A 72,089-nucleotide genomic window follows, 5' to 3' on the forward strand; every position below is an offset into this window, starting at 1 on the left:
TTTCTAATCAATTAGAGAGAGAGCAAGAGGTGATTAAAGCCTGGAAGACATCTAGGGATGTTAGTGCTCAAATTGTCAAGGTCCAAGGAATTGAATCATTTTGTGAGACTGCCTGGGATAAAAACAAAAAGAAAATGGAATTAATTGATGGGCTGTCAACGGATGTGGAATCAACGGATGATGAAAATTATCCGTTGAAGGAAGAAAAGGAGCATCCGTTGAAGGTTCCTCAATTAAAACAGGCAGATGTTTCTAAAAGTAAAAATCTAAAGAAACTCAACAAAAAGTTTGGTTCAACTTCCAAGAACTTTGTCAAAGAAGAAGCAAGCACATCCAAAGATTTCAGTAAGGTGAATATAGGACACATGACCTTAGAACAGTTAAAGAATAGGCTCAAAGTGGTTGAGGATAAAAAGGAAACTAAAAGGAAATCTAATAGAAATGGGAAGGTAGGGGTTAACAAATACAACAATTACACACCTGATAAGTATGCTCCTAGAAAAAGCTGTGTGCATTGTAATAGTGTTAATCATCTATCTGCTAATTGCAAATCTATTAAGAAAACTCCCATACCTGTACCCTCTTCCATGCCTAATATGTCTGCATCACCTCTGCATGCTATGCCTGTTATGTCTCAACAGAATCCTTATGCACATTTTGCAAACATGCCATATTTTAACAATCCTTATCTTGCTGCATTTAGTATGCCTCAAATGCCATACAATATGCCTATGTGGAATAACATGTTTGCACAATCCATGCCTTATCAAATTCCAAATGTGCTAAATGATTCTGTGACTAACCCTACACCTCAACCAACTACATCTAAGATCAAGGTTGACTCAAAGTTACCTAAGTCTAAAGATGCAGGAGGAATGAAGTCTAGGAGAAAGGCTAACATGAATGGACCCAAGGAAACTTGGGTACCAAAATCAACTTGATTGATTTTATGGTGTGCAGGGAAACAGAAGAAATCTATGGTACTTGGACAGTGGCTGTTCAAGACACATGACAGGAGATTTCTCCCTGCTCACAGAGTTTAAGGAGAGAGCTAGCCCTAGCATAACCTTTGGAGATGACAGCAAAGGGTTTACTATGGGATATGGCTTGATTTCAACAAGGAATGTCATCATTGATGAAGTTGCATTAGTTGATGGTCTCAAGCACAACTTACTGAGCATCAGTCAACTATGTGATAGAGGGAATACAATTTCCTTCAATTCTGAAGCCTGTGTTGTCACCAGTAAGAAAGACAACAAAGTGGTTCTAACTGGAGTTAGAAAAGGAAATGTGTACTTAGCTGACTTCAACTCTACTGATGCAGAATCTATTACTTGTCTCTTCAGCAAAGCAAGTCCAGTTGAAAGTTGGCTATGGCACAAGAAGCTATCCCATTTGAATTTCAAGACAATGAATGATTTAGTCAAAAAGGACTTAGTTAGAGGAATTCCTCTTGTTGAATTCTCAAGGGATGGTTTGTGTGATGCTTGTCAGAAAGGCAAACAAAGGAAAGCATCATTCAAAAAGAAGCTTGAAACAACAATTGATGAACCATTACAACTGCTACATATGGATTTGTTTGGACCAGTCAATGTATTGTCAATTGCAAGAAAAAGATATTGCTTAGTGATTGTAGATGATTTCTCAAAGTTTTCATGGGTCTATTTTCTTGGATCAAAGGATGAAGCAAGTGAAATCATTATCAATCATATCAGGCAAGTCAATAATCATCCTGACTTGAAGGTTAGGAATATCAGGAGTGACAATGGAACTGAGTTCAAGAATTTGACAATGAGGCTGTTCTGTGAAGAAAATGGAATCATGCATGAGTTCTCAGCTCCAAGAACACCTCAGCAAAATGGGGTAGTTGAAAGAAAGAACAGATCTTTAATTGAGGCTGCTAGAACAATGCTTGAAGAATCAAAGTTACCAACATATTTCTGGGCTGAAGCTGTTAATTGTGCCTGCTACACTCAGAATATTTCTTTGATCAATCAAGCTAAAGGCATGACTCCTTATCAGTTGTTCAAGAGAAGAAAACTAACTCTAAACTTTCTTCATGTCTTTGGATGTAAATGCTTTATACTGAGAAATCAATCTGACCATAAAGGGAAGTTTGATGCAAAGGCTGATGAAGGGATATTTGTTGGTTACTCAGCTGGAAAATCTTATAGGGTCTACAATCTAAGAACCAACATTGTTATGGAATCTGTGCATGTTGTGTTTGATGATAAAAAGATTGATGGACTAACAGATGAGGGACACCATGAGAGACTCAAATTTGACAACATTGAGATATATTGTGATGATAGTGAAGAGGAGACTGATGGAGATGACACTTCAAAAGGGATTCAAAACATGCCCTTGGATAATGCACAAAATTCTGCATCCGTTGATAGAGGCAATGCAGTATCCGTTGAAAGACATAGTGCATCATCCGTTGAAGTACAAAATGAAGCATCCATTGATCATAGTTTATCAACGGATAATCGATTTACATCATCAGTTGATAGAACTCCAAGTTCCCTGCAAAGGACCAACAACTCAGGGGGAGTTTCAACTAATCAACACTCTGTCTCACATCATGACAATACTGAGGCCACCTCATCTAGAGTATATCTTCCACCTTAAAGGAAATGGACCAAGAATCATCCCTTTGAACTGATCATTGGTGATGCATCATCTAAAGTGCAAACAAGAAAAGCTACTCAAGATGAATGTCTGTATAGTAGTTTTCTATCTCAGGAGGAACCTAAGAAAGTGGAAGAAGCTTTATTGGATCCAGATTGGATATTAGCTATGCAGGAAGAGCTGAACCAATTTGAGAGAAACAAAGTTTGGAAGCTGGTACCCAAACCAAAGAACAAGAGTCCTATTGACACAAAATGGGTATTCAGAAACAAGATGGATGAAAATGGCATTGTCATAAGGAATAAAGCCAGATTGGTTGCTAAAGGCTATTCTCAACAAGAGGGAATAGATTTTGATGAGACATATGCTCCTGTTGCAAGACTTGAAGCCATCAGAATTTTTCTAGCCTATGCAGCCCATGCCAATTTCAAAGTCTATCAAATGGATGTCAAGAGTGCATTTCTAAATGGGAAATTGGAGGAAGAAGTTTATGTAAGTCAACCTCCAGGGTTTGAAGATTCAAATTTTCCAGACTATGTGTATTATCTGTTGAAAGCACTCTATGGACTGAAGCAAGCACCTAGAGCCTGGTATGAAACCTTATCAAAATTCCTTTTGGAGAATCACTTCACTAGAGGTACTGTTGATAAAACTCTCTTCTTTAGGAATGTTAATGGCTCTAGTATACTTGTTCAAATTTATGTAGATGACATAATATTTGGATCTACAGATGATAAGCTTTGTAAAAAGTTTGCTAAGCTAATGCAAAGTAATTATGAAATGAGCCTGATGGGAGAACTAACCTATTTTCTTGGTTTACAAGTTAAACAAGTTAGTGATGGAATTTTCATTAGTCAAACTAAATATATTTATGATCTTTTAAAGAAGTTTGACTTAATAGAATGTTCATCTGCAAAAACTCCCATGGCCACTGCCACCAAACTTGAATTAAATAAGACTGAAAGGTCTGTGGACATTACAAGTTATAGAGGCATGGTTGGTTCACTTTTATATTTAACTGCCAGTAGACCAAATATAATGTTTTCTACATGTCTCTGTGCTATATTTCAAGCTGACCCTAAAGAATCTCACTTAGTAGCTATTAAAAGAATTTTCAGATATCTCAAGGGGACTCCAAATCTAGGAATTTGGTACCCTAGAGAGTCTGGTTTTGATCTAATTGGCTACTCAGATGCAGACTATGCAGGTTGCAAAATAGACAGGAAAAGTACAACAGGCTCCTGCCAATTCCTGGGAAACAAGCTTGTATCATGGTTTAGCAAAAAGCAAAATTCAGTCTCTACTTCTACAGCTGAGGCTGAATACATTGCTGCTGGAAGCTGCTGCTCTCAAGTGTTATGGATGAGGAATCAACTCCTTGATTATGAACTACATGTTGATAGAATTCCTATTTTTTGTGACAACACAAGTGCCATAGCCATAACAGAGAATCCTGTGCAGCACTCAAGGACCAAGCACATTGATATCAAGTACCACTTCATTAGGGAACATGTGATGAAAGGTACATTGGAACTTCATTTTGTTCCAAGTGAACAACAAATTGCAGACATATTTACCAAGCCACTTGATGAATCAACATTCACAAGATTGGTAAGTGAGCTAGGTATGCTTAATTACTCTTAAAATTCATGTCCTTATTGCAATTTGAATTGAAGCCTGAAATGTATTAGCTGCTAGAACAAATTTGATTTTTAATACAGATTATTCCATCAACGGATATTCCCTATCCGTTGAAAGTCAAAATTGTTCTGTCAACGGATGTTCATTATCCGTTAAAAGTCATATACAATTCTGGAATTTTTATCCGTCAACGGATAAAACTGAAGTGCTCTTCAACGGATGACAGTTTACCTTATCCGTTGAAATATCACATCAGTCGATTCAAGTGTTTCACAGCCGTTGATTCTATTATCTTAACCGTTGATACTCATACATACAGCTATATGTATTTGTTTTAAAGGTAGTTTTTAGAATACTTACAGTTTATTCTTAAACGGCTGAAATTCACTTACATATATTTATTGTTAAATCTCTTATTTATGCTTTTTAATTTAAGAAAGTATATAAGCCCTTCTGATTTTTTATTTTTACTTTACGCTTTCTTGAAATTTCAAAGCTTTTACCATTTTCTCTCTGCAAAACCTTCAAGTTATTCTCTGCAATTTCTACTCACAACAATGGCACCAGTAGTAAAGATTATGTCTCAATCTGGGTTCATCTATGAGAAGAACAATTTCATAGCTTTGGTAGAAAAGAATGAAGCCCACTCAGATTATCACAAAATGATGGACTTCATCAAAAACTGTAAACTTAGCTATGCAATGCTGGAAGCCCCAACGATTTACTGTGAAGTAGTTGAGGAGATTTGGACAACTGCTGAGTTCAACTCCATAGATATGACTATCTCCTTCACTCTCAAAGGTAAAAATCACTGTGTTAAATGTGATGACTTACTAGCATGTTTTAAGTTACCTGAGAACAATGCCATGATACCACACACTGATAATGATGTATCCAGCATGTTAGATTCCATAGGTTATTCTCTTAACTCTGCTAGTTTAGGGAGTATTAAAAGAAAAGGCCTTAGGAAAGAATGGAGTTTTCTTGGGGATGCCTTTATCAAGGTTTTCTCTGGGAAAATTAGCAATTTTGATGCCATAACTTCATCTCTTGTTAATATGCTCTATATGCTTGTTTCTGATAGGTATTTTAATTTTAGCAACTATGTTATGCTAGAATTGGGTACTAGATTAGGTAACAAAGCTAATAGACCTAATAACATCTATTATGCTAGATTCTTTATGTTATTGGCTAACCATGTTGCTGAAAGTTTGGTCATAACGAATGAGAATAATAAACTCAAGTGCTGGGCACAAGAGAAAAGAGTTCTTGCAGATTTATTGAGAATGGATCTCAACAGCAGTGTGCCATTGGTATATTTACCAATCATGAATGCACCTCAGGTAGGTGAGGTAATTGCTTCTACAACTCCTACTTCTTCCAACCCCTCTATTTCTTTATCTTCTAGTGTGGCCATGGAATCTGTGACAATGCCCCAACAGATTCCTACCAAGGTCACCAAAACTAAACTTTCAAAATCAAAGACAAAGAAAACCACCTCTGTTGTTTCTCAAAAGACAACAGTTGTAACACCTACCATTAACCCTGAGGGGAGTGAACATGGTGTGAGTGGTGAGGGGAGGGGTGAACATCAAAGAAACCCCCAGGATAAGGAAGGAGAGAAAAGTGCTTCCCAAGCTAGCCAAGCCACAGTTTCTCAAAAAGCTGTGGTGGTTGAAAAGGTTACTAGCATATCCCTAGTTGCATCCTCCCAAAAGGATGTAACTATTGAAAATAGTTCCCAACCAGGAACACACAAACGAGGGAGGGACACTAAAGCCAAATACTCACCAACAAAAGCCTTTATTAGAAGAAAGAGAGCTAGAACCCAATCTTCTACACAGGGTGCACACACTGCACAGATACATCCATCTGTATCTATGCCTTCTCAAACTCAGTTTGATGTGGCTCCAACAAATGTGGAGTCACAGCCCCATTCTCTCACAATTAACACACATCAATCACCACGCACTTCCTCACCATCTCTAGATGTGGATATGTTATTCCCATCAATTCCTGATTCTCCCTCTTTACAACTCAGGGAGGAGCCCCACTCAAATACAGGTGATCATCATCTTTTAGATGATTTGTTGGATCACCCGCAAATTCTTTCAGATGTAATTGAAGGATCTGTGTCACCAAAACTCATATCAATCTACACAGATTCAACAGTTATATCACTTTCAATTTCTACTTCTTTTCCTTCTTCAACAGATATCACTCATCCGTTGACAAGTGGTTGTTCTTCAACGGATAAGCTTAACAGCAGTTATCCGTTGATACCATCAGTTTCACCTTCAACGGCTATTCCTCATCCGTTGATAGTCTCTATACACACAACTGAAACAATTCCAAGTGTAGAAGACTTGATTACTGTACAATCACTTCCAGGACTGAGGGAAGGGAGTGACAATTTGAGTGAGAGGCTGGGTTGCTCCCAGGCAAAAGGAGAGATTGAGAGCTCAAATATGCATGCTATTTCTTCCAGCATGGCAAAAGTAAGTGAGAGGAGTACCACCTTAGTAGGTGAAGGTGAGGGAGTGAGTTGTGTGAGCCAGGGGGAGCCCTTGATGCAAGAAAATAGAGAAAATGAGAGAAAGGCAGGTACAACAGATATAAGGATGGATCCAGCCATTGCTAGTGAGTCAATGATTGTGAATGATGCTGAAAAGGAAAGACAATTTCAGCAACATTACAAAGCTGTAATTGATAACATTTCCTTGGATGCTGACACTTTTACTCATCCTGTTTCAGCCTATCAAGTATTGGCTGCACAGGGCAATGTGGAGGCAGAAAAGACACTACATCTAGTACATACAACAGCATCTCTTCAAAGGGACAAAACTGCTATTAACAAGATGCCTTCAACAGCTGGTGAGTCATTTGAAGAATTTGGAGTAAATTCTGATGATGATGACTTTGTTTCTTCTGATGGAAGCATGAACTTAGGGGGAGATGAAGGCCCTAGTTCTATTCCAAATCTACCTGAATGGGCCTTCACAAAGGAGTCTACAACAGGGCAATTCAATGTCTCCTTAGTCAAACAAATCAGTACTATCAAACAGGCCATTCAGAAAACTTCTCATGCTGGTACAAAGGCTATCCTTACAGCTCACTTGGACTCACTGCATCTCATGAAGTTGCAGCAAGTAAGACAGAATCTGAGTGTGGATGAACTCAGAAAGGATATTGCTGACTTGAAATCCTACAATTCTGAAAAATTGGATTCAGTCATGCCCTTTGGTACAATGCAGGACATTTTGTTGAGATTGAAAAAGGAATCACATACTGAAAAGAGGCTGGCCAAATTGGAAGACAGAGTTCAAGTTATTGAAGATTCTGTGGCCACCATTCTTCACAACCAACAATCTCAAACAAATCTACTTATGCAGCTGGCAAAAGCACAGGGCTTGACCCCTCTCCTTGATGATACCAAAAAGGGGGAGAGTAAAAGGGAAGGGGAATGAGAGCCATCTACAAAAATCCAAATATCTAAAGTGCTAGTTCCTGCCATCACTACTTCTCCAATCATTCAAATCAAAGGAAAGCCTGATGGAATTGATTTAATCCAGCTAGCAGCAGCTGAAATTCAAGTGAAAGAGCAAAGGAGGAGAATTGATGAAAGGATGCAACAGCTGTTTGGCTCAACACAAGATAAATCAATATCTGTGAAACATAGCACAAAAGTTGAACCAATCAATATGGAGCACAAGCCAGATTGGAGAAATAAGGTTGGAGAGACTTCTTTCAAGAATCTAAAACCTATGGTTCTCAAACCCAACACCAGATCCAGCAAGGACTCCACAAAGAACCCTCTAGACTTTGCTCAGATGAAAGAAGTGGACTTTCCTCTTCCAAAGCCTGATGAAGACAAAGTTTTGGGTACTAGCATCATAAAACACAAGGAGACCATGGATGAGGCAGTAAGGAGAAACATGGCTATTATCTTTAGAGAGGGAAAGAGCATATGTGTGATGCAAGGACATCCCAAATTCTCAATAGCCAAGAGGGAAGAAACCAAAAGGTTAAAGAAAGAAGCTGAAAAACTCAAGGCTGACAAAAGAGCACAAGCAAAGCTTGAACAAAAGCTAAAGTCAAGTCTAGTTGAAAATGAGAAAGGAATTGAAGTCAGGGGTGAAGACAAGATTGCAAACTTAGATGAGGTTTTTGGGAGTATATTTGGTGAAAGCATGGAGGAAAAAGAGGAATGGCAGAAGGGAAACAGAAGAAAGGCCAATGCACATAGAAGGAGTGAAGGCAACACTGAAGAAACTAAATCTCTACCTTCCATACCTGAACCCTTTGTTGCTGATCCCACTATAAACATCCATGGTGAACCAATCATCCCAAAAGAGGAACCTATTGATTGGGACACCATCAATTTGCCTACCTTTTTAACCACTCTTCCACTACCAAAGAAACAGAAAAGAAAATCCAAATCTACACCTCCCCTAAACTCTAAGAAATTCACTCAAAAACATAAACCTAACCCTAAGCCACCCATTTCTAAAGATGATTATGTTCACATCTGTGACATAAAAGAAATTTCAGACATTGAACTCTATCTAGATGAGCTGGAGGATGTAAGGGGAATTGCTGCTTACAGACAGCTACCAGAGAGATTGGTGTTCAGAGACAAAGGAGCTGGGGAAAGAACATGGCCTCTCTACAGGATTCTGAATGAAGGCTACTCTACCTTGATCAGAGTCTTTTCAGCCATACAAAAGGATTCTGGCTTTACCAGGACTGCCAAGACTGAAATTCTCAACAAGATTGCCAACATAAGGAAAACTTGGAGGGAGCCCAATGCTTTGCCCAGAACCTTACTCATTCAAGAAAGGGGAACTACAATTCACAAATCACCTCATTGGTTGATGGAATTCAGAGATGATAAAGGAGTCAGAAGATTTTTCAGACTTGAAGACCAACTTAAGATTGCCAGCAATGAAACTCTCAAAGAAATGCAATCTAAGTTGGATATCAGTGATGAAGATGAAGCTGAATTCTTCAGACAACTCCAACTCCAAATTGAGGAAAATGACAAAGGGCTAGGAAAGAAAACCAGGGATCAAAGAAGAAAAAGATGATTTGCTCAGGCTAGTGGAGCACCCTTGAAAACACTGTAAATCTTCAATTACCTTCTAGTACATACACTTTTGCAGCACTTTTAAATTTCTACTTAGTTTCAGTTCATATATTTGTTAAGTGTTTTGTTATCATCAAGTTAACCTTGAATTTATGTCTACAATTCTTATAGACATAAATAGGGGGAGATTGTTAGGAATATATGTGCATTAGTTTGATGATATGTTTAACAAAACACTTAAGTAGAAATCTAGTGTTTGTAGCCTCAACGGATAAGACCACTTTGGCTATCCGTTGATGGTGTAGCTTTACTTAGAAATAAGTCTAGTGTTGTAGCACATTTCAGTCTCTGAATTTGAGATATAATTCTTAAATGTTGAGGGAAATTATAAGTCATGTTGACTACTAAAGGATATGCAGATAGGAAGGCCAATTGTAAATATTTCATGCCTTGTAATTTTGTATAAATGAAATGGTATCAACGGATAACTTAAAGACCTTCAACGGATGAGAAACAAAGCTTCAACGGATGTCTCTAAAGCTTCAACGGATAACATCTTTCAACGGATGAGTGCATCAACGGATAGAGCTTCAACTGCTAACACATCAACGGATAAAGCCATCAACGGATGAAGGCTTCAACGGATGTTCTGTTAAATAGCAGTTGACAAGTGGTAGTTGTACCTACAAACAGAGGCACATGGGTTGACAGAGACAACTGAGATGTGGTAGCCTATTTCAGGAACATCAGAAAAAGCAGCCGTTCTACTCTAGTATAAAGAGGCAATAGTCAACAATGCACTGGAGTAAAATGGAGAAGAAACAAGTGGAGAACTTATTTTATTATTGTACTTTTTATCTTTGTCTTCACTTGTAAACTTGGTGTTATATAAACCAAGTAGCAGCTAGTAATTAGAATAGAATTTTTCCAGAGCTGTTTAGAAAAATCTTGAGAAAAATTATCTAGTTTGTACTAGGATGCAACTGTGATCAACTTCTTGAATCACAGATTTTCTGAAATACCATCTCTGGTGGAACAACAAATCCACCAGAAAAGTTTTTAAGGTCTGTTGTGTTCTGTACTTTTGTGCTTGAATATATATCTGTCTGTATTAGCTTAAAGCAATTCACACACTTGTTTATCTTAAACACACAGCCTTTGAAACTGCTCAAAACTTGAAAAAGTTTTGAGATTTACATTCAACCCCCCTTCTGTAAATCTCATTGTTAGTTCACTAGGAATAACAGATTCTATGAGATCAATTCTCAATTTGTGGCAACTCTTCATCACTTTCATGTTGCAGGGAATGCAGTCAAACTTGTCACAGAATGAATAGGGATCATTAGCCTTAGCTTCATTGTACTTGCAGACTCCTTCAGGTGTATTGCTAACAGTCTTTTTATAAAGATGAGTTAGGTGATTCATTGATCCACAATTCTCACACCTCTTTCTGGGAGCATCTGCAACATAAGCAAAATTATTGCTTTTGTTTATCCCAACCTTTCCATTTCTATTCTTCTTTTTCTTTTTGGCCTGTTCAGCTTTAATCTCCTTCACAGGCTCCTTAGTTTCTTGATTGGCCTTTGGTGTTTCAACAAAGATGGAAGACTGAGTTGTCTCATCATTTTTCTTTACCTTGTCCTCATCAGCTATTTCCTGTTTGATGATCAACTCTTCTTCACTGAAGTTCACTTCACATGCCTTGAACAAAGGTGATTCAAATTTCTTCAAAATAATTGGAACATCCTCAGTTCAGTTGATTTTCCTTTATCACTGACAGACTTCTTTTTGTTGTTCAAATCCTCATAATCAAGACCAATGACAATGTTTGCACATGGCTTGTTCTTTTCATGATATTGGCCAATTAAATCAGAAGCATTTTTGAAGGATTTCAGCTTCACTTCATTCTTCTCCAGCCTTTCTCTCAATACTGCTTCAATTTCACTTGCACAATTTAATTTGTTCTTTAAGTATGTATTTTCTTGTCTAGCAGCATCAAGCTCAACCAGCAACAATTCAGTCTCTTGTTTTTCACTCTCAAGTTTTTCATTGATCTTTTTCAATCTGTTAAGTTCCTCATTTGCAGCAACCATGCTTGTATGAATGTGGAACATTTCTGTGCTCATCATTTCAACAGTTTCCTTATATTGACTCATATTTAAATCAATTGTGATAAGAGTTGGTACTTGTGATTTAGATGATGAAGAGTCTCCTTGCTCCAAGGCCATGAGTGCATAGTTTCCAACTTCTTCATCTTCATCATTATCTGAATCATCCCAGCTCTTACCCTCAGCAATATAAGCTTTCCCTTGTTGCTTCTTTAGAAGAGCATCATACTTTGCTTTCAATTCAAGATAGGCTTTGTCTTTCTTTTCCTTCTTGGGTTTCCTACATTCTGTAGCAAAATGGCCCAACTCATCACAGTTAAAGCACCTCATATTTGATCTATCAACAGATCCAGTTTTGTAGCCAGATTTGCTATCAGGAGTGTACTCCCATACCCTTTCCATCACACGATGGAAGATATAGTCGGCCTGCCGCCTAGAGATCCTACCATGCCTGTCACCCTAGAGCGATCGGAGTCTCGTTCGGGACGTGAGCTCTATCCCCGTCAGCTCCCTCCTCAAGGATCGGGGTATAGTAGCCCTAGTCTCATAAGCTCGGGCACGCCTACCCGCCCTCTCTGCATCCAACTCCCTCCTGACCTCATACAGTCGGGCCTCAGCAACAGCCACTCGGGTCCTCAGTACATCCTGAACATAGTCGTGAGCTAACAAAGACTGCCTATGGGCAGGGTCGAGAGGTGGTGAATCTGGAGCCGCTGGGGGTGCCTCCTCGGTCTGCCTAGGCTCGGGAGTATGGGTCTCTGAGCTGTCATCATAGGGGCTCCAAGATAGGGGTGGAGGGGTAGGAGCTCTGACCACCGGGAGTGAGGGTAAAGGGGTACCAGTATACTCCACTATAGCTCCGACATGCTCCTCAGCTACTGGGACCTCATCCGGGTCCTCCTCATCTGAAATAGCAACAACCTCTGTCTCTGACTCCTCTGAGGGGTCCTCCTCATCCTCCTCCATCTCAGGCTCCTCCTGATCCTCGGCATCTAGCAGTGTCTCATCATGCTCACGCTCGAACATCTCAGGGTCCTCTATCTCATGTGCCTATACATTAAACGAGCTAAGTTACTATCATGATACTTATAAGGGTTCCCGTAAGGGTTTTAACTGTCAGTGCTACTTTAGGTAGTCCGACTATGAACTTGGCAAGAGTTCTTATTATTTTTGTGAGTTGATTATTATATCGTCGCATCATCTCTGAGGTTTATAACGCTTAGCTCTGATACCATTTCTGTAACACCCCCAGATCCGGGGTCGGGGATCCGGGTCGTCACGGTCTTTCTTTCCACAATATCACTTAACTTAATTAATAAAAAAATAACCTCATGCTGTGACCCCACACTAACACACACCACAACCCGTTATAGTCTCAGAGATGAAATTGAAATAATTACAAGTCCTTGAATCCACAATTTAAAAGTTATTACAAACCAAAATGATTACTTGATAAGTTTACAGTTAATTGCCATTATCTGCCACAAGTTATAATTATACAATATTTGGTTCCCAAATGTAGAATGCCTGTTCTACCAATAGATCTACCTCTGTAGCTATAGCAGCTACAACATCAATGGGAAGACGCGGGACGCTTCCCACGCGCTTGCGCTGGGTCTGCTTGAGTCTGACCATATTTCCTAACTGTTGTTGTGTGATGAAGAAATGAAGCAAGAGTGAGCATTACAGCTCGTAAGATAATATATAGTGTATACAATAATGCAGGTATCTAAATGGATAACTTACTAGAATCCTTTATCAAATGTAAGGTAATTACTTACTGGATATAAGCTTAAAGGAAGATGAATTTACCAATTACTTCACTATACTTATACCATTTTTAGAAATCTACTTGAACTACCACTGTTCAAAGTATAATAAGTTTCAAAAGTTCGTCCCATAGATGAGACCACAAGTTAAGACTTCAATAGATTCAATCTTTGAATTAATTTTTAAAGGAAATGAAGTTATGAGATACTTCATTCAATGGAAACACCATTATAACTGTTTGACCCTTGTCAATGCTTCGGCAATCACCCATTCGTAGCCTTTCGATCGAAATGCTCCGGGTAGTGTTGCAGAAATATCCAACTGGATGATGAACTCATTACGGGAGTTTGTCGCGCTAGGAAGACCACTTACGATGATCAGTCGCAGTAGTGCAACCCCACCATTTTCTACATGTAGAGGAGAACCTGTCAGATTTACTTGTCAACCGAACACTGGACTCCTAAGGAATGGACCGTCTTAGCGGAACGTCCGGGCCATTTGGGCCAATATAATAAGGCTGGGCCGGCGCCACTCGACCACTTACGCCACTCCTAGTTCAGATGAAATCCATGACTCTGAAACGTAAAGCTCGTCCCCACTTTCCCCAAGTAGAAACTTGTTGATACGGCTCCACCAAGAAGTCGTATCTAGTTGGAAAGGAAAACTCGCCGATATTTCCCAGGCGATGCCTGTTAATGGATTAACTTGTTCCAAGAATTTTACTTCCCAAGTGTTGGGTAAGTAATCAAAAACTCTTTTATCAGAATAGCAACCTTGTTGCGAATATAAAATACACCACAGAGCCGGATCCCTCAGGTTTGGAGCGAGTATTTAAATCCCCTTCGAAAGGAGGATCTTAAATATAAAAATGAGTTTTGGGATCCGCCCTAACCTTTAAAATCATTTTGAAGAATCGAAAACATTTTTAAGAATGTTTGGAGTGATGCTGCTTTAATAAAATAAATCAGTCCCAATATATTAGAAAATATCTGAATATTATTATTTAAATAATATTCCCATAAAGAATAATCTTTATAAAAATAATTGAAGTAGAAGTTGTAAAACTTATACTTGAAATGAATATTAAATAACCAAAGATATACTTATACGAAAGTAATATCTTTATTTGAATAATCAAAAGTGAGTTTGATTATCGACACATTATTCTTTAATAAAGTAAAGAATATTAATTAGTAAATAATCGGAGTCATAAGTCCTCGAATGAATATTCAAAATAATATTCATTAATAAAATAAACGGAGTCATAAGCCCTCGAATGAATATTCAAAATAATATTCATTAATAAAATAAACGGAGTCATAAGCCCTCGAATGAATATTCAAAATAATATTCATTAATAAAATAAAGTTATCGAATAAACCTTATTCAATTCATAGTTTTGAAAACTATATCTATATATATATAAATATATATAATATACTCGGGAACATCGACTCCCGGTTTTAGAAAAATGTTCACCTTTGGGTCCCCTATACTAAGGGTATACGCAACTACTGCTTATCTCTAGCATAGGTATTATGCAACTTATAAGCAATTGAATCTACGATATATATCAAGATTACGAAACAGACATGCATATATACCATATCACATGCTCCAATATATCGCAAGATTTGCTAATTAACCACCATGCATCTATCACAAGATAATACATATACATATGTATACATCACAACAACAGTATAACGGGTAGAAAACTTGCCTGAGCAACTGGGGGTGATAAATGGCTTGGGATGAGTCTGGTAACCTATAAACAACATATAAGTTGGAATTAAACCAAAGTCGCTTATGAATCTATACTTTAACCAATTAGACCCTAACGTTCGCTTTTGTGCTTAACGATTCACTTAAGTCGCTCAAGTACCCTCGGCTCCACCATTTTTAATAAATTAACCATTAAGGGTTTTAAGGCAATTCTTTCGCGAGTGCCTTACCAACTGAATAATACACTTCAAATAAATGTTTCATATTCCAATTAGTCCTTTAAGGTCTTTAACCTATGTTTCAAAGTAAGGCGAGTGGTAATGATTCATTCGCGAAACGCCGTTACTTAAAACGGTCGTTTCTCCTAAACCGTATATCGGATTCAAAAGAACCACATATCAAAACGAAGCTCGTAACATGAACTATCTAATCATGGCAATGGTCAAAACCTAATAGTGAGTTCTCGGGTCCTGATGTTAAGAGCAAAAACAGTCTAAAGTAAATCGGACATTACGACGGCTATGTTTACGCGATTACCAATTTTTATTCTACTCCAAATCAACCACAAACCAACCACAATTCAACCATACAACCAAACTCCATCCATACCTCACTACCACAGCCCGAACACCTCAAGTTTTTCCAATTTATATTAATCTCAAACATGAACTAAAACTATTGTTAAGTTCTTTAACTAATAACCAAGATTTACAACTCCAAAAACATCACAAAACCAACTAATCTCTATATACACAACAATCAAGCCTCTTATGAACTATAATACTCATGCTAAGCTCTTAGCATTAAATAAAAAAGCTAGGTTAAGAGATTATACCTTCCTTGTGAGTAGGAGTAACTAATTAGCTTGGAATCACCCTTGAAAGTCCTTATCCAAGCTTAATCTAAACAAAAACTCAAGAACAAAAATTTAAGTTCTTGAAAAACACTATTCACCCTCTTCTTCCATGAATTTTAGGAAGAGATTTTGAATGAATTTGAAGCTCAAACTTATAGGATAGCTATATCTATGCATAAGGAGTATTAGATAATTACCTCACTAATTAACAAGGCTTGGATCTTGGATTTTGGATTTTTCTTCTTGAAAAAAAAGAGAAAGGCCGAGAGCTTTCTTGAAGAAAATGAAGTCAACTTTGTGTTTTTATGATTTTGTGATTTGTTTTGCTTGGTTGCTTGCTTTTGTTTTGATTTATTACTTTTAACCATGGTGAATTTTGTGTGGTTCTTAATCAACCAACAACACACTTCTCCTTGGTCATACTTAGGTCATCATGTTATGTCATCCTCCCACACTTGTCCTCTTCTTATTGGTTTGATGACATCATCCTCACTAACCTCTTTGATTAGCTTCTAATTACTTGGCTAATGACCGCTGATCTGTTATACGGTTCGCTTAACTTTCGTTTTCGTTTATCATTTGAGGGATCATACACGGGATCTTATTACTTGGGTTTCCTTAACCTTTCTCAATACATTATATTCCTTTTATGATCCTCTCTTATAATCCTTGAATTTAAATCCTTTTTATCCTATTACCTTATACTCAATTTTTTCGGTATCTGGTGGATTTTCGGGAAAAATCAAAGTGTTTGAATTTGGATTCTGACGATCTTTACATACACTTATATATCATATAGAGTGCTAATAAGATCTCAGAATAACAATAAAAGAAGCCCTACATAGTGTGACATGAAAAGTTTTCTTATTCAGCAATATCAGTAAAAACACTATTCATAAGGGTTACAAAAAAAGTTCAAAATTTTGGGGTTATTACAAACATTTTCTTTTTCCATAAAGTGTAGTTGGCCTTATCAAAGGGAAGAATATTGATACTACTGATTTTCTGTGTATTCATTTTTCCAAGATCTAATCTGTTTACTTTCAGATTTTGCTCTGATACCACTTGTTAGGTATGAATACAACACAGGGGGGTGAATGTATTTTGGCTTAAATGTTTGATTTTGATCGACTTTGGCTTTAGCAGTTGGTTGTTATCAATGATTTAGTAGAGTAGATGTTAAATATAAATAACTGTGCAAATATGTAAAACAAAGATCTTCAAAACTCACTTAATTTTATATTAAAAATCAAGCAGTGTTTTGGCATAAAATCTCTAAGTTCTTGTTTTAGAACTTAGCTTCTTTCTTGAGAGAGAATTACCAGATTTTCTATCTAGATTGTTCTACTTAACTAGAGGACTAGTGTTAACTTTATAACTCAGTTAACTGCTAGTTTACATAGTGGATAATAAACATGCTATTAGCTTTCCTAAACTGTCACTTGTCATTTCTATTTATAGAAAATCAAATCTTCCATTTCTGGCTTAGCATATCTTTAGCATCCAGTGATTACTTTAATCTCCTCTGTTAGTTAATCTTTGCCATTGATCTTGCACATCTCTCAAGCTGCTTTTTGTAGACTTGTCAATCCAGCTATGTGAATTGTTTGTTGATTTGCAACCTTGGATATTGAACTGTTCTGCAATCCTGTACTTAGAGAAATTTCTTCACTTCGAGATCTCCAATTAAGCTATAGAGAACTTGACATCTCGATAGGCATGTTGGTTTGTCGATATCTCTGAAACTTCATTGTTGACTTGACTTATCGACAACTCTGAGTTCTCTAGTGAATTTTGGTTTATCGTTAACTCAGAGTTCTCTAATGGCTTATCGATAACTCAGAGTTCTCTAATGAGTGTATACTTGTCGATATCTCTGAGTCCTCGAATGGGTATCTGACTTATCGATATCTCCAATAGCATTTCCTGAGTTCTCGATAGACAATTCCTGAGTTCTCGATAGGTCTTTCTGAGTTCTCGATAGGTCTTTCTGAGTTCTCGAATGACTTCTCTATAACACTAATTCTGTGACTTGTAGAGATCTTGACTTAGAATGTTTTACACCAAACAGATTTATTCAACTACAAGCTTCTTCATAATTCTTCTGAGACATGATCTTCTTGATCTTCTTGATCTTCTTCCAGATAGAATTCTTAGGCTTGACACTGTTTAGAGAAAAATGCTCCAGTCTGCTCCATTTACATTTTACAGACATTAAGTGTTACAAGTATGAATTACAGATTAAGGTTATAGTACAACTAATCTCAGGGTTGTCAATATGACTTAGTCTTGTTATGATACAGGCATGTCTTGCACAACAATCTCCCCCAACTTGTGAGAAGATTGTAATAACCCCAATTTTTTTTGGAAATTTTTGAAACCCTTATGAATAGTGTTTTGCTGAATGAGAAAACTTTTCATGCCACACTATGTAGGGGTTCTGTTATTGGTCTTCTGGGATATTATTAGTACTCTATGTGGTATATAAGTGTATGTAAAGATCGTCAGAATCCAATTCCGAACACTTTGATTTTTCCCGGAAATCAACTAGATACGGAAAGAATTGAGTATAAGGTAACAGGATAAAAATGATTGAAATTAAAGGATTATAAGAGAGGATCATAAAAGGATTATAATGTATTGAGAAAGGTTAAGGAAACCCAAGTAATAAGATCCTGGGTATGATCCCTCAAACGATAAACGAAAACGAAAGTTAAGCGAACCGTATAACAGATCAGCGGTCATTAGGCAAACAATTAGGAGGTTAATCAAGGAGGTTAGGGATGATGAGGTCACCCAACCAATGAGAAGAGGGCAAGTAAAAGATGATGACACAATAAGGTGATGTAAGCATGACATAGGGAAGGAGGAGGTGTGGTTGGTTTATAACCACACAAAAATAAGGTTATTAAGGTAATTAACCAAAAACAAAACAAAAAACAACCAAGCTAAGCCAAACAAATCAAAAAACACAAAATCATTTCATTCTCATCATCTTGCTCTCGGCTTTTCATCTTTTTCAAAGGAAGAAAAATCCAAAACCAAGATCCAAGCTTTGTTAAATCATGAGGTAATTATCTAAGGTTCCTTATACATAGATATAGCTATCCCATGAGTTTAAGCTTCTAATTCCTTCACAATCTCTTCCAATAAATCATGGAAGAAGATGGTGAATAGTGTTTTTCAAGAACTAAAATTTTTGTTCTTGAAGTTTTGTTTAGTTTAAGCTTGGATAAGGACTTTAAGGATGATTCCAAGCCATTCTCTTGATTCTCCACTCTCCAAGGAAGGTATAAACTCCAAACCCTAGCTTTAGTTTTGAGTAATTAGGAATGAATTTGATTGATATAGCATATGTGAAGCATGATGCTTGATTGTTTAAAGTTTGGTTGAGTTTGTAGAGATTAGTTGGTTTTGTGGTATTTTTGGGGTTGTAAATCTTGATAATTAGTTAAGGAACCTAAGTAAAGCTTTTAGTTCATGTGGGGAATAAGTATAAATTGTTAATGTGGAGTTATTGGGGCTGTTATGATGTAGGATGGATGGAGTTTTGATTGGGTTGTGAATTGGGATTGATTGGTGGTTGTTTTGGAATGGTTTAAATTTGGGAAATCGCGTAAACATAGCCGTCGTAATGCCCGATTTACCGTAGACTGTTTTTGTTCTTAACATAAGAACCCTTGAACTCACTGCTAGGTTTTGACCATTGCCATGTTTAGATAGTTCATGTTACGATCTTCGTTTTGATATGTGGTTCGTTTGATTCCGATGAACGGTTTAGGAGAAACGGCCGTTTTAAGTAACGACGTTTCGCGAACGAACCCTTACCCCTTGCCTTACTTTGAAACATAGGTTAAAGACCTTAAAGGACTAATTGAAGTATGAAACATTTATGTAAGGTGTAATAGGCAGTTGGTAAGACACTTGCGAAAGAATCGCCTTAAAACTCGTAATGGTTAATTTATTAAAAATGGTGGAGCCAAGGGTACTCGAGTGACTTAAGAGAATCAGTAAGCGCAAAGCGAGCGTTAAAGTCTAAGTTGGTTAATGTATAGATTTACAAGTGACTTTGGTTTAATTCTAACTTACTTGTTGCTTATAGGTTACCAGACTCGTCCCGAGCCATTCGTAACCCCCAGTCGCTCAGGCAAGTTTTCTACCCGTTATACTGTTGTTGTGATGTATATATGTATATGCATTATCTTGTGATAGATGCATGTTGGTTAATTAGCAAATTTTGCGATATATTGAAGCATGCTGATATGGTATATATATGCATGCCTGTTTCGTATTCTTGCCATATATATCTGTTGGTTCAGTTGATAATACCTATGCTAGAGAATAGCGGTAATTTGCAGATACCCTTAGTATAGGGACCCAAGGTGAAAACATTTTCTAAAACCGGGAGTCGAGGATCCCGAGTAGATTTTATATATATATATATATTTATATATATGGTTATAGTTTTCAAAACTATTAATCGAATAAGGTTTATTCGATAACTTTATTTATTTATTGAATATTATTTCGAATATTCATTCGAGGACTTATGACTCCTTTATATTATTTATTGAATATTACTTGGATATTCATTTGAGGATCTATGACTCCGATTATTTGCTGAGATATATTCTTTATTTTATTAAAGAATAATGTTTCGATAATCAAACTTATTTTCGATTATTCAAATAAAGATAGTACTTTTGTATAAGTATATCTTTGATTATTTAATTTTCATTCAAGTAAGAGTTTTAAAACTTCTACTTCAATTATTTTTATAAAGATTATTCTTTATGGAAATATTATTTAAATAATAATATTCAGATATTTTCTAATATATCGGGACTGATTTATTTTAATAAATCAGCAGTACTCCAAACATTCTTCAAAATGTTTTCGAGTCTTCAAAATGATTTTTAAAGTTAGAGTGGACCCCAAAACTCATTTTTTTTTATATTTAAGATCTTCCTTTCAAAGGGGATTTAAATACTCGCTCAAAACCTGGGGGATCCAGCTCTGTGGTGCATTTTACATTCACAACGTGGTTGCTGTTTTGAGAAAACAAATGAATTGATTACTTACCCAGCGTTCGGGAAGTAAGCCCATCTAATTGAGTCGGCATAAGCGATAGGCCGGGGTACGGTCTATCAAAGTGTAAGTGGCTGGGTGGCAGTCCATCAACGCGTAAGAGGCCGGGTGGCGGTCCAGCACAAGGTCCCTATGTGGCCAGGGTGATGACCGGTGGGGGATTCATCCATCTACTAGTAGAAAAGGTTACTTATTGGTATCTTTGCCTGATCAACAAGATATCAGGTTTATGCCAAAATTTCTTTTCTTTCCAAACTCATTGGATATTGCAACTCTGTTCATACTTTACATGACAGAGGTTTTCAGGAAATGTATGAGAGATATATATAGGTGTATATATATATCGGGACTTAATGAAGTATCTCGTAACTTCATTTCATTCAATAATATTTCAAAGATTGAATCTATTCAAGTATTATCTTGTAGTCTCATCTATGTGATGAACTTTTGAACTAATTATAACTTGAACGGTGGTAGTTCAAGTAGTATTTGGAAAAGATATAAGTATATTGGAGTATCTTGTAACTTCATCTTTTAAACTTATATCTAGTAAATGATTATCTTATGCATGACAAAGATTTTCAGAAAAACGTTGAGACAAGGTTAGATATATGAGATCACCTTGCAACGATATTTTTATACAGTTATAAACTGGAACTCTGTGTATATTATGCATGGAAGAGGACTTCCAAGATTTTGAAAAGTATATATGTATATATACTGAATATTTTGCGACTTCATCGCATTAAGATATCAAACTTGGTTCATTTCTTTTGACCAAGACTTTCATGAGTACTATGAGAAGGCTCATATATTGTAAATTATTATACATATTATTTTGGTGGGCTTGCTGCTCACCCTTGCTTTCTTCTTTCATCACACAACATCAGATAGACAAGATGAACATGACCAAGCTCCCAATTCGCAAGCGGATAGGAAACGTTCCGCAGCTTTCTGGAAGCGTTGAGGCCGCTGTAGCTGAGGTAGAAATTACCAATAGGATAAGTTTTCAACTAATAATGTACCAGACTTATGTATATTATGAATTGTAATAATGGCAAGGAAATGTAAATTTATTCAGAAAACCTTTTAAGGTGTATTGGCAGATAATTGTGGAATAAAATGACTTGTGATTATTTTTGGATGTTCATCTCTGAGACTATAACGTGTGGTGTGTGTGTTTATTGTGGGGTCACAGTACAGAGTAGTTGATTAATTATTAAGATTGGGTGTTATTAAGGGAAATGGAACTCGTGACAACCCGGATCCCCGACCCCAGATTTGGGGGTGTTACAGAAGTGGTATCAGAGCTAAGCGTTATAAACCTCAGAGATGATGTGACGTTAAGATAATAACTAAGATAATAAGAACTCTTGCCAAGTTCATAGTCGGGCTACCTAACGTAGTACTGACAGTTAAAACCCTTATGGGAACCCTTATAAATATCGTGATAGAAGCGTAGTTCGTTATCGTATATGGTAGCGGGACTCCGAACCCTGAAATTGAGGAGCAACAACGCGATGATGTTTTATTACTTATTGGAGATCAGATTATGGATCCGATAGAGCGTCCTAACGCAGGATCAGATGATGTTCATATTGAGGATGTAGCGGTGGAGGATGTTGTCCTAGAAGGGACAGTTGCTGAGGAGAATCCCATGGAGGATCCTAACAAGAATGAATAAAGGACCACTGATGAATTGATGACCATGGTTAGGTCGACTACCAGAGGTAGGATTGGTCGGTCATTACCGGAGGTTCGTTCAAGTTTGTAAAGATAGTAGCCCCCTTTAACGTGGCTTACTCGTAAGACTGAGAAGTTCGAATGGACAGAGAAATGCGAGAACAACTTTTAAGAACCGAAGCAATGGTTGGTGACGTTCCCTATGTTGGCGTTGCCGGATGGAAAAGGAGATTTTGTGAAGTATAGTGACGCTTCGCACAAGGGCTTAGGGTGCGTGCTTATGCAGCACGGTAAGGTAATCGCGTACGCGTCAAGACAATTAAGGGAATATAAAATTCGATATCCCCACCTATGAGCTTGGGCTCGTGGCAATAGTTTTGCCCTAAAGATTGGAGGCACTACTTGTATGGAGAGAAGTGCGAGATTTACACAAGCCATAAGTGCTCTAGTACATTTTCACGTAGAAAGAGCTCAACATACGCCAGAGGAGGCGGTTAGAGCTAATCAAGGATTACGATTATGAGATTCTTTATCATCCAGGGAAAGCCAAAATGGTGGCTAATGCCTTAGTGTAAAGGAGAGACTCAAGATGATAATGTTTTTGGGAGAGTTATAAGAGATTTTGAGAAAATGGAAATAGAAGTGAAGGTAACCGGAGCCGGTACCGAAAAGCTGTTTGAGATTGCAATAGAGACCGAATTATTGGAAAAGAGCATATTGTGCCAGAAAAAGGTGATGAATGAAGGCAGAGAGCCAACAAATAAATATGAGATTAATACCGAGAAAGATGATAAGGGAATAATGAGGTATTCCTACAGAATTTGGGTTCCTAATGTTCAAGAACTTAAAGATGAGATCTTAGATGAAAGCTAGTTTGAGGAATAAGATTTAGAACAAACCCTGAACGTGATAGTCAGGGAGGTCGACATCAAGATAGAAGGAACCCATAACATAATGAAGTGGAAAATAAGGATTTTTAACGTATAAGATAACCCCGATTATGGGAGAAGTTGGAACATTTCATACTGAGAAAACAGAAGTTGAACAAGATAGGGAGAATCAGGATGGTACTCCTATTGGGCAATTCATGGACCTGCCTAAACAGAACTTATACTATTATCCCCAACCACCACCCTGAGGAAACAATGCGGTGAGAAATTCTTTCAGGTTCTTTAAGTCGCTAAGCTCTCAAAGTTCCAAGGAACAAGCTGACCCAGTCGAGGCAAGAGCCTGGCTAAAGGAAATACAGGAATCATTTGAGATTCTAAATGATTGACGAATCACAAAAGAGTGTTTTTGTCACTTACCCTCCTAAGAGAGAGACCACCCGCTGGTGAAAGTCCAAGGAAGGCACGGAGCCAGAGGTTACAATAAACTGATTAAAGTTCAGTCAATTGTTTTCAGGAAAGTACTTCCCAAGGTTATAGAGATAGTGTAAAAGCTTTAGAGCCAGAACAAAGGTGGACGAGTATGATGAATTATGAATCTAAGTTGTAAAAGTTGTCAAGATTCGTTCTGAGGACACGAATCCAGAATGACGGGATATTTGAAATCAATGCTTATGTTGTGTTGGTTCATGAAATAATTATAAGAGAAAGGAAAATAAAAAGAAACTGAAGTGGAAAGGAATATTAGGGCAATAGAGTTTGAGGAATGATAAGGGAGTTGGGTATGAGGAAACCCTAAAGAATCATAGTATAGAAATAGAAAAGTATGTAATCGTCAGGATGAGGGTGATTCACCATGAGTCAAAATTGATGGTTAAAGGCATAAGAGATACATATATTTTATCCCCTGTAAGTTGGGAGGATTCGAGGAAACCTTGAGATAGTTCGAAGGATAAATAATGAGACGCGGATAGACTGGGGAGACAAGGAAGTAAGAAAATTAGGAGAATTGGAGGAAGGAAGTGACCTTCAAGAATGTGAAGTGTAAGACTGGTGGCTTGATACCCAGAAAGGGAGACGCCAAGTATGAAAGACATCCCAACGTTGAGATGACTGTTGAAAAAAAACAAAAGAAAATGAGGATTTATTAAGAAGATTTTCACGTTGAACACGACCAATATCTTCCAGAACATCCTTGTTATTGTTACCAAATTAGGCAAGAAAAGCGGATGACCATTGTTATCTTTTGGAGGCCATATGGATTGACCTCAATTTGAATAAGGATGCTATTATGAAATTAGATATAGACTATCGAGGTGGGGATGATGAATAAGATAATCTATCAAGGATATATGACTTGATTTATCCATGGAAGGATGCATGTAACTTTTTAAAGGTGGAATTAAGGATAGAACATCGGTAACTTAAAACGAATCATAGGGGAATGCATAAAGGTTGGCATTTCACCCTTAATAGGGACATCATGAGTTTTGACAGTATGAATTGGAAAGGATTAAGGTAATAACAACCTTTAAGGATCAATGGAGAAAATTTTTCAGAAACATATAGATAATGGTTCTAGTATTAGTAAAGGGTATTTTGATATGCCCTGTATCTAGGGAATACAGGAGGAACGAATCAAGGATAACCTTACAAGGAGAAAGGTAATATTCAAAATTCTCAAGAATAGAAATATTGATAAAGGAAATATGACGTAATTATAATGATGCCAAGTGGGGCACGTGTTAAACCACGAGAAAGTATGGATCGAACCAGTAAAGGTCGAAATTGTTCAGGGCAATTAGGACCTAAGATAAAAGATGTTCTAAGTATGATTGAGAGTCAGTCGTGACAGTGATTAACCTCTAAAGACTAAGGCAATAACTTATGGAAAAATGGTAATTTTTTTTTTCTCTCACCAGGATTTAAGAAAAACATTTTCACATAAGCAGTGATTGAAATGAGGTAGAAAATTTAGTTGGAGGTGGTTAAAATGACATTGATTGTAAGGAAATTTTACTATCAGGAAAGGCCAAAGAGGTGGCCGACACTTTAAATGTAAGAGGATAATTATAGGCGCTCGTGCGAGAGGAATACAGTGATGATGGTTGAAGCCGGCAAGGTTGTATTACGGTTCGGAAGATTGACATTCCTTCTGATGACTGTGCAATACTCAACCATAATAGTAGTTGGGTAAAGGTTTAATTCATGTAATCGCCATGAGCGGGCTATCTATCTTAGAAGGTACTATCTTGAGATAAGCCAGGACCATATTTCAAAAAGGACCAAACAAACCTTTGAGTTAAGTCTTCTATTGAAGGCATATGATTAAGAATGGTATTAACCTGCTATCGTTGCTTTGATTGAAACTCTTCTGCAATTTTATCTGCTTCATGTCATGTATGTATGTCAGGATCAGGAGTGTTCTTCATGAATCATGAATGGTGATTATGTTACCTCCTTAGAAGGATTTGATACGACATGTATGGACTCCGTATGATTAGATATTAAGATTTCATGGAAATTGAATGATGATAGTAGGTCAGTGGTGGACCATAGTAAGGCAGCAATGATTCTGCGAGTAATGAGCTGATTACAACCATGAGAGTTGTATTGGAATGGATGTTGAGATTAAGTACCCCTAATCGGGTTGTAGTGATGTATAAGTTGTCGTTGAATAGACTGGTTAAGTAGATTATCTACCTATTGAATATTAATTCTTTCTTATCAATAGAGAGTCGTATTACTATATGAGGAAGGTTGCGGTGCAAGCATAGGATTCTAGTAACGATGATGTCTAGAATGAGATCCCAGATTCGATTTTCGATATCGAGGGAGTTTCAAAGGTGATTGTGTATAAGCTCAAGGAAGAGCATGGGTCTATAGAATGATGGACGGAATAGCAAAAAAAAAAATATTTAAGCATGCAAAATGCGATGCGATAATACTTGATGTTGATATATATACACATATGTTTTGTTCTCCTATGACAAACCTCTATAGTTCAGAGGTAGATTCCAAGCCAGATATTTTATGGCAATATTTTTTTACATATATACAATTCTCTTCAGTTCGTTCTTTTCTCTTCTTTTCATTTCATGTAAGCTGAGAAGAACAACCCTTCCAGAAGGGGAGTTATTGCCGAATGACTATCTATCTTTGTGATAGAAGCCTAGTAGGATACCACATGTTGTTTAATTGCTTGTCAAGTACTAAAGGCTGGCCACCTTCTGTACTAACTATGCGATATAACAAGTGTTCATGATCATAGTGATCTCTCAACAAATTCCTTTACTTCTATATGATTGATCAAATTTTGGAAAATAGAAACAGCTGAAAAAGGAGTAATAAAGTTGTGGTAGTATTCGGAATGGAAACACATTTGTGATACTAAGGTTGACGTGGTTATTAAAAGGTTATAGAACGCTAACGAGCAAAAGTGTAACCAGTATAATATTATGTACGGAAGATAGTAATGACTATGAACTGGAAAAGGATGGGTAGTGAGAAGCAAAAGCTATAATGCGAGAAGCTATAATGAGAATCTGTGCAATAGACTTGAAAGAATTTGGAATGATCACTTAACGCGGATTGAGTTTTCTTACGACAATAGATCATATGTCAGTATTGAGATATCGCCTTATGAGATCCTTGAGGGAAGACAATGTCGATCTCCCTTATGTTAGGATGAAGTTGTAGAGCGCAAGATGCTCGGACCCGCAGTAGTCCAAAGGACCAAGGATATACTAGATCTGATCAGAGGACGGCTGGTAGTAACCCAAGATGAACATAAGAAGTATGTTGATTTGACACGAAAGGACAAAGAATAGGAAGTAGGGGACCTAGTGTTGTTAAAGGTATCCCCTTGGAAACCCTTGGAAAGGATTGAGGAGGTTCGGAAAGAAAGGAAAGCTAAGTCTACAATTTGTTGGACCCTTGGATATATTAAGACGTTTTGGGAAGTTAGCATATGAGCTAGCCCTACCCCCGAACATGTAGAAAGTCATAACGTGTTCCACGTATCAATGTTAAGGAAGTATAATTCGGATGCCAGATAAATAGGGGCATATGAGCGCATAGACATGCAACCCGACGTAACCTATATGGAGCAACCAGGAAGGGGTTATAGAGTGAAAAAGAACAAGTGCTTAGGAGAAGGATTATCAAACTAGGCAGAGTTTGGTGGTGGGACCACAATGTGGGAAAATTTACTCGAGAGTTAGAAAGTGCAATGCTAAGAGAGTATCCCTATTCATTTTCTATCTGATTCCGGGACGGAATCCTTTTCAGGAGGGGAGACTGTAATAACCCCAATTTTTTTTGGAAATTTTTGAAACCCTTATGAATAGTGTTTTGCTGAATGAGAAAACTTTTCATGCCACACTATGTAGGGGTTCTGTTATTGGTCTTCTGGGATATTATTAGTACTCTATGTGGTATATAAGTGTATGTAAAGATCGTCAGAATCCAATTCCGAACACTTTAATTTTTCCCGGAAATCCACTAGATACGGAAAGAATTGAGTATAAGGTAACAGGATAAAAAGGATTTAAATTAAAGGATTATAAGAGAGGATCATAAAAGGATTATAATGTATTGAGAAAGGTTAAGGAAACCCAAGTAATAAGATCCCGGGTATGATCCCTCAAACGATAAATGAAAATGAAAGTTAAGCGAACCGTATAACAGATCAACGGTCATTAGGCAAACAATTAGGAGGTTAATCAAGGAGGTTAGGGATGATGAGGTCACCCAACCAATGAGAAGAGGGCAAGTAAGAGATGATGACACAATAAGGTGATGTAAGCATGACATAGGGAAGGAGGAGGTGTGGTTGGTTTATAACCACACAAAAATAAGGTTATTAAGGTAATTAACCAAAAACAAAACAAAAAACAACCAAGCTAAGTCAAACAAATCAAAAAACACAAAATCATTTCATTCTCATCATCTTGCTCTCAGCTTTTCATCTTTTTCAAAGGAAGAAAAATCCAAAACCAAGATCCAAGCTTTGTTAAATCATGAGGTAATTATCTAAGGTTCCTTATACATAGATATAGCTATCCCATGAGTTTAAGCTTCTAATTCCTTCACAATCTCTTCCAATAAATCATGGAAGAAGATGGTGAATAGTGTTTTTCAAGAACTAAAATTTTTGTTCTTGAAGTTTTGTTTAGTTTAAGCTTGGATAAGGACTTTAAGGATGATTCCAAACCATTCTCTTGATTCTCCACTCTCCAAGGAAGGTATAAACTCCAAACCCTAGCTTTAGTTTTGAGTAATTAGGAATGAATATGATTGATATAGAATATGTGAAGCATGATGCTTGATTGTTTAAAGTTTGGTTGAGTTTGTAGAGATTAGTTGGTTTTGTGGTATTTTTGGGGTTGTAAATCTTGATAATTAGTTAAGGAACCTAAGTAAAGCTTTTAGTTCATGTGGGGAATAAGTATAAATTGTTAATGTGGAGTTATTGGGGCTGTTATATGTAGGATGGATGGAGTTTTGATTGGGTTGTGAATTGGGATTGATTGGTGGTTGTTTTGGAATGGTTTAAATTTGGGAAATCGCGTAAACATAGCCGTCGTAATGCCCGATTTACCGTAGACTGTTTTTGTTCTTAACATCAGAACCCTTGAACTCAATGCTAGGTTTTGACCATTTCCATGTTTAGATAGTTCATGTTACGAGCTTCGTTTTGATATGTGGTTCGTTTGATTCCGATGAACGGTTTAGGAGAAATGGCCGTTTTAAGTAACGACGTTTCGCGAACGAACCCTTACCCCTCGCCTTACTTTGAAACATAGGTTAAAGACCTTAAAGGACTAATTGAAGTATGAAAGATTTATGTAAGGTGTAATAGGCAGTTGGTAAGACACTTGCGAAAGAATCGCCTTAAAACTCGTAATGGTTAATTTATTAAAAATGGTGGAGCCGAGGGTACTCGGGAGACTTATGAGAATCAGTAAGCGCAAAGCGAGCGTTAGAGTCTAAGTTGGTTAATGTATAGATTTACAAGTGACTTTGGTTTAATTCCAACTTACTTGTTGCTTATAGGTTACCAGACTCGTCCCGAGCCATTCGTAACCCCCCAGTCGCTCAGGCAAGTTTTCTACCCGTTATACTGTTGTTGTGATGTATATATGTATATGCATTATCTTGTGATAGATGCATGTTGGTTAATTAGCAAATTTTACGATATATTGAAGCATGCTGATATGGTATATATATGCATGCCTGTTTCGTATTCTTGCCATATATATCTGTTGGTTCGGTTGATAATACCTATGCTAGAGAATAGCGGTAATTTGCAGATACCCTTAGTATAGGGACCCAAGATGAAAACATTTTCTAAAACCGGGAGTCGAGGATCCCGAGTAGATTTTATATATATATATATATTTATATATATATATGGTTATAGTTTTCAAAACTATTAATCGAATAAGGTTTATTCGATAACTTTATTTATTTATTGAATATTATTTCGAATATTCATTCGAGGACTTATGACTCCTTTATATTATTTATTGAATATTACTTGGATATTCATTTGAGGATCTATGACTCCGATTATTTGCTGAGATATATTCTTTATTTTATTAAAGAATAATGTTTCGATAATCAAACTTATTTTCGATTATTCAAATAAAGATAGTACTTTTGTATAAGTATATCTTTGATTATTTAATTTTCATTCAAGTAAGAGTTTTAAAACTTCTACTTCAATTATTTTTATAAAGATTATTCTTTATGGAAATATTATTTAAATAATAATATTCAGATATTTTCTAATATATTGGGACTGATTTATTTTAATAAATCAGCAGTACTCCAAACATTCTTAAAAATGTTTTCGAGTCTTTAAAATGATTTTTAAAGTTAGAGTGGACCCCAAAACTCATTTTTTTTTATATTTAAGATCTTCCTTTCAAAGGGGATTTAAATACTCGCTCAAAACCTGGGGGATCCAGCTCTGTGGTGCATTTTACATTCGCAACGTGGTTGCTGTTTTGAGAAAACAAATGAATTGATTACTTACCCAACGTTCGGGAAGTAAGCCCATCTAATTGAGTCGGCATAAGCGACAGGCCGGGGTACGGTCTATCAAAGTGTAAGTGGCTGGGTGGCAGTCCATCAACGCGTAAGAGGCCGGGTGGCGGTCCAGCACAAGGTCCCTATGTGGCCAGGGTGATGACCGGTGGGGGATTCATCCATCTACTAGTAGAAAAGGTTACTTATTGGTATCTTTGCCTGATCAGCAAGATATCAGGTTTATGCCAAAATTTCTTTTCTTTCCAAATTCATTGGATATTGCAACTCTGTTCATACTTTACATGACAGAGGTTTTCAGGAAATGTATGAGAGATATATATAGGTGTATATATATATCGGGACTTAATGAAGTATCTCGTAACTTCATTTCATTCAATAATATTTCAAAGATTGAATCTATTCAAGTATTATCTTGTAGTCTCATCTATGTGATGAACTTTTGAACTAATTATAACTTGAACGGTGGTAGTTCAAGTAGTATTTGGAAAAGATATAAGTATATTGGAGTATCTTGTAACTTCATCTTTTAAACTTATATCTAGTAAATGATTATCTTATGCATGACAAAGATTTTCAGAAAAACGTTGAGACAAGGTTAGATATATGAGATCACCTTGCAACGATATTTTTATACAGTTATAAACTGAAACTCTGTGTATATTATGCATGGAAGAGGACTTCCAAGATTTTGAAAAGTATATATGTATATATACTGAATATTTTGCGACTTTATCGCATTAAGATATCAAACTTGGTTCATTTCTTTTGACCAAGACTTTCATGAGTACTATGAGAAGGCTCATATATTGTAAATTATTATACATATTATTTTGGTGGGCTTGCTGCTCACCCTTGCTTTCTTCTTTCATCACACACCATCAGATAGACAAGATGAACATGACCAAGCTCCCAATTCGCAAGCGGATAGGAAACGTTCCGCAGCTTTCTGGAAGCGTTGAGGCCGCTGTAGCTGAGGTAGAAATTACCAATAGGCTAAGTTTTTAACTAATAATGTACCAGACTTATGTATATTATGAATTGTAATAATGGCAAGGAAATGTAAATTTATTCAGAAAACCTTTTAAGGTGTATTGGCAGATAATTATGGAATAAAATGACTTGTGATTATTTTTGGATGTTCATCTCTGAGACTATAACGTGTGGTGTGTGTGTTTATTGTGGGGTCACAGTACAGAGTAGTTGATTAATTATTAAGATTGGGTGTTATTAAGGGAAATGGAACTCGTGACAACCCGGATCCCCGACCCCGGATTTGGGGGTGTTACAAAGATTGCTAACAAGACTAACCCCAAGTTAAAGAATGAAAATAAAATGATACAAAAGTTGATACAACACTTGTGCATTGAACATTTGACAGCTTACAATAATTAAGTAAAGACTGAGCTGTCTGATTCTTTCTCAATTATGTTCTTAATTTGCACAAGTATTTCCAATTCTTCTAGGACGGGGGTGTCAGTTAGAGCCTCTATTATTTTCAGCAAATCTGGCTTAGGATAACTAGCTAACATCCATGTCCTGTATCTTGATAAAGAGCCAGCTTTTATATTCAGAAATCTTCCATCCTTTGATATTCTGCTCTTGCCTGCTACCTTCAACTCTTCTGATCTTATGATATACTCAGATCATAGATGTTGATGATATTATTAGCTCCAGTAATCTTTGACATCATCTATTATATATTATACATTGCAATAAATTTTATATTGGGATTTCCTAGAACCAAAATGAATAATAATATGGGTTAGAATATGTAGGTGATGTGTCCAGGTTAGTATATTTTTTTACTAAATATTAAAAAAAAATTGCTCGATGAATACATTCGATTGTGATTCAAGGAAATTAAGGTATGATAATAAGTTTGTACGTCATTCGTATCCAGTTAAGATTTTCTATTTGATTCTAAATCCTGGAGTGGATTTAGTAATATTTAGAAACCGAAAACGCCATGGTCTCGGTATACCATTCGCAGATGAATGAAAAGATTAAGAGAAACGATTAAAGAGCCTCGAATATGGTTGGAAGCGATAACAAGCTAGGCTAATTGAACAAAAAAATATGTGGAAAATGAAGTGAAATAACCAGTAAATGTTGGAAGCATTCATGAGCCCGAATTATTAGAATTAGAAAGAGAAGAAAATTTGTATATATTATGTTAGTCCTTTTGAGACAGTAAGATAGGCAGGAATATTGTGAGTGAGTTGGCTTTATCGCCACACGTGTAGCGAGTTCATAGGGTGCTTATGTGTATAGCCGGGAAGAGTAAATTTAGCTCCATTATATATAAAATGGAGACTTGAGTTAGATGTATGAGCAACTGGTAGAATATGATGTCAGCAAAAGGCTGTTGAGTAATGATTGATGTTGTGAGTTAAAGTTTATGAAAAAGTTATAAGGTTGAGAGGTCAACCTGAGAAATTATAAGTGAGATACTTGAAAGTATCATTATCTGCTCCTTAATGTGACTCTAAGGACAAAATCCTTTAAAGGGGGAAAGATGTAACGATCGAGAAATTTACGAGTGTTTTGTGATAGATTACTTGAGTATTATGTGATTGATGCTATTATAAATTATGATTGGTCATAAAAGATAATCTGTTATATGTTATATGTGGTTTGTGTGGTTCGGGTTATTTTCAGGAAATTTATTACGTGTTAAATGGATTCATATTAAAAGTTATAATTTCCAAGATTCGTTTTAATAGCTGGTATTTTGTAATGATAAATTGGCCTTATTTTGCAATCTATGGCGTATACCATATTGATTTTCCGAACATCCAGTTAATTTAGAAAATATTTTGTTTCTTGAAAAATGACTTTTCCAGGCCTCTACCAGGACGTCAAAGCCCACAAAAATCGTACTTTTTTATAATATTGTGGGACTATTAAATATTCATTATTTTTGTATTTTTGGATTATTCATAATTTTTGGGAAATTTTGGTATAATTTTTGTATTTATTGGATTAAAAGTTACTCCCCGTTAATTATTAATTTTGGGCTAATTATTTTATTAAATGATATAATTAGGCCCCAAATAATTTTGGGGAATATTATTTCTACAACTATATATACAGTTTAACTATTATTTAATTATTAATTAATTATATAAAAATTAGAAAAATATCAAAAATTCAGTTTATTCTTTCAAATAATCGGGGTTAGGGTTTATGTGTTCTTGGCCATCAAGTGCAGATTTGAAGGTGATATGGGACTCCAAATCACAAGTGTAAATATTCATTTTGAAGCCCTTGATCCCCTCTATCATACTCTGCCATCAATTTGTTCAAACGACTGGTAATTTTTCAAACCCAATTTCTAGGGTTCTTGGGTCGAATTGGGGCTTTTAATTCCAGGGTTTTTGGTTGTTTTTGATGATTGATTAAGCATTCTGATGAAATATGCAATCAATTCATATATCTTAGTATATCAAACGATTACTCGTAGTGTTAAGTCGAGTAATTGAATTTTATGATTTATGTTTTTCAATTTCTGGGTTATACATGTTGTTTTGGTTCGTTTTGATTATAATTTGTCAATTTTGATTAAGAAACGAAAGATTCCGTTTCTTTGCCAGAAAATGGCCGAGTTCTTCTCGGATTTGTGCCGGAATCGATGAGTTCATCATTTATTGATGTTGTTGTTTTGGGATTCTGATTTTTGATCGTTGTTAGATGAATTCAGGAGTAAAAACCTCGAGTTTCCATGTGATTTTGACCCCGAATCGGGGCTGGGGCCGCGAATTTTCGGCGATCGGAAACTGGAGAAGCTCGTCTGTTCCGACGGGTGTTTATCCCAGTTCCGGTCACCCTCCCCGTTCTGGCCGCCCTTCGATCCATTCTCTGGTGCAGCTGTTCTGAATTCTTGTATCTGAAATTCTGATTTTTAAAATAATTTATTTAAAAATAATTTATAAATTCTAAAAAGAATTTTTTTTTTTGAATTCAAAATAAATTTAGTTAATTATTATAATTAATTAACTAAAATATTTTAAAGTCCAGAAAATTATTTTCTTTTATTATTTTTAAAGATTTAAAATTTGATTTAGTTATTTATAATTTATTTTAATTTATAATTTATGGGTTTAATTATTTAATTAATTAATTTAATTAAATAATTTAATCTATAAATAGTTAAGTAAAATGTAATTATTTATAATTAAGCCAAATAATAATTTAAAAATCATTTTATGCTTTTAAAATTATATAAGAGTATTTAAAATTCAATTAATATTATTATTAATATTATTATTCTTATTTTATTCATAATAAATAGACCGTTCGTCTGTTTAATACGAAACGAACGCGTCTAGACTCAGAAAAATATTCTGCTTCTATTAAAAATACTTTCGAGGCCTAAATACTTTTGTATCGAAAGGTCGTATGTTTTATGAATCATTTTAAGTCGATTATTGATCGATAAATACTGTTTTGACCTGGTTTCAGTTCTAGAAGTCTCGAGTCCAACCTTTTAACGATTGGACTTAAGTGTTATATGAATTATATGTGACTACGTGTTATATGAATAACATTATTACATGCCTTATGTATACGTGTTATGTGAATTATGAGTCAACATGTCTTTTAAACGTTATCTGATCAGAATATAATCCTTATCTGTTATTATCGGGTGGGTAGACGATAAGAATAAATGTATGATGGACAATTATACGTTGTCAGTTAATTGCAATAGTATCTTTTATTATAGATACACATAATTCGAGATATTCAAAGCCAGACAGTGATAGTAAAAGTAAATATTGATTGTATGGGGTATTGAGACAAGTGAATACAGAATAGAGATAAACAGAGAATGGCAATTAACAAGAAAGGTCAGATAGCCTGTCGATGAAAAACACAGATATACCAGAACTGAGTGATATGGAAGATAGTTAAAAATCAGAGGGTTATCAATTGAGGCAAGTATTCCTGAATTTTCTTATAATATACTACAAATATCTCTTTCCTATTCTAAGTTCAGAATAGTTAAATGTTTTACATTTCGCTGCAATTACTCTTAATTATGCAAGTCCGTTCCATTATTATTCCCTCATTATTGATTGATCTCTATACCTATTATTTCGGGTTATTTGCGAACCCTGAATCGGGATATTTTGAAATCAAAGTGATTTGACATCAAAATACTCTACGGACTGGATGGATACGATGAGGGCCAGGAATGAGCTGGACCCTAAGGGCCAGAGATGGATGGACCATGATTATTAGGCCATCGTGCCTGGGTACCCTATATGTTGGTGGGTCTCTACAGTTGGGTATAGATTCGCGCTATATCTTGAGTGATCAGCAGGTTATAGTGCATATGTTGGTTCTAGTGTCTAGTCTAATTTATTGTTAATCACCATTAATGGCATTCCTTCTTGAAAGGTTTTATAATTACAAAACCAGACAAAGATCTGATTAAAGAGATGAATCAGTGAATTGCTCATTGCTTTTAATTTATGATTGAGGGCTAATGAAGGCCAATTTTTATTCGCTCAACTACTGCAAATAAATAAAAATGTTTATAAATCATTTAAAGATTCTGTGCAGAAGTCTCTTTGATGTGATACCTGAAAACCTATTATGATACTTGATGGGCATTTTTGGCTCACTCTTACTTTTTGAATTCTTATTTCTTTCAGTATCAATGAGGATAAAAGTGAATAGCCTTAATAGACAGCAGAATTGGAGAGATCCCAGCTGAAGGAAGTTGGAGATGTAAGAGTGAATAAGATGAGGACGTTAGTAAAGAGGTATCAAAATTTATTTAGTTGTTATAAATTTTAGAAGGTTAAATTCTTGTTTCATACCATAGCCTATAAATGATCCGGAATTGAGGGGTTATCTGTGTATATTTTTTTTAATATACAGGTTTATATTGTTTAAAGTTGTTAAGTGACACCCAATCCTGACCCCGGATTTGGGGATGTTACATGGCCATAGATTTGCAATGAAGAAATTGAGTATAATTGGTATTTATGAGTGAAAAGATAATGAGAAGCTTTGAGAGCGAAGGGTTGTATTTATAGAAAAGAAAGTAGAAACTGAAGATACTCTTTGATTGACCATGCAATAATTAAATATACTAAGCATACACGATTACGCGTATCTAGGCAAGCAAAAAGTAATCTCTCTCTTCGTATTCCTATCCCCAATGTAAATACTCAAGTATCAACGGATACTTGCATCAGTAGCTAACCCATATTATCAATTAAAAGATATTCCACTCACTCACTGATTAATTAAAAATACTGTTAACAATTTATTTCGAATAAATTCAAAATAATCAATGAAGTATAATAGTCAATCATGGTTTGACCATTATCAGTATCTTAATTACTAGTATCAGGATTGAACAACTACCGATATAAACTATTAGTCAAAACAAGTCTAACTAATAACAGAGTTTATAAGCATAATCAGTAGTTCAACATGCAATTTTCACATAAGATCATTTAGCACAGTTTGCATATTATCATGGCATCAAGCATTTAGCACAAAAATCAGTATCTAACATGTACTGACACATAATAAGATACTATGCTTCAAAAAATTCGCAAGACTTAATTATCAGAGTTTGAGAACTGTCCTGAAATCATTCCCAATTCATTCACCAATCTTGTGAATGTGGCTTCACAGAGAGGCTTGGTGAATATATCTGCTACTTGTTGATCTGTTCGAGTAAAGACCAATTTCACTATACCAGCTTCCACATGTTCCCTTATGAAATGGTATCTGATACTGATGTGCTTAGTCATTGAATGTTGCACTAGATTTCCTGTCACTGCAATAGCACTTTGATAATCACAATATATAGGAATAGAATAATAGTCTAACCCATTATCCAGCAGCTAATTCTTCATCCATAGAATCTGAGTACAACAACTTCCTGCAACAATGTATTATGCTTCTGCAGTTGAAGTGGAAATTGACTTTTATTTCTTGCTGTACCAAGAAACCAATCTGCCTCCAAGAAAATGGCAGCTTCCAGAAGTACTTTTCCTATCTATTTTGCATCCTGCAAAATCAGCATTTGAATATCCAATTAGCTTAAAGTCTGAATCTCTAGGATACCATAATCCCAGATTCATGCTGCCTATGAGATACTTGAAAATTCTTTTCACAGTTAATAGATGAGGTTCTCTAGGGTCAGCTTGAAACCTTACGCATAGACATGTAACATACATGATATCAGGTCTACTAGCAGTCAGATATTGGAGTGAGTCAATCATACCTCTGTAGTTAGTTATATCTACTGAAGAACCAGTATTTAAATTTAACTTGGTTGCAGTGGCCATAGGAGTTGATGCAGTTGAGCAGTCTTGCATTCCAAATCTTTTGAGTAAGTTCCTGGTGTATTTGGATTGATTTATGAATATTCCTTCACCGGTTTGTTTAACTTGTCACCCCAAAAAGTAACTCACTTCTTCCATCATACTCATTTGATACTTGGACTACATTAGCTTTGCAAATCTCTCACAAAGTTTGTCAATACTAGATCCAAAAATGATATCATCAACATATATCTGTATTAATAACAAGTCCTTACCATGATATTTATAAAAGAGAGTTGTATCAATTGTACCTCTTGTGAAACCACTCTCTAGCAGAAATAGAGCAAGTGTTTCATACCAGGCCCTTGGAGCTTGCTTCAATCCATAGAGTGCTTTATCCAATAAGTAGACATGATCTGGATACTTTGGATCAATGAACCCTGGAGGTTGTTCAACATAAACTTCCTCTTCGAGTTCTCCATTTAAAAATGCACTCTTCACATCCATTTGGAACACCTTAAACTTCTTGTGAGCAGCATAGGAAAGAAAGATCCTTATTGCCTCTAGCCTTGCAACTGGAGCAAATGTCTCATCATAATCAATGCCTTCTTGTTGTGAGTAACCCTTTGCAACCAGTCTTGCTTTGTTCCTTGTAACAATGCCCTCACTGTCAGCTTTGTTTCTGAACACCCACTTTATGCCAACTACAGATCTGTTCTTTGGTCTTGGCACAAGAGTCTAGACTTTGTTCCTTTCAAACTCATTGAGTTCCTCTTGCATTGTTGTGACCCAGTTAGCATCTTGTAGAGCTTCTTCAACCTTTTTAGGTTCAATTTGAGATAGAAAAGAATGGTAAAGACATTCATTCTGAGTGGCTTTTCTTGTTCTTAAACCACTGTCAGGGTTTCCAATGATTAAGTCAGGTGTGTGTGACTTAGACCATTTTCTTGCTGATGGAAGTTGACTCCTTGAAGAAGAACCTCACACCAGCCTCGGCCTAGGCACCGACTTCCTTCTTCTTAGTCTTCTTCTTCCCTCGGATTCAGTATAGCCTTCTTTAGATTATTCCTTGATTCATGAATTCTCTGTTATTTCTTTTAGTACCACTGTTGTTTCTTGATGCTCCCCCTAAATCAGTGTTCTCATGGTTATCAGTATTTGATTCATCAGAGTTTGAGGAAGATGAGTCTGATGATCTTTCTACTGATGTTTCTTGAGTTGAATCACTTGCAGTAGTCTCTGGATCTGTGTCATGTTACTCCCCCCTCAACATGTGCTTCATCAGCTTTCAGATCAAACTTGGTAAGCTGCTCCGGATGAGTTTTGAGAACAAAACACTTACAACCAAATATATGAAAGTATTTCAAATTTGGCTAGTTTCCTTTCACCATCTCAAATGGTGTATTTCCATGCTTGTTGATCAATGTTGCATTTTGTGTAAAGCAAGCAGTTTGCATAACCTCAGCCCAGAAGTAGGTAGGCAATCTTGCTTCTTCTGCATGGTTTTTGCAGCTTCTATCAGGGTTCCATTCTTTCTTTCAACAACTCCATTTAGTTGTGGAGTTCCAGGAGCATAAAACTCTTGTTTTATCCCCTTGAGTTTGCTGAACTCTTCTATAGAGCTATTCTTGAATTCAGTTCCATTATCACTTCTGATGATCTTTACTTTGTATGTTGATCCTTTCTCCAGCTCCCTCACATGATAAAGAAGAATGGATGGAGTTTCATCCTTGGTGTGCAGAAAATACACCCATGTGTATCTTGTATATTTATCAACAATCACAAGTGCATACCTCTTCTTGGAAATAGACATAACATTCACTGGACCAAAGAGATCAACATGAAGTAGATGATATGGTTCAAGAATTAAGGATTCGGTTTTACTCTTAAAAGACGTCTTCATTTTATTGGCTTTCTGGCATGAATCACATAAGCCATCAGGAGTAAACACTACATTGGGCAATCCTCTTACAAGATATTTCCTCACAAGTTCATTGATATTGTTGAAGTTGAGGTGAGAAAGTCTTTTATGCCAGTTCCAGCTGTCTTCCACAGATGTTCTACTTAGTAGACAACCTTCTGAATTATCAGTTCTTGTGGAGACCTTGGCTTCATATAAACTACCATATCTCACACTAGTCAATGTGATCTTGCCATCATACTTATTGACAATTTCACAACGCTCCTTATAAAAATTGACATGGTAACCTCTGTCACAAATTATTGACTCACACTGATCAGATTATGCTTGAGTCCTGCAACTAGAGCTACATTTTCAATGATGACATTTCCAACTTTGATTTTTCCATATCCCAAGATTTTCCTAATTTGCCATCTCCATAAGAAACGCTTGGGCCAACCTTCTCCTCAAATTCTGATAGCAGGGATTTATAACCAGTCATATATCCTGAGCATCCACTGTCCAAGACTAGAGCATTCCTCATGTCACCCTGCATTCAGTAATTTAAATCAGTTAGTGTTTTTAAGGACCCAAGCTTTCTTGGATCCTTTGGCCTTTTTAAGTTTGTTAACATATGCAGCAGACGACTTCATATCAGAGTTTATGTTAACATTCTTTCTATTAGTATTTATACATGCAGAAACATATTTTGCTTTGACTAAAGAGGGTTTCAGTTTAGAAAATCATAATATAAACTGTGATACTCTTACATGTATAAATAGAGTGCCAAACACTACCACAATGAAAACAAGGATTTTGTGGTTTATATATAGCTGTTCTATTCCTAAACTCTGATATAGAAGGAACAACTTTTATCTCTTTATTCTTCCTGCAAGAATTAGCAAGATGATTAGTGCTACCACAGTTTGAACAGGTCTTTCTAGCTGCATTAGGTGGGGTTATATAGTTTCCATTCTTATTAACACCTACCTTGTCATTCCTATTTTTCCTAGACCTTTTCCTCTTATCTTTCATGTGTAAATTCTTCAGCTTTTGCTTAAGCTATTTATGAGTCACTGAACCAATATTTACTGAGTTTGTGTGAACTTGTTCACTCTTTTCAGTAATTAAGTTTGATCTAGGTGCTGAGGTAGTACCTTCCTCATAAATTGACTTAAAATAATTAGCACTAGAATTAAACTTAATGGTCTTTATTTGAACCTTGTTCAATTTGACCTCGCTATCAGTTTTTATTGGTTATGTTTTCTCAGTTTCTGTTTCACTTTTCTTATCAGAATTAGATCTAGCTGAATATCCTAATCCTGATCCTCAACAATCCTTTTCTAAGATTTCCTGAGTTGTCTATCCTGAGTTAGTCCAAAGTTTAATGACTTCTCTCTCTTTAGCTAGCTCCTTTTCTAGATAAGCATATTTTTCTAACAATTTTTCTTTAACATAAACAATATTGTCTCTTTCTTTTTGTTTTTTTAGCATAGAAAGCAACTCAGTTTCTAGGTAATCATTCAATTTCTTAAGCACAGAGTTTTCACTCTTTATTCTATTATTCTCTAAGGTTTGATCCCTAAAACTAACATGAAGAGTCTTAAGAAATAATCTTAACTCATAGATATCATCAGTATTAAATACAAGAGTAGACCGAGATACCTTTAATTCAGCATTGTTGGTCTCAACATCAGCATTTTCCATGAGAGTATAATTGATCCCATCATCTGCGTCTGATGAATCATCCCAGTTTCTCTTCTTTGAGATCAAAGCTTGTTTCTTCTCAGCTCTAGGTTTTCTGCAGTCAGCTGCAAAGTGTCCAAGTCCATCACAGTTGTAACATCTCTCTTTTGACTTGTCAGGTTTTCCAGATCTAGCTACCTTCCAACCAGTATCTCTTCTGTTGTTCCTCTTATCAGAGTTTGAGGAACTGGAATCTTTTCTGGAAAATCTTCTCCCTTTCTTGAAGTTTCTGTAGACCATCTTCTTGAAACTTTTAACCAGTAGGGTAGCCATTTGATCCATATCTTCATTGTTGTTATGATCACTATCAGTATCTGATTCAATGTCAGGATTTGAGTCATCATCAGAATTTGATGATTCAGTATCTGACTTAACAATCATGGCTTTCCCTTTGGAGTAGCTTTTCCTCCTAGCTTTCTCCTTTGGCTTCTCTTCAACTTGGAGTGCAACTGGTCTAGCTTTTGATCCTTTTCTCTTGCTCCTTTGCTCCATCTCTAGTTCATGAGTTTTCAGAACTCCATAGATCCCATCTAGAGGTGTGATGTCAAGTTGATAGTTATTCCTGATTGATGTGACTTTAAAGTCCCACTTTTCAGGAATCGCAAGTAGGAACTTCAAGTTTGAGTCCTCCAAATCATATTCTTTGTTGACAAGGGATAAGTCAATTAGCAACTTCTAAAATATGTCATAGATCTCAGTTAGGGATTCATTGCCCCTTGAGTCAAAGTGCTCATATTCTTGAGTAAATATTGTCCTCCTGTTCTTCTTGATAGCAGTTGTACCTTGACACTTTACTTCTAAAGCATCCTATATTTTTTTTGATGTTTTACATCCAATGACTCTATTGGACATAACACTATCAAGGCTGCTGTGCAGGATATGTCTAACCTTAGTATCCTTCATGATAGATGAGATATCTTCAGGAGTAAAGTCCTTCCTGTCTTTTTCTATCATCTTCTCTGGTTCTCCTGCAACCGAAATAACTACCTTCATTGGTTTATGAGGACCATCATAGATCCTGTAACACCCCCAAATCCGGGGTCGGGGATCCGGGTTGTCACGAGTTCCATTTCCCTTAATAACACCCAATCTTAATAATTAATCAACTACTCTGTACTGTGACCCCACAATAAACATACACACCACACGTTATAGTCTCAGAGATGAACATCCAAAAATAATCACAAGTCATTTTATTCCACAATTATCTGCCAATACACCTTAAAAGGTTTTCTGAATAAACTTACATTTTCTTTGCCATTATTACAATTCATATTATACATAAGTCTGGTTTATCAATAGTTGAAAACCTATCCTATTAGTAGCTCCTACCTCAGCTACGGCGGCATCAACGCCTATAGGAAACTGCGGAACGTTTCCTATCCGCTCGCGAATTGGGAGCTTGGTCCTATTCATCTTGTCTATCTGATGTTGTGTGATGAAAGAAGAAAGCAAGGGTGAGCAACAAGCCCACCAAAATAATATGTATAATGATTAACAATATATGAGCCTTCTCATAGTACTCATGAAAGTCTTGGTCAAAAGAAACGAACCAAGTTGATATCTTAATGCGATGAAGTCGCAAAATATTCAGTATATATATACATATACTTTTCAAAATATGGGAAGTCCTCTTCCATGCATAATACACACAGAGTTCCAGTGTATAACTGTATAAAAATATCGTTGCAAGGTGATCTCATATATCTAACCTTGTCTCAACGTTTTTCTGAAAATCTTTGTCATGTATAAGATAATCATTTACTAGATATAAGTTTAAAAGATGAAGTTACAAGAAACTCCAATATACTTATACCTTTTCCAAATACTACTTGAACTACCACCGTTCAAGTTATAATTAGTTTCAAAAGTTCATCACACTGATGAGACTACAAGATAAGACTTGAATAGATTCAATCTTTGAAATATTTTGAAGGAAATGAAGTTATGATATACTTCATTAAGTCCCGATATATATATATACACCTATATATATACATACGTTTCCTGAAAACCTCTGTCATGTAAAGTATGAACAGAATTGCAATATCCAATAAATTTGGAAAGGAAAGAATTTTGGCATATCTTGCTGATCAGGCAAAGATACCAATAAGTAACCTTTTCTACTAGTAGATGGATGAATCCCCCACCGGTCATCACCCTGGCCACATAAGGACCTTGTGCTGGACCGCCACCCGGCCTCTTACGCGTTAATGGACTGCCACCCAGCCACTTACACTTTGATAGACCGTACCCCGGCCTGTCGCTTATGCCGACTCAATTAGATGGGCTTACTTCCCGAACGTTGGGTAAGTAATCAATTCATTTGTTTTCTCAAAATAGCAACCACGTTGCGAATATAAAATACACCACAGAGCTGGATCCCCCAGGTTTTGAGCGAGTATTTAAATCTCCTTTGAAAGGAAGATCTTAAATATAAAAAAAATGAGTTTTGGGATCCACTCTAACTTTAAAAAAATCATTTTGAAGACTCGAAAACATTTTTTAAGAATGTTTGGAGTACTGCTGATTTATTAAAATAAATCAGTCCCGATATATTAGAAAATATCTGAATATTATTATTTAAATAATATTCTCATAAAGATAATCCTTATAAAAATAATCGAAGTAGAAGTTTTAAAACTTATACTTGAAATGGATATTAAATAACCAAAGATATACTTATATGAAAGTACTATCTTTATTTGAATAATCGAAAATAAGTTTGATTATCGACACCTTATTCTTTAATAAAATAAAGAATATATCTCAGCAAATAATCGGAGTCATAGATCCTCAAATGAATATTCAAATAATATTCAATAAATAAAATAAGCTGAGTCATAAGCCCTCGAATGAATATTCGAAATAATATTCAATAATAAAATAAAGGAGTCATAAGTCCTCGGATGAATATTAATAATATTCAATAATAAAATAAAGGAGTCATAAGTCCTCGGATGAATATTTGAAATAATATTCAATAATAAAATAAAGTTATCGAATAAACCTTATTCGATTAATAGTTTTGAAAACTATAACCATATATATATAGATATATATATATAAAATCTACTCGGGATCCTCGACTCCCGGTTTTAGAAAATGTTTTCACCTTTGGGTCCCTATACTAAGGGTATATGCAAAATACTGCTATTCTCTAGCATAGGTATTATCAACTGAACCAACAGATATATATGGCAAGAATATGAAACAGGCATGCATATATATACCATATCAGCATGCTTCAATATATCGCAACATTTGCTAATTAACCAACATGCATCTATCGCAAGATAATGCATATACATATATACATCACAACAACAGTATAACGGGTAGAAAACTTGCCTGAGCGACTGAGGGTTACGAATGGCTCGGGACGAGTATGGTAACCTATAATCAACAAGTAAGTTAGAATTAAACCAAAGTCACTTGTAAATCTATACTCTAACCAACTCAGACTCTAACGCTCGTTTTGCGCTTACTGATTCTCTTAAGTCACTCGAGTACCCTCGGCTCCACCATTTTTAATAATTTAACCATTACGAGTTTTAAGGTGATTCCTTCGCGAGTGTCTTACCAACTGCCTATTACACCTTACATAAATGTTTCATACTTCAATTAGTCCTTTAAGGTCTTTAACCTATGTTTCAAAGTAAGGCGAGGGGTAAGGGTTCGTTTGCGAAACGTCGTTACTTAAAACGGCCGTTTCTCCTAAACCGTTCATCGGAATCCAACGAACCACATATCAAAACGAAGCTCGTAACATGAACTATCTAATCATGGAAATGGTCAAAACCTAGCAGTGAGTTCAAGGGTTCTGATGTTAAGAACAAAAACAGTCTACTGTAAATCGGGCATTACGACGGCTATGTTTACGCGATTTCCCAAATTTAAACCATTCCAAAACAACCACCAATCAACCCCAAATCAATCATACAACCAACATCCATCCATAACACACTCCAACAGCCCCAACAACGCAATATTATCAACTTTATACTACCCTCAAACATGAAATAAAAGCTATACTTAAGTTCATTAACCAATAATCAAGATTTACAACTTCAAACTCATTACAAATCCAACCACACTCTAAGTATACCAGGATCATGTTCCTCATGAACTATAACAATCAAAACCATTCCTAATACTCAAAAGTAAAGCTAGGGTTTGAAGTTTTATACCTTCTTGAAGCTTTTAATCAATGAAAGATCCTTGGAATGCCCATGGAAGCCTTGATCTATGCTTAAGCTACCTTGTCCTTACAAATAAAATCAAGAATCAAAAATTTGTTCTTGAAAGTTACTATTCACCCTAAACTTTTAGGAATTGATTAACTAGGTAAACCTTGGATTCTTGGATCCAAACTTATAGCATAACTAAGTTATGAATTATGGAAGCTAAAGAAACAAACCTTATAATTTTTGAAGGTGTGTAGCTTGAGTTTTTGAAAAACTCCTCCTTGTTTTTCTTTCAAAAGCTGAGAGCAAGATGAAGAAGATGAAAAAAAATTTGTGATTTGCTTTGATTTGTTTTGGTTGGTTGTTTTTAGCTTGCTTTTGGTTAATTACCTTTTTAACCATCAACTTTGTGTGGTTCTAAATCAACCACACCTCCTTCCCCCTCATGTCATGCTTATGTCACATTTGTTATGTCATCATCCCTTACTTGCCCTCTTCTCATTGGTTGGGTGACATCATCCCCTCTAATCTCTTTGATTAGCTTCCTAATTGTTTGCCTAATGACCGCTGATCTGTTATACGGTTCGCTTAACTTTCGTTCTCGTTTCTTGTTTGAGGGATCATACCCGGGATCTTATTACTTGGGTTCCCTTAACCTTTCTCAATACATTATATTCCTTTTATGATCCTCTCTTATTATCCTTGAATTTAAATCCTTTTAATCATGTTACCTTATACTCAATTCTTTCCGTATCTAGTGGATTTCCGGGAAAAATCAAAGTGTTCGGAATTGGATTCTGACGATCTTTACATACACTTATATACCATATAGAGTGCCAATAAAATCTCAGAATATCCATAAAAGAACCCCTACCTAGTGTGGCATGAAAAGTTTTCTCATTCAGCAAAAACACTATTCATAAGGGTTTCAAAATTTTTCCAAAAATTGGGGTTATTACAGATCCTGCTTAAATATTCAGGATCTGTGGCTTCCAAACACATGGCCATCCTGACTTTCCAGATTAGATATTCATGCACTTTCAGGATAGGCACCTTGATTGCTTCATACCTACTCATGTTGTTGCTTATCTGTGATGTGGCTGGGGGTTGTGGCTTCGGATCCAGATTCTGTGTTTCTTCTTTTCCTTTGTCTGACATGGTTGATCAATCTTCAGATCTTAAACTATGTGTACGTTAACAGCAAGCTCTGATACCAATTGTTAGGCCATTAATCAACTATAGAGGGGGTGAATACAGTTAATTTAATCAACTAGACAAAGCTTCAACATAATCAACAGTTTTTATATCAATCTTATAAAAACTTATTACACAAGTACTATCTCGAAAGTATGAACAAATATCCTTGAGATCTGCTAGGTTATGCGAAAGATATAACAATGACATAATGCTTTTAGAATGAACCTAAACTATGCTTTATATAGAGCACAACTACCAATGTATAAGGAATCATATTCTATTAACAACAAGGAAACCTGTACTATTGCTTCTGAGATAAAATCCTCTACCGACTTGAGTTCCTGTTTCCTTTTCCTCTTCAAAGATCAACTGATGTGACAAATACTGATTTCATCATCCGTTAACATCATCATCCATTGATATCGTTATCCGTCGAATATCAACATCCGTCGATATCATCATCATCCGTCAATGCTTATAATCATCATCTGTCGATGCTTATCACCGTCATCCGTCGATGTTAGTAATTACCATCTGTAGATGCTTCTAATAGTTTCTATTTGATATCATCAATTTCTCCTAACATATTTATTCTAGCACAAAACAAACAAAGTTATTCTAGCATAAACAGAGAATCAGAATGACCAAGGAATTTGTTGTCAGAGTTACCTAGGGTCTGAAGCTCAAAAATCATACAGAATTTCTCGGAAAATATGATACAATCACACATAATATAAACAGGGTACTCAGATTAGTTGCACAACATCTTAAGCATGATGTAAATCCTATAAATAAGAGTTATGATATGATCACAAATGAGATTACAAGGTCTTAGATCAAAGTGCAAACAATATTGAGATGTGTGTGTGCACTAAAATAAATATCAATATCATGATTATTTGCATCAGAGTAAACATATAACATGTAAACATTCAAACAACTCATATATTGCATCAAAAACTCAAACTTACTTACCACTAGCATATAATATGTAACGCATGGTAACCAGTTAGATTCAAAACAAGTTTATAAACATAAATATATTTATATATATATATATTTATATATATATATAATGAATTAGATATGTAAACTTACTTTCCCCTCAAAACGTCATCATAGGGGTAGTAAAGTTTACCCGAATCAAATTACAATTGTTGATTTTCAATTAATTGGACAAATGCAACATGCCAAGTTCACTAACCAACTTATTGAAAGTAACTTCATCAAGTGGCTTCGTGAAAATGTCTGTAATTTGATCCATTATGGGAACATAATGAAGTTCCATAATACCATTCATAATATGCTCTCTTATGAAATGATACCTTATATTAATGTGTTTGGTTCTTGAATGCTAAACATGATTGTTTGAGATTCTTATAGCACTTGTGTTGTCACATTAGATAGGAATATTCTTCAATTCAAGTCCATAGTCCTGAAGTTGGTTTCTCATCCAAAGAATTTGAGAACAGCGGCTTCCAGCAGCAATATATTCAGCTTCAGTAGTAGAGGTAGAAACTGAATGATGCTTCTTACTAAACCAAGAATTCTTCTTCCAAGAAACTGACAGCTTCCTGAAGTACTCTTTCGATCAATCTTACAACCAGTGTAATCTAAGTCTGTGTAGCTGATGAGATCAAAGCCTGTATCTTTAGGATACCAGATACCTAGATTAGGTGTACCCTTCAGATATCTGAAAATTCTTTTAACAACTATAAGATGAGATTCCTTCGGATCAGCTTCGAACCGTGTACACAAGCATGTAGTAAACATAATATCTGGACAACTTGCGGTAAGGTAGAGTAATGAACCAATCATGCCTCGATAATTAGTGATGTCCATCTTCTTACCAGACTTGTCTTGATCAAGTTTTGTGGCAGTTGCCATCAGAGTCTTAGCAGGTGTTGAATCTTCCAACTAATATTTCTTCATAAGGTCTCTGATGTACTTCGTTTGATAAATGAAGATACCATCTGGCTTCTGACTCACTTGAAGTCCAATAAAGAAGTTCAACTCACCCATCATACTCATCTCGTACCCACTCTGCATAAGCTTAGCAAACCTTGCACAAAGTGCATCATTCTTAGACCCAAATATAATGTCGTCAACATAGACTTGCATAAGTATGATATCATTTTTATGATTCTTATGAAATAGAGTCTTATCTATGACACCTCTATTGAAACCATTTTCAAGAAAAAATCTGAGAGAATGTCATACCATGTTCTCGGCGCTTGCTTTAGACCATAAAGAGCCATGAAGAGAAAATAGAAAATATCTTCAAACTTAAGATCTATGAAGCCAGGGGGTTGCTCCACATAGACCTCTTCTTCAAGCTCACCATTCAGGAAAACACTTTTCACATCCATCTGATATACCTTGAAATTTGAATATGCTGCAAATGCTAAGAACATCCTGATGGTTTCAAATCTAGAAAATGGTACAAAGGTTTCATCATAGTCAATCCCTTCTTCTTGAGAATATCCATTAGCAACCAGTCTCGCCTTGTTCCTTGTTATCACTCCATATTCATCAAGCTTGTTTCTAAAAACCCAGTTTATGCCAATCACTGATTTGTCTTTAGGTCTGGGTACAAGTTTCCACACTTTCTGTCTTTCTAACTGATTGAGTTCCTCTTGTATAGCAATCACCCAATCAGGATCCCCAAGAGTTTCATCTACTTTCTTTGGCTCCATTTGAGATAAAAACCCAGAGTAGAAACATTCATTTGCTGTAGCTCTTCTAGTCTTGACACCATTATCTGGATCACTAAGTACCAAATTTCGAGGATGATCTTTACTCCATACCTTCTGTCTTGGTAGATTAGCTCTTGATGACTCAGTATTTCCAGAATTGTGTTGAGTCTGACTACAGGATCCTTGTTCTTCTCCTTGTTCTGCTCCCCTTGAGTTGTTGCCAGCTTGATCTCCAGAATCTGAAGCTTGAGGACTAGTCCCTGAGATAGTGTGACTATCATTACTTGTCTAATGACCATTACCTTCAGAGTCTGCATCAGAATTATGATCATCAGGATCATTGCCATTGTTATTGTTGTCTGGAACAACTTCAGGTTCATCTTCTCCATCAGAAAGATCTTCAACATTAAGATTGTCATTATCATCTTCCTTCTGAATACTTGGGAGCTTGGCGTCATCAAATGTTACATTAAGACTTTCCACAACCTTTTGATTACTAATCATATATACCTTGTAAGCTTTTGACTCCAGAGAATAGCCCAGAAAAATACCTTCTTCAGCTTTAGCATCAAACTTGTCAAGATGTTCATCATCCTTAAGCATAAAGCACTTTCCTCCAAACACGTGAAAGTATTTCACTGATGGTTTCTTGTTGGCCATTAACTCATAAGGAGTCTTCTCATACATCTTGTTAATCAGGGTTCTATTTTGAGTATAGCATGCAGTGTCAACTGCTTCAGCCCAAAAGTAGGTAGGAAGATTGGCTTCATTAAGCATAGTCCTTACAACTTCAACCAATATTAGATTCTTCCTTTCAACCAATCCATTTTATTGGGGGGTCCTTGGTGCTGAAAACTATCTTGAGATGCCCTTCTCGACACAGAAATCATTTAGCTTTGCATTTCTGAATTTTGTTCCATTATCTGATCTGATTGTTCGCACATGCACTCCAGCTTCTGAAAGGAATATGTCCTAAGTCCAATCATGTATTAGGATTTAGGAATAACTTTTATGTAATCTGTTTTGATTTCATTGATATTAATAAAGACTTGTTTTGTTTTTATTACGGGCTTTATCTATTTAAGTGTTTAAATAAGATATACCATAGTTTAGAGTAAAGCTTTTTATGGATTATGATGAGATCATAATAGTGAGACCTAAAAAGATGATAACTCTAAACTTAAATAGTTCCTGGTCATAGGATTACTAACTGGTAATTAATAATCCGCAAAGATCGGTACATACTATGCTTGCTTCATTATGAAGGATGTCTGTTCTCATAGATATTTGTGTGGTGACACTATAGCTAGTATGTAGGTGCTTATTATAGAATAAGTTCACTGAACATGACTCGCCCAGCTGAACAACTGATGGAGTTCACTCACGTGTCAGCAGTTGTTCGCTTAGTGATAGTTGTACAAGTATCCTTAGACTTGAGATCATCATAGTCATCTTGTGTACACTGAACTATGCTTTGGTTTAGTTCTTAGTCTCCAGGGACAATTATTAGGGCTCTTCTGGGTATAGGAATTTGTACACGAAGATAGTGTATGATCAATAAAGGATCTACCCCTTCCAGTGAAGGAAGCGAATGTTCAAGGCTGATCCACTTATGCTAGTTCAGGAATCTCTGGCCAGAGTAAATGAAATTAGAAAGAAGTTTCTAATTTGCATAGAACTACGCATAGTAAATGGTAAGCAAAGTGATTGAATTTGATAGGCTTGACACGAGTTCCATGCCTTGTATTTAATCGGGACATTGTAGGGTAGAAGGAATTTATTGTACGGTAACTATTCACTGACAGGTTCTTGGTATTCTAAGCAGTGAATTCATATTATCCGGATAGTCGCGATATGTTGAGAAGCATCACTCACGATGTAGAATAAATGTGATTAATTAATTAATCATATTTAATAAATTAGAGAATTTATATAAATAATGATAAAATAGTTTTATTATTATTTATTTCTACTACCGGCTTAATATTGAACCTACAGGGTCACACCATAAAAAGAGAATGATTTTATGGTGGAGGAATTAATTAATAATGGTTAATAATTATTTATTTGTGAAATAAATAATTAATTGGCAAATTTAATAATTGATTAAATGAGATTTAATTGATTATAAATTAATTAAGAAAAGTTCTTAATATTATTAATTAAGGATTTAATTTTTGGAAATCAAATCAAGAGAGAGAATTATTTCTAAAGTGTTTAGAAAAAGGATTAATAATTAAAAGGTGTTTTAATTATTAATGAGAATAATAAATGGGATAATAATAATATTATTTATGGGAAAATTTCAGCTGAAAATTTTGCCTATAAATACACTATTATAGACCCTATTTTATTCTAATCCCAGAAACCCAAAAGTTTCAGAAAACCAAATTCTCTCCACCTCCTCCTCCTCCTAAAAGTCGTTTTCTTGGTGGATACCGGTGGAGTGCTTCACACTTGAGGAGCAACTGCTAAGGATCTCTGATCGTTGTCTCCGATTAATATTTAAAAGGTTAGATTCGATCTCTCGAATTTTTATTCACGATTTATATGTTTTTATTTGGATTTTGTGTGTGTAAAAGTATTTTTCCACGCCCCGCTGTGTTTAAAAATCCAACAATGGTATCAGAGCATAGGTTGTATGCATATAGATCTATGGTAAAAATTTCATAATTTTATGTGCTTGTATGAATTAATTATGATTTTTACAAGTTATATCATGGATTAATTTTGTCTGATGAGAAATCGTTTCTCATAATAAGTTTGAATGTTGATCTGGGTTCTACAAGTGTTGTAGATCGTCTGGGTATTTTTTTCATAATTTTAGGATGTATAGATTTTTTATTATGAATTTTTGAAGTTGTTTCAATTAAAATTCGTAATTTAATAAGTAAATAAATCTTATATATATATATATATATGTGAATTGTATGTATGTATATGTCTGTGCATCTGCTATTGTATTTGTACTGCTGTCTGTGCACGGAAAGAATGTAGGCAAAGAATGTCAGGCGGCGCGGATTCCGAGAAGAGAAAAAGACGGCTGCTGAAAAAAAAAAAAATATAGGGGTGTAACGCATTCCGGGAATGCGTTACACACCTGTAACGCATTGAGGGAATGCGTTACACCTTTTAATGGCTTAAAAGGCTGTAACGCATCACCGGAATGCGTTACAGGTCTTGTAACGCGTTCCTGTAATGCGTTACAGCCCGACTGTCCATATTAAATTTGATTTTCTGGGAGTTTCGTAACTCCGTTTTGGGCGTGTAATATACCGTTGGATTCGTTTTTCCGAGACGGATCTAATGGAGCGATCAATTTTAGTTTATATAAAAGTTTTGAACTGTTTATATTTCCATGAAGTATTTTAAAGCTGTTTTGACTGTTTTTAATTTCTTTTAAATGCTTCATGTGATACATAGAGATGTATAATGCTTAGAATAATGTGCTAGATGATATAACATGCTTATCTTGATGTTTATTCATGTTGATATATGTGATATATGCTTAGTTTATCATGCGATGATAGATTTAGGTGAACTTAAATGAACATAAGGCGTTTGTTAGACAACCTAGTATAGTGAAATTGTTTCATAACCTTAAGAACAATATTATGAATACAATCATGAGATTCTTGTGTTTGTGAAACACGTAATTGAATATGAATTTTCGATATGAGAGAAAGGATGATTCTGTCAACAACAGATTTCTATCTGTAAGAAAGGGTTATTAAGTGACGCCACTTGACAATGCTCCACCCGATCTGGGAATCATCTGATTATTGATTATTGATTTGAAATATTTAATTTAAAAGGAAGAATCTCTTTATAATATGATTATGATTGTAACGTAATATAATCCCTCTAAAATTAAATAATATCAAGTAGTAATTGGCCAATGACACAACGGGCTTGTGTCGGTCATAGCCTTCCAACATGATAGAAAAGTAGTTCTTATTTTTGAATCATTGTCGGTTCGTGCTACAGCCGAGGGCTTTGATTTCGAAATAAGAAATACTTGTCTATTACATAGAGATGTGTACATTGAATAAGAATCTAAAGGTCGGTACGTGCTACAGCCGTGGGCCTTTGGGGACTGATTCAATTGTACGGAATGTTGGGTTAGACTTGACTTAGAATATTGAGTTTGTCGTGCTACAGCCGAGACTCAATTATTCAAGAGGCTAAAGTTTGATTAGGGAATAACATGAGATGTAATTGACAAGAGTTGTCTGCCTATTGAACATTGCATGGCGGTTCGTGCTACAGCCGGGGTTGTGTAATGGAATGTAGGATCCCTATTCCCACTAGCATTATGAATGCTTAATTTTTCACGTAGGGGGTTGAATAAATTAGGAAAACTAGTGGGAGCCACTTATGAATAAAGACCCGATTCATATAGTGTTTTTGAAATGAAATCGAATATTTGCTAAGTGTTGTTATGTGTTTATCATTTACAGATTTACTTTGTACGTTATGTCTTCTGCACTATCACTCAGGAGCATACTGGATGCTCACAAATTGACTGGTCCTAATTATGCTGACTGGCTTCGAAACTTGAGAATTGTTCTCAGGATTGAGAAGCTGGAATACGTGATTGACTCACCTAAGCCTACTGAACCTGCTAATGATGCACATAATGATGAACACGTTGTGTATCGTAAGTGGATAGATGATGCGAATGTTGCTCAATGCATCATGCTAGCTTCCATGAACATTGAGCTACAGAAGCAACATGAGCATATGGATGCTCACACTATCCTCATGCATCTACAAGAGTTGTATGATGTGGCAGGGAGGACAGCTCGATATGAGATATCGAAGGAGTTGTTCGGTTGTAGGATGTCTGAGGGATCATCTGTGAATGACCATGTGCTTAAGATGATCAATTTGATTGAACGTCTTGGACAACTTGGTTTTGCCATGGATGGGGAGCTGAGCCAAGACCTGGTCTTGCAATCGCTTCCGAGTTCGTTCTCGCAGTTTGTTGTGAACTTTCACATGAATAAGTTGGATGTCAGCCTGCCTGAACTCCACAACATGTTGAAGACTGCGGAATCGAATTTTCCCCCTAAGAAGAGTTCTGTTCTTCTAATTGGTGAAGGTTCCAATCCTAAGAAAAGGAAGAGGAACTCTTTCAAGAAGAAGAAAGTGGGTGAGAAAACGCCGGTTCCACCAAAAGCTGAAGACCCCAAGAGCAAAGTTGTTTGCTTTCACTGTAATAAGGTGGGGCACTGGAAGAGGAACTGCAAGGTTTACCTTGCAGAATTGAAGAAGAAGGGTAGTGAGACTACCGCTTCTGATTCAGGTATGTTCATGATAGAAGTGAATATGTCATTTCTACTTGGGTATTAGATACCGCCTGTGGTTCTCATATCTGCAATTTTTGCAGGGACCAAGGAGAAGTAGGACTCTTGAAGAAGAGGAGGTGATTCTACTGATGGGAAATGGAGCAAGAGTTGCTGCTGTAGATGTAGAATCATTTCATTTACATATGCCTACGGGCAAGACTATTGTTTGAAATAATTGTTATTTTGTTCCCTCGATTGTGAGGAATATTATTCCCATGTTAGACTTGGCTGGATTTTTCATTTATTATTGAGAATAATGAATGATTTATTCTTAGAGATAATATTCTTTATGGACGTGGTGCTTTAAATAATGGTCTGTATATATGTGACATAATTTACTTCAGATTGAACAAACTAATAAAAGAAAAGGGATGATGAAAATCTCACTTCGTTGTGGCACTGCAGTCTCCATTTAGTGGACATGGAGAGAGGGCTGCAGATTTGCTAGGAATGGTACACACAAATGTATGTGCACCAATGTCTAAGCAAGCCATAGGTGGATTTTCATACTTATTACTTTCATAGATGATAGATCTAGATTCGGATATGTGTTTGATGAAACACAAGTCTGAGGCCTTTGAAAAGTTCAAAGAATATAAGTATGAAGTGGAGAAACAACCAAACATAGTATCATAACTCTTCGATCAGATCGAGGTGGTAAATACTTTAATGGAGTGTTTCTAAATTATCTCTAAGTAAATGGTATAGTCTCCCATTGGACTCCTCCAGATTGGTATCTGAAAGGAGAAATCGAACTTTGTTAGACATAGTTCGGTCCATGATGAGCTATGCAAATCTTCCAGTATTCCTATGGGGTTATGCATTGGAAACCTCGGCATATTTACTGAATAAGGTGCCTTCCAAATCTGTTCCTCAAACTTCGTATGAGATATGGAAAGAAAGGAAACCGAGTCTTAAACACGTTAAGATTTGGGGATGTCCAGCTTATGTCAAGTAAGTTGACCCAGATAAGCTGGAATATCGATCCGTAAAATGTAGTTTTGTGGGATATCCTAAAGAGACTTTAGGGTATTACTTTTGCACCGATCATCGGGTGTTTGTATCCAGACATGCTACCTTCTTGGAAAAGGAGTTTATCCTTGAAGGAAACAGTGGGAGCAAAATTGAACTTAATGAAGTTCAAGAAGCACAAACTACTACGGATCAAATGGAAACACCTGTTCTGACTGAACAACCTTTTGTGGAATAGCCCATTCATAGAACAGGGAGAGTGTCTCGCCAACCTGAGAGGTATTATGGCTTTGTCATTGAGAATGACAATGAGTTGTCAATCATTTGATGATGACGACCCTGTGACCTATAATGAGGCTATGAGTAGTGTTGACTCAGAGAAATGGCATAGTGCCATGAAATCCAGAATGGAATCTATGTATACGGTATACAAAAGATAGATTATAGCAGATGGCCAGGTGGAGACCTATAAGGCCAGGCTTGTGGCAAAAGGATTCAAACAAAGGCAATGGATTGACTTTGATGAAACCTTTTACCTATAGCCCTGTTAAAATCAGTTCGGATTTTGCTTGCGATTAATATGGTTTAAAGCGAGCTTCTCGAAAGATGGAACATTCGTTTTGATGAGACAATCAAAGAGTTTAATTTTATCAAAGACGTGGATGAACCATGTGTCTACAAAAGGGTTAGTGGGAGCGCGATAACATTTCTTGTATTGTATTGAAATAGAGTTGACACACATAACAACATAGCAGACCCACTCACAAAGCTATTTTTTGAAAGTCACTTTGATCGTCATAAAGATGAGATGGGTATTAGATACCAGAGTGATTGGCTTAGTACAAGTGGGAGATTGAAAGGAATATGTCCTAAGTCCAATCATGTATTAGGATTTAGGAATAACTTTTATGTAATCTGTTTTGATTTCATTGATATTAATAAAGACTTGTTTTGTTTTTATTACGGGCTTTATCTATTTAAGTGTTTAAATAAGATATACCATAGTTTAGAGTAAAGCTTTTTATGGATTATGATGAGATCATAATAGTGAGACCTAAAAAGATGATAACTCTAAACTTAAATAGTTCCTGGTCATAGGATTACTAACTGGTAATTAATAATCCACAAAGATCGGTACATACTATGCTTGCTTCATTATGAAGGATGTCTGTTCTCATAGATATTTGTGTGGTGACACTATAGCTAGTATGTAGGTGCTTATTATAGAATAAGTTCACTGAACATGACTCGCCCAGCTGAACAACTGATGGAGTTCACTCACGTGTCAGCAGTTGTTCGCTTAGTGATAGTTGTACAAGTATCCTTAGACTTGAGATCATCATAGTCATCTTGTGTACACTGAACTATGCTTTGGTTTAGTTCTTAGTCTCCAGGGACAATTATTAGGGCTCTTCTGGGTATAGGAATTTGTACACGAAGATAGTGTATGATCAATAAAGGATCTACCCCTTCCAGTGAAGGAAGCGAATGTTCAAGGCTGATCCACTTATGCTAGTTCAGGAATCTCTGGCCAGAGTAAATGAAATTAGAAAGAAGTTTCTAATTTTCATAGAACTACGCATAGTAAATGGTAAGCAAAGTGATTGAATTTGATAGGCTTGACACGAGTTCCATGCCTTGTATTTAATCGGGACATTGTAGGGTAGAAGGAATTTATTGTACGGTAACTATTCACTGACAGGTTCTTGGTATTCTAAGCAGTGAATTCATATTATCCGGATAGTCGCGATATGTTGAGAAGCATCACTCACGATGTAGAATAAATGTGATTAATTAATTAATCATATTTAATAAATTAGAGAATTTATATAAATAATGATAAAATAGTTTTATTATTATTTATTTCTACTACCGGCTTAATATTGAACCTACAGGGTCACACCATAAAAAGAGAATGATTTTATGGTGGAGGAATTAATTAATAATGGTTAATAATTATTTATTTGTGAAATAAATAATTAATTGGCAAATTTAATAATTGATTAAATGAGATTTAATTGATTATAAATTAATTAAGAAAAGTTCTTAATATTATTAATTAAGGATTTAATTTTTGGAAATCAAATCAAGAGAGAGAATTATTTCTAAAGTGTTTAGAAAAAGGATTAATAATTAAAAGGTGTTTTAATTATTAATGAGAATAATAAATGGGATAATAATAATATTATTTATGGGAAAATTTCAGCTGAAAATTTTGCCTATAAATACACTATTATAGACCCTATTTTATTCTAATCCCAGAAACCCAAAAGTTTCAGAAAACCAAATTCTCTCCACCTCCTCCTCCTCCTAAAAGTCGTTTTCTTGGTGGATACCGGTGGAGTGCTTCACACTTGAGGAGCAACTGCTAAGGATCTCTGATCGTTGTCTCCGATTAATATTTAAAAGGTTAGATTCGATCTCTCGAATTTTTATTCACGATTTATATGCTTTTATTTGGATTTTGTGTGTGTAAAAGTGTTTTTCCACGCCCCGCTGTGTTTAAAAATCCAACAGCTTCTAACTCAATCTTGTTGATGTGATCAATAATCATATCAGCTGCTTCATCCTTTGAATGGAAGAATAACACCCACGTGTATCTAGAATAGTCATCAACAATCACTAAGCCATATTCCTTTCTTGTCATAGGCATGACGTTGACAGGGCCAAACAAATCTATGCGAAGGAGTTGTAATGGTTCAGTGATGTCAATCATTGTCTTCTTCTTGTGTGATGCCCTCTTTGACTTTCCTTTCTCACATGCTTCACAAAGTCCACCAGGACTGAATTCCATCTCAGGAAATCCTCTCATCAGTTCCTTCTTAACCAAAGAATTCATGGTCTTGAAGTTCAAGTGGGAGAGCTTCTTATACCATAACCAACTTTCATATGGGGAGGCTTTACTGTAGAAACACATTATTTGACCATCTGCAGAATTCCAGTCAGCTACGAACAGATCACCCTTTATAACTCTATTGAAAGTCAGCTTCTTATTCTTCTAATTAAAGATCAAACATTTCTCCTTCTTGAAAAATACTTCGCATCCTTTGTTACAAAATTGACTGATACTGAGGAGATTATGCATAAGACCTTCAACCAAAGATATTTCTTCAATGATGAAATTGCCAATTCCCAAACAGCAATATCCCATAGTATAAACTTTGTTGTCATCTCCAAAAGTAACAATTGGGCCAACTTTCTTAACCACCTTTGATAGCAAGGCTCTGTCTCCAGTCATATTCCTTGAAAATCCATTGTCCATAATCCACATGACCTTCTGCTTAATGCCCTGAAAATGAAAGTGATTAAGTTTTCTTTGGTACCCAAACTATATTGGGTCCAGAAAACTTAGTAGCATTTAAATATATAACATTTCTCTTTAAAAAATTGACAGGCTTAACATTTTTTGTTTTATCATTGACTGTTTCCTTGTCACTTTCAGAAGCACCAATAGACTTGCTCTTGGGCTTGGTGACAGGTGCCACTTTTCTAGCTTTAGGAGGGCTTACAGTCTTTGATCTACCAGTGTTCTTACTAGCATGCTTATCATGATCGTGAGATGTATTATGTGAGCGTATGAAATCAAGATAAGTCTTTATGAAAAATATGACACATGGAATGCAAACAGATTTATCACACTTAGAAACTTTAGGCATGTTAGGCATGTTATGCACATAAGCATTCTTAGCATTGTCTAGTTTAACCTTTCTACAAGAATGAGTAAGGTGACCAGGAGAACCATAATTATTACATAACTTCCTAGGGCCATTAGTTCCTATCCTTCCATTTCTGTTTCTATTCTTTTTAGTCTTGGAAGTAAAACCTAGTCCATCAAAAGATAATTCAGAGTCACTAGTAACAAACTTAGGTTTCTTTGCCATTTATCTCCTTGAGAGCTCGAGATCCTCAACAAGCATCTCATGATGAATATAAAGATTATCTTTATCAAATGGCTCAACAGTAGTTTTCTTAAACATAGGCTTCTTAGCTTTCTTAAGAATGTGAGGTGTATCAGGGGGATTAACAACTTTCTCTACAGGATCATTTTTAACTACTCATTTCTTAGAAGCTTTTCTAAGTTCGTCATAATCTAGACATATCCCAAACTTACTTGATCAGCTATGAGCTTCTTAGAAAGATTTGTAGAATCACTAAAAGCATGCAATTTAGTTTCTAATTCTGTATTCTTGTTCTTTAGCTCTTCCTCTGTCTCAAGGTGCTTAGTAATCTTAAGCTCTAAATATTTATCGGTTTGCTTAAGATTCTCAACACTGACCCAGTGACCCTATCTAGAACTAACTTATCATTTTCATCTTTAAATTTCTTAAATTCTACTTTAAGGTCTTCGACATCAAACATAGTACATCTTAGTGTAGTACTCACATTTCTATACACTTCTTTTACAACATCATGTTGTTCAATGCATTCCTTAGTATTGTATTGTGCCTTAAGATAATGATGAGAAACTGCATTCTAGGACAATCTGCCTGAAGGCGACACGGTGTTCATTCTCACATAAATTATCAGGAGGTAAAGCTCGAATAGTTGGAAATTTTATCTGAGAAGAAGATTTTGCCATCAATGCTAGATTTCCATATTTCTCTTTTTTATCATCGGTGTCATCCCAGCTCTTCCCTTCAGCTATGTAAGATTTCACTGGATACTTCCTTGAGCTACCTGAGTCCCTCTTCTGATAAGCTTTTCCTTTATCCTTTGCTTGCTGAGACTTTCTGTACTCAGTGGCAAAGTGTCCAACCTCATTATAATTATCGAATTTGAACCTGCTTCTATCAACCATCCCTGTCTTGTAACCTGATCCAGAAGATGAACTTGACCTCTGACCACGGTTGCTGCTTCCAGAACCCCTAAAGCCTTGCTTCCTTCTAAACATGATGTTACTGAATATCCCAACTAAGTTGGCCATAGTAGGGTCTTCCATTCCTTGCAGCTCCTAAATGGTGTAGTAGTCACTAGGATAACCAGAGAGGTTTCCATCATCCATCTCAGCTTCAAGGAGCGCTTCAGCTTTAGACTTAGGCTTTTCAGTAGTAATGTCAAGCTCTTTGATTCCACTGGCTACAAGAGCAGTTGTCTTGAGTAGTTCAACATTTTTGCTATCAACTGAACCACCGCCATAGATGATCTTCCTTTGTTCCTGCACAATCTCATGTGTCTTCAATTTACCATACAACTTCTCAAGTGTCATGGTTTCAAAGTTAACTCGTTCACGAACAGATAAAACCTTATTCTCCAAGTGGTGAGGTAGGACTAGCATAAACTTCCTGTTGACTTCTCTCTGAGGATACGTCTTGTCATAAATACCCAACTCTTTCAACAATTTATTAAGTCTTTCAAAGACTTGTGTTATGCTTTCTCCAGGAAAAGACTTAAATGCCTCATATTGTGAAGTCAAGATATCCAGTCGATTATGCCTGACATCTTCAGTTCCTTCCATAAGCAATTCTATGGTCTCCCACATGTGCATGGCACTCTCACAAACCATAATTTGGTAACTCATATCATCATCCATCGAATCCACCAAAATAAGATGCAAGCCTTCATCCAGAGCTATCAGTTCTTTGTCACGAGCACTCCATTCTTCTTCAGGACATGACATCCTCATATTAGGCAACTCCGGATGATCCCTGTTGGTGAGACTGCGTAGCTGTATTAACAGACTTGTGATAACTCAACAGGAGAACAACACTAGAACATGACAGGTTAATAATACTACGTCTACACAGAAAATCAGAAGAAATGAAGACAAGACAAATACAAAAAATCAAAAGATTAGAAGAAAGCTTGAATTATGTTTATAGGTCACTGAAAAAAGTTCATTAATATGTTAATACCTCAGTGAAGAATAAAGGTTAAAGACTTCCAGGGTTTCAGAAATGATGAAGATTCAGTGTATAAGTGCTACCAGAAGATATCAGTGTATTGGTATTGATTGAAGATAAACAGTTTATGAAGCATAGGAATCTGAAGAATTGAAGACAGGGTATAAACAGAGGTTAAAAAAACAGTTGCAGTCTTGAAGTTATACTCACTGACAGGAGTTTATTTATATGTTTAAACGTCGGTGAAGAACATTGAGTGAAGTATTCAAGATTGTAGTAGCAATGAAAACGTTGTCTAAAGTACCAGAAAGGATTCCAGTGAAAGTAAAACTGTTTATTGACAGTCAGTGTCTGAAGCGATAAAGTTGTTGCAAGCTTAACAATGTAATCAAGGATATAATACGAAGACCTGAATCGTGGTTAGTCGTCTGTGAACCAGACTAGTTGCACTAGGCGTCAACAGCTCGTGAAAGGAATCTGAGTATTATTTATAGAAGAATTGTTAAGTTAAGGAACATACTTGGATTGAACGTTTATCTGTTAAAGTACGAGAAGAGATGCGCAGGGTATGTAGCTAAACGGCTCGAGGGATTGGCCAAACTCAAAGTTTAATTGTTAAATTAAATAAATTTATTTAATGGACTTTGATATAATTTATTTAATAAACTTAAAATGATTTATTTTTTAACTTTAAATAAGTTTATTTTATAAATCTAAATTAGTTTATTTATATAAGTTATATTTAAGTTTATTTTATAAATTAATTTAGTTACAATTTAAACTTAAAAAAACAAAAAAAAGGAAAAAAAATAAAACAAAATAAAACAAAATAAAAGAAAATAAAAATGAAAAGAAAAATAAATAAATAAAGAAAAAGAAAAGAAAATGGAAAACAAAAAACAAAAAACAACATGCAACCTTAGTCGCAAGTTGTGAATCAAGTTAATAATAAAAGGAAATCAAGTTGGTTTTGTTTAGTTGGTCACATGTTGAGTTTCTGTGGTCGCCATTTAATATTTTTGTGAGAATAAAGATTAAGTACAACAGCCATTCCCCTTTGGTCGCAAGTTGCAAATAACTAGTCGCAAGTTATACTTTTATTGGTCGCAGGTTAGCAGGTCCAAGCTCCTCAGCCACAAGTTTATTGATACAATCAATTAATTTGTGTGTTTCAATTTCAGCCATACATTTTAATTGATATAAGTCTACACAACAGTATAAGCATTTCAGCATTCAGAATTTCCCTGTTCATCTTCTCTTCCAAGAGAGCTGAAGAATTGAAGCAAAGAGAAACAAGGGATATATGCACCCAAATCTATATCTGTTAATCTTCTCACCGGAGTAACGTTATAATGCCCGATTTCACTCTTGTATATTCTTAGGGGCATTATAAACGTTACCCGATAATTAAATCCTTAAACAAACAAAAGCTAGATTATTGCATAGGATTTAATTTGTTGATCTTTGTAGAAGCTATGAACTTTATTGTTCTTAGATTGTAGCCGGTTAATTTATTTATCGAAGTGTAGCAACACCCCTCGCGGATTTATATATGAATATATATTTCCCCGAATATCTTGTGTTCCTCGTTTTAACATCCTAAACACTATTTACCTCAAGAATACGGAATCACTAACCGGACACTAAATTTTATATCCGCAAAAGATTCTAAAGAATTTTTTCAATTTAGTGAGTATCGTATTCAACCCCCCTTCTACGATACGTCGGGACCTAACAATTGGTATCAGATCTGACTGATTGATACATAAATCAGGATCCTAAAATAAATTTATTTTATTAATTTGCATTTAAATAAATTTATTTTGTAAATTTGATTTAACAAATTTATTTTATAAATTTAATTTGAATAAATTTATATGAACTTATTTTAAATGAATTTATTTTATAAATTTGATTAAATTAATTTATTACTTAAATTTTAGTAAATAAAAATTATTAACTTAAATCTATTTTCGAGTCTGTTTTTCAGAATTATGAGCTGCCATTTGTCTCGGCAATCCAGTTTCTGTACCTATGTTAACAAGTCAATTAAGCTGCCAAATGGAAACAGAAAAGGAAGCCAACTGGTGCATGAAGCTACCATATTGTACATGAAGGAAGTCACGTTCTAGTTTATTTTTTATTTATTTTCTTTGGCTGCCACATTAGTACACGCGCCTGGATTGCTAAGTTGGTATCGGGGATTGTACTACACGCGACTGTATTGGCTAGGCATTAAGCACGCACGGGAAAATAAAAAGAGGATGATGTTGTAGTAGTGCACGCGTGGAAAACCCACTCCAACATCATTGCAAGTCGCAAGTTGGAAGACTGATTTTTTTTTTAACTGGCGACGTCTAACATTTGGTCTTGGCCTCCCTTGGTAATATGAGTCGCAGGTTAGGAGTAAACGTCGCAGGTTAGGCAAATTGCTTAGTCGCCAATTGCTACTTAGGGAATTCTGTAGTCCCATTTTTTTTAATTTATGATTTATATATTTTTTCAGAAACTTTAAAATTCTTATATTTAAAATTTTCTTAAATATTAGTTTATGTTTTATTTTAATTTTTAAGAAAATTTGAAATTCTTGAAAATTAAATTTTACGTAAATATTTATTTTTGATTAATTTATTTTTTAAGAAAATTAAAAAATTTTGGAAATTTGATTTTTTCTTAAATATAAAACTAAGGGTTCACAAAGTATTAGTATACTCAAGATTCCTACGGGATGTTAAAGATGATTTTAATTTTTCGAAGAAAATATTATTCCAATGAAGCTGATTTCAAGACCTACAGAAGAAAATTGTGGAATTTCCTCAAAGACTTACTTTATAGGATACCACTGGATTTTCAGATGCAGGAAATGAATGAAATTTCTACGGGTACAAGTTTTCTCGAAAATTTTAAAGACAACTATATGATTTCAGATTATACAATCACACAGTGGTTTATACCAATGCTACATTTATTCGGAAATCAATGAGATCATAAAGAAAAGAAATGAGGAGGTCAGAGAGAATAGCGGGGACATACAAATATCTCAGTTACATGCAGTAAAGTTGGAACCTCAGGACAAAATATAAGAGTTACTGATTGTTGAATCAGAGGTAGCTCAGGTAGAAGTACTTGAGGGACTGGACATCAGGGCAGTGTTTCACATATCAGGGATGTTAGATATATTTGAGATGTCATGTCTAATATGTTTCATGTTTAGTTTTCAGATCTTAACAAAAAGGAAATATCAGTACTTACTAGAATCAGTAATTAATGGAAGTCAGAACTTAAGGATATCAGAACTTAGATTATCTGAAGATAAATATCAGAAGATAGATATCAGAACTTAAGTACGGGAGGACTTACAGTTAAGGAAGGAAGCTGATTTACAGGAAAGAAGATCGAGACTAATACAAAAGAAGACATGCATGGAAAGAGTTAGAAGATAAGAAGATTTATATAAGATATCTGATTGATATATTTTAGGAGACATAATTATATTCCATATCAATTAGAAGTTATCTTGTAACTGTGTACTATATAAACACAGACATAGGTTTACACTATATGTGTTATCATTATCGAGAAGATCATACATTGTAACCTAGCAGCTCTCGTGATATTTGTTCATCACTGAGAGAGAACAGTTCCATTGTAATAGAGTTTATTATATTGAATATATCTGTTTACTATTACTTGTGTTCGAAATCGATTTGATTGTATTAAACACTGTATTCAACCCCCTTCTATATTGTTGTGTGACCTAAAAATTGGTATCAGAGCTTATCTGTTAACACACATACAGTAAAGATCCAAACAATCATGTCTGAAGAAGCAGAAAATCCAACCAAGCCCACCAAAACTGAAGAAACTAAAAACACTCAAATCCACAGTCGATATGAGACTATTAGGGTTTGTTAGGTCACACACACTGTAGAAGGGGGTTGAATACAATGTATACTACAATCAAATCGAATTAAGAACACAAGTATGAAACACAGAATAATCTTATTAATAAAACAATATTACAATGGAACCGTTCTCTCTCAGTGATGAACAAATATCACGAGAGCTACTAGGGTTACAATGAATAATATTCTCGATTAAGATAACACATCTAGTGTAAACCCTATGTTGTGTTTATATACCACACAGTTACAAGATAATCTTCTAATTGATATCGAATATAAGTCTGCATCCTAAAATATATCAATTAGTTATATTTTCCTCCAAATCTTCTATTCTTCATAGAATTCTTCTCCATGCATATCTCTTCTTATGTTAGACTCAATCTTCTTTACTTTCAATCAACTGCCTTCCTTATCTGAATGTCTTCTTAAGTCCTAATATTATCTCCTGATAAATATCTCTGATATCCTAAGTTCTGATAACTTAAGTTTTGACTTCAGTATAAGTACTAATTTCCAGTTAAGTCCTGATTTGTCCTGTTAGTCAAGATCTGAAAACTTAACACAAATCATTATTTTACATGACATCACAAATATATCTAACAATCTCCCCAACTTGTAAATTAGCATAATATACAAGTTCAATAGATATTTGATGATGTCAAAAACATTAAGTACAAATGCATATGAGAATTTGATTAAGTAACTACAACTCACAGTCTTTAGAGCTTTTACCATCCTTAAAGTCTGATATCAGCTTTAACCTGTATATCCTTCAAAATTTATCAGCTGTAGTTCTTGACTTGGCTTCAATGTGTGATCTCTCTAATATTAGGAGTTGTTCTGAGATAGTTCTTGTTAGGAATATGTGTATTAGTTTGATGATAAGTTAAGCAAAACACTTAAGTAGAAATCTAGTGTTTGTAGCCTCAACGGATAAGTCCATCTTGGCTATCCGTTGAAGGAGTAGCTTTACTTAGCAATAAGTTTAGTATTGTAGCACATTTCACTCTCTGGTTTCAAGCTGTAATTCTTAGATGTTGTTAGGAAATAATCAGTCTTGTTGACTACTAATGGATGTACAAATGGGAGGGCTAATTGTAAATATTTCATGCCTTGTAATTTTGTATAAGTGAAGAAGTGTCAACGGATATTGAAGACCTTCAACGGATAAGAAACAAAGCTTCAACGGATGTCTCTAATGCTTCAACGGATAATATCCATCAATGGATAAGTGCTTCAACGGATAAAGACTTAAACTGATAATGCATCAACGGATAAAGCTTCAACGGATAAAGCCTCAACGGATAAGGCATCAACGGATGAAAGCTTCAACGGATGCTTAGTTCATTAGCAGTTGATAGTGATAATTCACAAGCTGACAGAGGCACATGGGTTGACAGAGACATACTGGAATGTGGAAGCCTCTAGGAGGAATCAAGAAAATGCAGCATTTCCATTCTGATGCAAACAAGGAAGTATTCAAAGATTTACAGATTATCCTAGATTGCATTGGATAGAGAAATGAAGAAGAAACATGTGAAGAATCTTTTCAATTGTATTTTAAAGTTTGTCTTTACTTGTAAACTTGGTGATATATAAACCAAGTAGCAGCTAGTAATTAGATATGAATTTTCCTGAGCTGTTTAGAAATATCAAAAGAGAAAATCATCTAGTTTGTACTAGGAAGCAGCTGTGATTTAATTCTTTGAATCACAGATTTTCTGAAATAACACATCTCTGGTGGAACAACAAATCCACCAGAAAAGTTTTTAAGTTCTTTGTGCTCATTACATTTATGTTTGAATATATATCTGTCTGCATCAGCTTCAAGCAATTCACACATTTGATCACTCAAACACTTAGCCTTAGAAACTGCTCAAAACTTGAAAAAGTTTTGAGATTTACATTCAACCCCCCTTTTGTAAATCTCATTGTTAGTCCACTGGGAATAACAATTGGTATCAGAGCAAGCTCTTAACATACAAAGAGTTTAAAGATCTATTCTGCTAACATCATGAGTGCACAGAAGAATCCTCCTGCTACCATCATGAGTAGGAAGGATATTGGTGTAAAGATCCCAGTCCTGGAAAAAGATAATTATCATCACTGGAAAGTGAAGATGCATTTAAATCTTCTTTCTCAAGATGAAAGCTACATCAACTGTATTGAAAATGGTCCTCACATCCCTCACAAAGTAGCCACAGCTGCTACTGCAACAGTTGCTGTTGGACAGTCCATTCCCAAGCCAAAAGCAGAATGGACTATTGAAGACATGGAAGAAATCCGCAAGGATAAGAGAGCCATGAACATTTTGTTTAATGGCTTAGATCAAGATATGTTTGACAATGTCATCAATAGCCAAACTGCAAAGGAAGTTTGGGATACTGTACAAATCATCTGTGAAGGTACTGAGCAGGTCAGAGAGAACAAGATGCAGCTTCTTATTCAACAGTATGAATATTTTCACTTTGAAGAAGGTGAATCATTAAATGATACCTTCAACAGGTTTCAGAAACTGTTGAATGGATTGAAGCTGTATGGTAGAGTGTACCAAGTCAAGGATTCCAACTTAAAATTTCTTAGGTTTCTGCCAAAGGAATGGAAGCCCATGACTGTCTCTTTGAGAAATTCTCAAGATTATAAGAACTTCACACTTGAAAGATTATATGGAATTCTGAAGACTTATGAACTTGAAATGGAGCAGGATGAGCTGTTGGAAAAGGGAAAGAGAAAAGGAGGAACAGTTGCTCTTGTAGCTGACAGTGAGAAGATGGAAGCCAGGAATGAGGAGAAGACAATGCCAAGTCTCAAAATTGGCACAAGCAAATCAGAATCAAGCAAGGGTAAAGAGCAAGTTGCTGAGGATGAAGAAAATTCCTGTCAGGATGAATCTGATGATATTGAAGAACATTTGGCCTTTCTGTCCAGGAGGTTTGCAAAAATGAAGTTCAGAAAAAACACAAAGTTCACTAAGCCAAACAAAAACATGGTGGACAAATCAAAGTTCAAATTTTATAACTGTGGCATTAGTGGACACTTTGCAAGTGAGTGTAGGAAGCCAAATTCTGAGAAAAAGAAATTTGAGCAAGTTGATTACAAAAAGAAGTATTTTGATTTGCTCAAACAAAAGGAAAGAGCTTTTCTCACTCAAGATGATTGGGCAGCAGATGGGGTAAATGAAAATGATGATGTGGAATATGTCAACATGCCCTGATGGCTAATTCTGATGAAAATGAAACTAGTTCATCAAGCAACAAGGTAATTACTACTGATCTCTCTCAGCTTTCTAAACATGAATGCAATGAAGCCATAAATGATATGACCAATGAATTATATCATTTGCGTGTTTCCCTTAAATCACTAGCAAAAGAAAACACTAGGATCAAGGAGAATAATGTGTTTTTAAGTGATAGGAATGTTGTGTTAGAGGATCAGGTAATTGAGCTTGAAAAGATAAAACTTAAATGCTTGACTGTTGAGAGTGAACTAGCAGAAGCTGTTAAGAAAGTAGAAATTCTTTCTACACAGTTAGAAAGTGAGCAAGAGGTAATCAAGGCCTGAAAAACATCTAGGGATGTTAGTGTTCAGATTGCAAAGGTTCATGGAATTGAATCATTCTGTGAGGATGCCTGGAAGAAAAACAAAAAGGAGTTAGAATTAATTGATGGATTGTCAACGGATGTGGAATCAACGGATGATGAAAGTTATCCGTTGAAGGAAGAAAAGGAGCATCCGTTGAAGGCTCATCAATTAAAACAGGCAAGTCCTTTTAAAAATAAAAATCTCAATAAAAAGAATGATTCAACTCTCAAAAACTTTGTCAAAGAAGGAGCTAGCACATCCAGAGATGTCAGTAAGGTGAATATAGGACACATGACTTTAGATCAGCTAAAAGATAGGCTTAAGTTGGTTGAGGATAAGAAGGAAACTAAAAGAAAATCTAAAAGAAATGGGAAGGTAGGGAATAATAAACATAACAATTACACACCTGATAGGTATGCTCCTAGAAAAAGCTGTGTGCATTGTAAAAGTGTTAATCACCTATCTGATAATTGTAAATCTTTTAAAAATGCTCCCATGCCTTCAAATCCCTCCATGCCTAACATGTCTATGTCACATCTGCATGTTATGCCTGTTATGTCTCACCAGAATCCCCATGCACATTTTGCAAATATGCCATATATTAACAATCCTTATTTTACTGCATTTAGTATGCCTCAAATGCCATACAATATGCTTATGTGGAATAACATGTTTGCACAACCTATGCCTTATCAAATTCAATCAAATGTGTTAAATGATTCTGTGACTAACCCTACACTTCAACCAACCACATCTGAGACCAAGGTTGACCCAAAGTTACCTAAGTCAAAAGATGCAGGAGGAATGAAGTCTAGGAAAAAGACTAACAAGGCTGGACCCAAGGAAACTTGGGTACCAAAATCAACTTGATTGATTTTGTTGTGTGCAGGGACAAAGAAGGAATCTATGGTACTTGGACAGTGGTTGTTCAAGACACATGACAGGAGATTTCACCCTGCTCACAGAGTTTAAGGAGAGAGTTGGCCCTAGCATAACCTTTGGAGATGACAACAAAGGATTCACTATGGGATATGGCTTGATTTCAAAAGAAAATGTCATCATTGATGAAGTTGCATTGGTTGATGGTCTCAAACACAATTTATTGAGCATCAGTCAACTATGTGACAGAGGGAATACTGTTTCCTTCAATTCTGAAGCCTGTATTGTCACAAGTAAAAAGGACAATAAAGTGGTTCTAACTGGAGTTAGAAAAGGGAATGTGTACTTAGCTGATTTCAACTCTATAGATGCAGAATCCATTACTTGTCTTCTCAGCAAAGCAAGTCCAGTTGAAAGTTGGCTATGGCACAAGAAGCTGTCCCATTTGAATTTCAAGACAATGAATGATCTAGTCAAAAAGGACTTAGTTAGAGGAATGCCTCTAGTGGAATTCACAAGGGATGGACTGTGTGATGCTTGTCAGAAAGGAAAGCAAAAGAAAGTATCATTCAGTAAGAAGCTTGAATCTGCAATTGATGAACCACTACAACTTCTACACATGGATCTTTTTGGACCAGTCAATGTATTGTCAATTTCAAGGAAAAGATATTGCCTAGTGATTGTAGATGATTTCTCAAAGTTTTCATGGGTTTATTTTCTTGGATCAAAGGATGAAGCTAGTGAAATCATCATCAATCATATCAAGCAAGTCAACAATCATCCTGATTTCAAAGTAAGGAATATTAGGAGTGACAATGGAACTAAGTTCAAGAATTCAACCATGAAGTTGTTCTGTGAAGAAAGTGGGATCATGCATGAGTTCTCAGCTCCAAGAACTCCACAACAAAATGGTGTGGTGGAAAGGAAGAACAGATCACTAATTGAAGCTGCAAGGATAATGCTTGAAGAGTCAAAACTCCCAACTTATTTTTGGGTTGAGGCTGTTAACTGTGCATGTTACACTCAGAATATTTCTCTAATCAATCAGGCAAAATGCATGACTCCCTATCAATTATTCAAGAGAAGAAAACCAACTTTAAACTTTCTACATGTCTTTGGTTGCAGTGCTACATCTTAAGGAATCAATCTGATCACAAAGGGAAGTTTGATGCAAAGGCTGATGAAGGAATATTTGTTGTTTATTCTGCTGGAAAATCATATAGGGTCTACAATCTAAGAACCAATATTGTCATGGAATCTGTACATGTTGTGTTTGATGATAAAAAGATTGATGGACTAATAGATGAGGGACATCATGAAGGACTCAAATTTGACAACATTGAGATATACTGTGATGATAGTGAAGATGAGAATGATGAAGAAGGCATCTCAAGAAGAATTCAGAATCTGCCTTTGGATAATGCACAGAATGCTGCATCCGTTGAAAGTCATAATGCAGCTTCCGTTGAAAGAAGCAATGCAGCATCCGTTGAAAGACAAAGTGCATCATCCGTTGAAGTTCATAATGAAGCATCCGTTGATCACAGTCTGTCAACGGATAATCAATTCACTTCATCAGTTGATAGAGCTCCCAATTCCTTTCAAAGGATCAGTAACTCAGGGGAAGTTTCAACAAATCAACATTCTATTTCACATCATGACAATACTGAGGCAACCTCATCTAGGGCTAATCTACCACCTCAAAGGAAATAGACCAAGAATCACCCTTTTGAACTGATCATTGGTGATGCTACATCAAAAGTACAAACTAGAAGGGCTACTCAAGATGAATGTCTGTATAGTAGCTTTCTATCACAGGAGGAACCTAAGAGAGTGGAAGAAGCTCTTTTGGATCCAGATTGGATTTTAGCAATACAAGAGGAGCTAAACCAATTTGAGAGGAACAAAGTATGGAAGCTGGTACCCAAGCCAAAGAACAAGAGTTCTATTGACACAAAATGGGTATTCAGAAACAAGATGGATGAAAATGGCATTGTCATAAGGAATAAAGCCA

Source organism: Apium graveolens, chromosome 6 (assembly GCF_009905375.1).
Source record: "Apium graveolens cultivar Ventura chromosome 6, ASM990537v1, whole genome shotgun sequence".
NCBI classification, from domain to species: Eukaryota; Viridiplantae; Streptophyta; class Magnoliopsida; order Apiales; family Apiaceae; genus Apium; species Apium graveolens.